Source organism: Pinus tabuliformis, chromosome X (genome assembly GCF_031772625.1).
Source record: "Pinus tabuliformis cultivar Carrire ecotype Pingquan chromosome X, CPIR1, whole genome shotgun sequence".
NCBI lineage: Eukaryota > Viridiplantae > Streptophyta > Pinopsida > Pinales > Pinaceae > Pinus > Pinus tabuliformis.
This window is the reverse complement of record NC_142308.1, coordinates 1,326,085,767-1,326,157,855: the sequence shown is the minus strand read 5'-3', so window position 1 is coordinate 1,326,157,855 and position 72,089 is coordinate 1,326,085,767. Positions and strand designations below refer to the sequence as shown.

Below are 72,089 nucleotides of genomic sequence, written 5' to 3'. Positions count from 1 at the left end.
GTAGTACAAATAGGCTCATTGTTTGAAGGATGTCTAAAATGCACATTTGACATTAAATTACCGGGCTCTCTTTCTAATGTTTCTTTTACTATTCCTTGCATATTGTTATTATGGCTAATATTATCAATACCATCAAATTTCAAAAGTACGTGATAATGTGAATGTGATTTGGACATCGGTAATTGCAAAAGGTACAAGATTCTAGATAAAATTCTTGATGAATTAAATTTCAAAGTGATACCCCTCGTGTCTACACTCCAGATGGATATGTTAACATTAAGAATTTCACATATCCATTGTATTGCAAAATCATTTCCTTCTATATGTCCAAATGCATATGGCATTGACAAGTTAATAATATAACCTTGTCATTCATTGATACATTGTTCCTCCTCAATGGTCCTAGTATCCAAATGTTCTCTCAAGCAATTGATAGCTCTAATGTCATTGCAAACGAGACAATTGTAAATTTGTGTGCAATTGTTTTTCTCACTCCAAGCATATCAAACCATGGTGCAAATGTACAAATAGATTCAAGGAAATAGTATTGGAAGTCATTGACAAAATGTCCATAGATCAAGAAGCCATGTTGCAATAAGACTTTCTCAATTGACAACATGTCAAATTCCCTAGATTGGCATTGGCACACAAAAATGCATGTAGCAATTGATCTAGGAATTGTAGCCAACATGTTTATTGTATGATACAACAAGAGTGGTTCAAAATGCCCACATATAGGGTTCTGGTTATGTAGCAAAATATTATATTGATATCCATGAGTTTCTTGATTGAAGCGAAGATATGGTTGTCCATTTGTGTATAGCCAAACATTCACTAGAACTGACAACCAATTAGAGAACCATTTGACACAAAAAGCATCTCCCCATAAGCTAATTGTGGATGGAGCATGAACAAAACAAGGTGTAGACAATCCTTCCAAGTACATCTCAATATCATTAACATTGTGAAGGTCTCAAAGAAACTTGGGTGTCAATTCAGTTCGCAATGATTGCAAAGCAATATCATCTTGGTGATCTAAGCAATATTGGAAGTGATTTACAATTCCTTGTCGTACTTTAGTTGAAGTATAGCGAAAATGCTGAAGAACAACAAATGAGTCAAATAGACAGTCACCAGGATACTAAGAAAAATGCTCCAACCTATATAAATTGTATCTAGATAACTTGTGATCAATTTCTTACAGATTGGATTCACTTAACGCAAAAGTATTTTTCATTTCAACTAACCCTATCAGAAAAATATGACAACTTGTTCAACACAACAATTCTTTAGTGCTTGGATTTATGACAAATATGTTCAAGATATCAAAGCACAAATGAAAGATAGTATATTCAAATAACAAATATTGAAGCGAATCAATAAATGCATCTTAACTATAAAGCACTAAATAAACATAACAAAAGTCACAATATTTTGGAAAACATGTTAATGAAACAATAACTTAAGACTTTAAATTACATAAGAAGACATATAGATTTCACCATACTTTGAATATTATGCTAACTGGACAACGATGAAGGAGAGGTATACTATTCACCATATTTTCCATAATCTCGTCACTAAGACCTCCACATTCTTGAACAAGTGGCCTCTTATTTTATCAAACATTTGCACAATAGCTAGCTATTCAAATAGATTCCTTGCCAGGAAATAATTAGTTGATAAATAAGCAACTAGAAGGCACCGACATAGAGACCTACTTGTTAGCCAACTGAATCCTTAGACATACTAATGTTAACAAGAACCACTTTATCCCAGATGAAACTATCCTGGATGAAAAGCACACAACACAATTGTAACCGAGTTTTAGGGAGAATTACATGTTAATCATAACAATTTCAATCCCAGATGAAGCATTCCTACACAAAAAGCATGGAGAACACTCGTACCCAAGTTGCAGGCAAACTTGCATCTAGAGTTTCTGGGCTTATTTTATCCGCCATTTGCGCAACAACTAAGTATGCAAAAAGATCCACAACCAAGAAAGAATTAACTGACAAGCGAGCAATGAATAGGTAGCTTATTCATATTATTGACTATTTCCATAGAGACCATAGCGAATGAAACATCCCCACATGAAAACAATGGGGAACATTCATAGCTAAGCCTCGAGCACATTTTCATCCCGTGTTCCTAGGTCTCCCAGAGGAAAACCCGAGCGACCACCACATCCAAGTTCAGGGGAACCTATATCAGGGGTCTACCGATTTATTCTATCTGGCATTTGCACAACAACTAGATATGCAAACAGATTTCTAGCCAAGAAAGTATTAATTAACGAGAGAGAAATGAACATGCCCCTGATAGAACTTGTTGACTATGGCCATAAAGAACACCTTGGACAAAACATTCTTGCATGAAAATCATCGAGAACAATCATACCTAAGTTCCGAGAAGACTTGCATTCGATGTTCCTGAGCTTCCCATAAGAAACTTGATTAGAGGAAAACCTTAGGGAACCACTGCATTCAAGTTTCGAGAAACTTGTATCTCGGACCTCCAGACCTATTATATATGAAATTCACACAAATGATCGTAGAATCTTGAAAAGCTAAGATCTAAACAACGGTAAGCTCGAAAATGAATGATTACAACCATCCCACCAGTTGACTAGTAGAATTGCCTTGAAGTAGCCTGATTTGACTTAAATGTACATTATATAACAATGGAAAGCTTTAATGTCGAAGACTACTCCCAAAGCACAAAGCTCCAATGTCATCAAAGTATAATATCTTGAGAATTAAGGAAGAAAATTCATTACGAGATAAACCTACTTGCACTCGGTGTTCCCGTGCTTCCTAGGGAAAACCTTCTTAGAGGAAAACCCCAAGGAACAACCGCATCGAAGTTCCAGGGAACTTGTATCTGAGATTGTTGACCTTACTATATACATGATTCACGCAAATGATCATAGAATCTTAAAAACCTAAGATTCAAACAACTATAAGCTTGAAAACCAATGATTAGTGCCATAACACCAATTGACTAGTAGGACTATCCTCAAATCACCAAACTTGACTTAAATGTACATTATACACTAGTGAAAATCCTTAATGTCCAAGATTGCTCTCAAACCATAAGGCTCCAATGTCACTAAAGTAGGGTATCTCAAGAATCAAGTAGAACAATTCCATTATGTAAGAAACCTTCCCGGAAAAAATCCACGCAACACACTTGCATGCTAGCACCGGGGAGACTTGCATGTTAAGGAGAAAAAATTCATCCCAAACAAAACCTTCTCGTAAGAAATTCCATGGGCACAACCGTACCTAAGTTCTAGGTGGTCTTGCATCTAGCGTTCCCTGACTCACTCTATCCAGCATACACCCAATTTCTAAGATGCAAAGAAATTCTCAACCATAAAATAAACATTTGACGAACAAGCAACCACCAGGAACCTCATTGAAAACCACGAAGCACCTAATTAAACCCAAGAAAATGATACAAATGCTCAAAGAATATTAAAATCCCAAGACGCAAATGACTATAAAGTCGAAAATGAATGATTACATCTGCACTTCCTAAAGGAAACCTTCTTTGAGGAAAACCCTGGGGAACAACTGTATCAAAGTTCTAAGGAACTTGTATCCAAGATCCCCAAACCTATTATATATTGGATTGGAGCAAATGAACATTCCCACCCAGCAAATAAACATTTGACGAATGAGCAACTACTGGGCACTTGATTGAACCCAAGGAAGTGACGCGAACAATAAAATAATCCCATAATCCCAAAATCCAGATCACTACAAGCTCAAAAATGAATGATTATAACCGTGTCAAAAGTTGACTATAGACATGGGAGGCCTACATGTTGCTGAAGCATACATGTTAACAAGAAAAATTAGTCCACGAAAGAAATTGATCACACCTCAAGTGCAAAAAAGAATAGATCAAAACACAAGGAAACCATGTTAGATGCTCCTCAATCAGTCAACTTACAAAAGATTCCCCATTGATGAAATAAAACAAAGATGACCACCGAATAAATTCAAGAATTACAAGCATCTTGACCAAAATCAAGGCATATAGGAAAAATTGGCACAAAGTCAATTGCAATCAAGACAAAAGCATACTTTCCTCTCACTCAACAACTTGTGACTAAAAGAAGCAAGTATGGAGTTGTTAATGATTCTCACCAAATTTTCATTAGAGAAGATTGCAATGAAACCAAACTAAACCACACTAACTTCCAAATAACAAGCTATATGCACAATGCAATCAAATTCTATTCAACTAGTCATATAATTGCAATTTAATTTCTGAACCAGTAGTAGAAGTTACTTGGAACTATCCCCTGCGAGTACTTAGAAACCCACAAAAACCATAAACCCACCTAAACTCACCACTTATTTTACAAACACTGATATGCAAACATTGAAAAATCCACAGAAATGAGAAACGTAGCGAAATTATCTAGATCTTCTGCAAAGAATGGGAAAACCACCCTTCACATTTGATTTAATTGTATAATATACAACACATGAAAATCTGCGAGAGGCAAAAAAAGGAGAAATACATCAGCTGAAAGCAATAAAAGTTTCGAAATGACATTAGGAGCACAGATTAACATAACATCTTTCTTTGGAAGGAGAATTATGCCAGTAAAAAATGTCATGGTTGGGAGTTGAAATCGACCTCATTTGTGCTACCATCACCAAAAAGGGTTATGATACAAGCTCGCTTCCAGAAAGAGAAACCCAACAAAAGTATCAAGATCTCTTGTAAACACTGGCAAAACCACAAAAATTCTCTAAATATTCAAACCTTGGAACCAAATTATGTCACACAATTCTCTATATGAATTCAATTTTTTTAATATGCCTTACAACAACCCTCCAATTCGTCCTCAATGTTATAACATGCACATCGGGAATTCAGTATGACGCAATCAAGACCTCACCCGTAGCTTCAAGAAAACCTCAACTTTCATCTGACTATATTTGTAGTCATTACAATTTGACATCAAATAACTTTTAATGCAATCCTCATTGAACTCTGCAAAGCATTCTCCAAACCTTCAAACCCTAGAACGAGATTATGTCAAACAATTCTCTCTATCAATCCAAATTTCTTCACGTACAACTTCCGTCCTAAAAGATCTAGTGCAAACCTCCTCAGACAGAGCGGAACGACCAACCATGGTATTGATTGAGTATGAGGGGGTCTTGTCACGACTGCTAAAGTTCTGAACCCACATGACCATTTAACTATAAAACAAATTGAGCTCTCTGCGTCTGCAAGCGTACCAAAACCAAGGAACGCTACAGTATTGTCTCATACTGCACAACCTAATAAAACCTCGTTAATGAAATGCCCTAGGAGACGAACGCACCAGATCTCATCCCTCGAACTATAGCCCGTGCATGCACTGACGCTCTAACATCTAGAAAGGAATTTATGCAAAACACTAAAGTTAACATTAGACAAAGCCAGCACATGAGGTGCACGGTGTAATGGTAGGGGCGGATGGCTGTAGCACCCCCCACCCAGGTTCGATTCCTGCTGCGGCAGGTGTATGATGTTGTATGTTGGAAAATGTAAAGGTCCCGCACTAGCTTACAAAAAAAAACATTAGACAAAGCCAAAAAATTCAAGTGTACTAACAAATTATTGCTTCCAACCTCCAACCCTTCTCACATCTGCAATTTTTTTTTATGCAAAAAGCTAAAGTTAACATTAGACAAAGCCAAAAAATTCAAGTGTATTAACAAATTATTGCCTCCAACCCTTCTCTATATGTGAAGAAGTAACATAATAATAAAGTAACAATAAATAATACAAATTGAATAACACATGTGGACAAGAGAATTTTTAAAATTAATTACACCAAAAGTGTTCCTCTACACATTGATTTGGTTTGGTTATATTGGGCCAATTAGATCATTCAATTTTGGTCCTCCTTTATCCAATCATAGCACCATAGCACGTCGTAGATCTTACAACTCCTTGATTTCATCTCCGAGTTCCCAAGAGTCCAGTCTCTCTCGAAATAACTTTAGCAGTTCGGTTCGTGCAGCCATTGGACAGCTACCAGAGTTGTAAATTTTCCATAACGTGTGATTTTTCCGTCGGTACTCCATTGTGCAGACGATTATTAATATGTGTGACTCTCAACCCCTGCCTTGCGAATTCTGTGATCTCACATTCCTTGGTCCATTTTGGTCGAGTGTTCGAACCTCAAATAAAGAAATTATATTTTTAATTGAATTTTGTATGAACATGTCGTAGTGCACGCTGACGAACCACTACCTTTAACGTAACATTCACAGGACCATGGATGCCTGCATAAATTTTACCATTCTAAATCCGAGGTCTTTAACGTAACATTCGCAGGACCATGGCTGTCTGCATAAATTTTACCATTCTAAAGCCAAATTCGCTCGGGTTTAAGTTACAAGTTACAACTAAGGCAACATTGAGCCTTCACACACCATGAAGCAACCTCTGCTCTCAGTCTCTCGCACTTCGTCATCCTTGGATACGCACCAGTGCTTGACACAGGATTGCGACCATGATCAGTGAGTGAACGAAATTGAAGATCAGATTCCCCACATCAATCTCTCCATGGATCAGATTCTGGACCAACATGTCCTCATGGGCTTTTGATGTCTTGCACTCCCTTATTCCCATATTCACTGATTCTCAACCTTCATGGCGATGCACGGCTTCTCAAACGCCAAATTTCACAGACAATGTGATGCTGCAGCTCTCAGCATCAATGAGTGGGCAGAAATGGTACACAACTATGTTGTCTTTGTGTGAAATGGATGGGAGTCTTTGTGTAAGATTTTTGAGATACAGAGATAGATCTAGATCTGCAAAACAATAAACAAGTTTGCAAGAGAAGGAAGGAAGCGAGCAAGAATTGAGAAAAGAATGAAATTGATTCTACAATATTAGTTTTAGAATAAATACATAAAAGCAACTAAGTTAAGCTTAATTGTACATGCAATAACTAAAGCTAACTAAAACTAAGTGTGCTTGGAAAAAGATTTAACTGCGACCGCCGAAGATTTACCCCAAATAACCGGGCGAAAGATTTGTGTTCTATTAAAGTGGATGCCTCTCGGAGATCCACGAATTCCAGGGAGGAAGGATTCACTTCATCCGTCACCGACTTTGGGTTTGTCATAGAGTAGTGAAAATTGGGGCAGAGAATCGAACAATGGTCGACCGGGTCGATGATTGGCGGCGGCTGCTTGTCAAAAAGCTTAGACCATTGCGGATACCTGGTCGTGGCGATTGGAGTGATGGTTTGCAGGCAGCTTTTTAATGGCGGCGACGGGGCAGCGGTAGGGAGGAAATTGCAGGGGCGGCGGTGGTGGCTGATGGCAATAAAGTGTTTTTGAGGGAGGGAATGTGAACAACTCCGCTCAAACATAATGATGTCACCCGCTTGGAGGCGTTTTTCTTTAACGAAGCGATTCCATCCCCTGGTGAGCACGTAGCTTTGACTGCTGTTCCAGTAAGAATAGCGGAACCACCATGTTTTGTAGGCTCTGTCCTCGAAATTTAGCAGGACTCCCTTCCGCTTACCCTCCCCCGACGCCATGTCCACGTCGACCTCGAGGGAGAAATATTTCGCGGCGAACTGCTTGGGGATGACGAATCGATTCAGCTTCCCGACGTCGCTGGGCGACACGGTCTTGTCGAACAGGTGCGCGCGGGGCTCCGAGGATTCTATGGAAGTTGAGTCCGCAACATCGAGATTTTTGTCTGAGGACGGCTTATTCCTCTTCAGTGCTTCATCGTAGGTGTGCTTTCTCAGCATGTCTACAATTTCTCTCTTAGAGTGGTCTTGGAGAAAGACGGCCTCCTGGTGACTTTCCACCAAGTTCAAGTTAGTCATGGCGTCGGCGCCACGGAACTTGATGGCGGCCCTGTCGTAGGCCCTGGCCGCAACTTCTTCTTGATTGAATGTGCCGAGCCACACGCGCTGGTGCTTCTCGTATATCTGAGCACCCCACCGCCCGTTAGGCTACGGGACAACGCCCTTGTATTGGGATGACGGCAGCTTTGTGAACGATTTCTCCTTGCCCTGCTCAGAGGGTGTTTGAGTATTCTCGGCGGAGAGAACACTGATTCCTTTGACCATCCCTTGCTTACTAAGTTGTTGCATATATCTTAAATTCAAGTGCCCAAATTGCTCGTGCCAAATCCTACTTTCTTTCGACGGAGGCGGCATAACATGAAGCATGCTTTTCGGCGACTGCGCATCAAGAATAACTTGGCCATTTGATTGAGGAACAAAATCAGAAAATGTATACAGACGAGATTGATCATTTACCTTGCCAGATGCAATCTTCAAATTGGTTTGCATGTCATAAATGCTCACGGAATCTGGGGTAAATTCCACTTTCCTTCTGCTGCCTGTGTGTGTCATCTGATACACTGAGAGAAGATTCACAAAAAGCCTTGGAATATGCAAGACATTTTCAAAACTTCCATCTTCGAATTGCACTCTTCCTTGTCTAGTTGCTGCAACTGCAGAATTATCCCCCATGAGAATGGGAGGACCTGAGCATGCATGTAGAGAAGAAAAGGATTCCTTTGAAGAAGTCATATGATGTGAAGCTCCTGAATCGATGATCCATTCTTGTGGTGCAAAATGAAGAGCAATCAAAGCATGCCCGTTACCTCTTGGATCTGGTGCTTTTTCTCCAGACTTCTTCTTAGCATTCTCAGGAATGTGGTCTCCAAGATTGTGTTGCTGGAGTGTCTGCGCCATAAGATCTATAGTCTTCTTCATGCATGCAGATTCAGGATGAAAACCACGGTGGCAATAATTGCACATTGATTGCCCTTTCGTTCCTTTCCTTTCCTTTGAGCCAGATCCTTTTGCATGCACAGTAAGTGCATGCGCTTTGGAATTTTTAAGTGTGCCCATTTTGATGAGCTTATCTTGCTCATGCATCAAAGGCTGAATAAAAGAATCCAGTGAGGGCATCTTCCAATCTGCACCAATTGCAGATCTGACTGTGTGGAATGTAGAGACGAATACTGCATACTCTGGACCAAGTTTTGATAAAATGGAAAGAATCAACTGCTTTTCTTGCTTGGATTTGTCGATCCCGCATCCTTTCAGCTGCACCAACAAGGCTTTATACCTTGTGAAAAAATCTTGAATGTTCTCAAAGTTTCTCGGATCTAATGAGTTTAACTCATTTTCGAAAATGTGACCTTGCATTTCATCCTGTTTTCCAAACAATTCTTCCAAAATTTTCCATACTTCATTTGGAGTTGAACATGATTCAACATGAAATAGCAGTTCCGGAGAAATAGATAAACATAGGATGCCGAAGGCCTTGTCCATGCGATTGAAATATCTTATTTTCTCCACTGCCGATGTTGGTTCAACTTCCGTTCCCATGGTTATTCGAAATAAGCCTCTACTTCTGAGATGAAGTTGAATCTTTGGCTTCCATTCGAAATAATTATATGGAGTGAGAATTGCCGATTGTGGAAACTCCAATTTAGACTCCATTCTTTGTGGTTGCTTCAATCTTTTGAACCTGCAAATAAAATTGCTTGTGCACTGATTACAAATCCCTGTGCTCTGATACCATGTAAGATTTTTGAGATACACAGATAGATCTAGATCTGCAAAACAATAAACAAGCTTGCAAGAGAAGGAAGGAAGCGAGCAAGAATTGAGAAAAGAATGAAATTGATTCTACAATATTAGTTTTAGAATAAATACATAAAAGCAACTAAGTTAAGCTTAATTGTACATGCAATAACTAAAGCTAACTAAAGCTAAGTGTGCTTTATCTTATGTTAATGTGTACATGTGCCACATGCAAGCAATAAGTTAACTGGAGCTAATCTAGGTGCATGTACACCAACACTTTGGGAGTGGGTTGATGGGAGTATTTGGATCGCCTGTGGTTTCAGAATGGGGACTCATTTGCCATCACAACTTCTTGTAAGGCGTTCCTGCCCTGCTCTTCTTCCTGGGATGCATCTGAGGTACATTGTTTTCTCCTGGCCGATCTCCCTTTAATTATTCTGTTACTGTCAAGGATAGGCAATCTAAATTTCAAAACTACAATCTTTTTTGACACTTAATATAATTCATTTTCCAATGTAAAAACGCTTTTGTATTGAATCCCATGCATGACAAGGTTCTCTAGGTGTGAATAGAAATACTTAATTATCACATACAATAAATAAAAAGCTAGGTGTGAATACAAAAAACTTATTATTACCTTCAATAAATAAAAAGTTAAAATTTACTTAATGTATGAACATTTCACAATTACTTTGCAAATCCTGAGCTTCCACCACGTTGAAAGATCTCTGCAACCTCCACATATTTTAAAGCAATTTATGCCATGATCTTATTAATAGATCTTTCATTCTAATTACACTGAAGGTGTTCCTCTACACGCTTAGCTGAATAGATTTGGCCAATTCGATCGTTCGATTTTCGTCCTCTTTTATCTAGCACGTTGCAGATCTCACGATTCTCGGATTTCATATATGGACACCCAAGGCTCAAGTCTATTCAGAAATAACTTCAATGGTCCGGTTTCTGTTGCCTTCGACCAATTACCAGAGTTGCAAGTTTTCCGTAATGGGCGATTTATCCATTAGTACTCTGACGCACAAATGATTATTAATAAACATAACTCTCAACACCAGCCCTGTGAATTTTGTGTTCAAACCTCAAACAAAGAGATTTCCACTTCGAATATGTGGTGGTCTTTCATTCACATTTTCTTGGTGGGAATTACGCCTAGGGTTTAGGCTTTTCCTCATCAATTAGCAATAACATGCTTGTTGTGAGAGGGATTGAGAATGGCAGGGGCAACCAAGAACACATATGTAGCTCTTTTGATGATAATGGTGGGAGCAGGAGTAGCAACAACAACATAGGTGATGACAACATCTCCCAGTCCAATAATGGAGGCAGGGTCTGCCTTCCATGGTCTACGTTCCCTCTCTATTCTTCGCCTTCATGACCTTATTTATCCTTACTGAGATCTCTTGTGGTTGTTCTTTGGTCATTTTTTATGACCAGAGAGAGGGAGATTTGATTGTCCTCTTATAGGAATTAGAGATATGCATATAAGTATAGGTTTAGGATTTGTGGAGGTTATTCTTTTCTGGACGAGTACCAGAGCATTTTGTATCTGCTATGTAGTTTCCTTAATTGTTTAGCTATTTAGGAAATAAAGGGCTTTTTCATGGACCTTTCCATTGAATATGATTTGAGTTAATAAATTTTATTTGATAATTTTGGACGCAGTAGATTAGAATGGCTTGGCAGATTTAGCGTTTCTTTGTTGTTTTAGGGTTATTTATGAATCTATGTGAATGTTATGATGTTATTTGTGGAGAGTACTTTACATTGGGATAAGTTTAAATATGTTATCTGGTTTAAGGGTAAGGGTAATAAGCTAGAAGCATTGGTTCACATGAAATCTTTTCCAATGTAGGGTGATGTTAATTTTTTTTATTTTAGGGGAATGACTCATCACTCTCCAAAATGATCTTGTATTGTATTGTATTGTATTGTTGAGTCTACGAGAGAGTTTATGCATGTCTCATGGAGAATAAAGATGTCTGGAAGAGCCATGTAAAAAGTTTCTTCATTGCTTTTTCCAAGTGGAACATCAAGAAAATGTAGTTACAGTTCACCACGTTCGGATATATATGACAATATACAATTACTTTCTTTTCTTTTCTCTTTCTTTCTTTCTGTTTTTTTCCTCTTTTTTTTTCTTTTTTTCTTTTTTTCTCTCCTCTTTTTTTCTTTTTATTTTTTTCGTCTAGCTTTTCCATTTTCTGAATGAGTCTTTATTAGATTAAAAGAACTAACGATTTGTGTATGCTTTTGCAATAATTTGTTAGATTGTGCTGAGTTACTTGCATTATAAAAAGAAGGGGGTGAGTAAAAAGAATTACACTCAAATTAATTTTTGAGATTAAAATGGTGTCATTATTTTTTATATTAAAAGGTACAGGGAAGGACTACCAAATTTAGAACTCGATTATTTTGAAAAAATAAATCATTAAACATTAAAAATTCTTATTTTTAATAAAGTAAATATTATATAAAGATGGAGATCGATCTCTTTCTAGAGCCAACGACTCGTTCCATGCCGCATAATGGGTTTGGCCGTTCTAATCGCTTCAACACTTTCCCAATTCCCGTCTCAATATTTTCCCACCCTATATTGTTCCAACATCCATTCACCAATTTCATATCCTTCCAAATTCCAGTGATCTATCTTCTAGTCAATGGAGTTTTGGTTCCATTTTAAAAATGGATATGTTTGAGATCTCTGCAAGTTTCAAATCTGGTAAGATATTTGTTAGCAAGACATTTGGCGTTAAATGGAAATACTTGGCAAATTTGTTTTTAGTTTAATGGAGATAGGGAAATAGTCTACAAAAGTTTTTTTTAAGGGTTTATGAGACTGTTAAAAAGTACAGTTGCCAATCTTCTCGAACTTTGAGAAAATTAATATACATTTTTGGAAGAAAAGCATTAGGGTCGCTCAGGCACATTGCTTTAGTTAGATGTGGCATCATGACCTATGCAGGACTTCGATCCATCGATATTATGGATATATATGTTGCGGTTATTATAGCTACTCGCCACAACGATATCCCCCTAAGGAAAAACACCTCCTCATTTTGTTGGCTGCAACATAAGAACAATGAACAATGGATGACACATTATATAAAGCACACTATCAAGGAACATTTAAGCTGAACAAAAAATTTGATGGTTGATGTCAAGACGTTGACACTCATTCATCGACTGGTAAGGGATTCTCCTTTCTACATCTTCAACGAAGAAGAACAAGAAATGCAGAGCTCCTCTAATACAACTCCACTTGTGTTCTGGTGTGGGTGTCCTAAAGTTTTGAGGATTGTTCCACCCCCTGGCTTTCCAATTCTCTCTTTAGGTGTGTGTTGTGCCCTACAACAACCCCCCATTTCATATCATCTGTATTTACAAATAATCAACATATGAAATGGGTCCCTTTTAAAAAATTAATTGGTATTAATGAATTAGTTCGAAAAAGGTATGATAATCAAATGAGTATGTAAATTGAAGCCTTTTTCGAATAACAATGTTTCCAAAATAAAACAATCTTTTGTTATTGCGATAAAGCGATCGCAAGATCGCATATCGCAATGACAAGAGAGACGCACTTAAACGGCACTTTGGCCTTTGCCGATGCGATATCGCTATCGGCAGTCGGCGTTTTATTTGCATACACAAAAAGAGCACATATCTCATTCCCCGATGCGACACTATATCGGCGATCGGCTATCGGCACTGCCTCTTATGAGAAAACGCTTTAAGTTATAAACCCCGACCCGATGCGATATCGCTATCGGCCGTCGGCGGTATCCCATGCATTTTTTATAAGGCGCCCACCTCTTTCCCCGATGCGATGCGAATTCGCTATCGGAGTTCGGCAAATCACTTAAATTGTATTTGGTAATGTGTTCATATGCTAGTCCGATGCAATATCGCAATCGGCGTTCGCCGGGGCTACTTTCAAACGATAATGTAACACTCTCCCCCCATGCGATGCGACATTGTTCATCGGTAGTCGGCATTTTCAAAAAACGATTGCTTTGAGCTTAAAAGTTATATTTAAATCCGGTTGATAAGGCGCAGATTTCAAAAAACCGTTAAATGCAGGGATAAGGTAATCCATGCGTATTTAATAACTTTGCCCCTTCGATTAACGAATACTTGCGTCTAAGGCATAGCATATCTGTTGCACGCGTTGGGAAGTCATTCAACTGAATAACAGCGTAAAGGTCATTTAATGGGTAGCAGGCCTTAAAATCACCATTAATGCATATGCGATCTCTTACCAGTGATTGGATCCGCAGCCACTTTTCGAAAATTAATAGCGCCACGCTTCAAGTGATATATACCTTTCCAATTATGCTTTGTCTTCATTATTCCTCGTGTTACGATTTCTCTTGCACTTGTGTAGAGTTCGTTTGTTGAAGAAAGCCTGAACATGATGGGGAAGAAGAATAAGAGGAGTTCTGGTTCTACTACAGCATCTGTTGCAGGTCAAGCTGCTCCAATTTCGAAGAAAGGCTTAATCTCTGACACTACGTGCGCTGGTCTTGCTAGGACCACATGGCAGGGCACATATAATCTGTTGGAGGCCGAGCAACCACAAGTGACAATGAGAACGGCTAGTGTTGATGTACTAAGGAAGTCTGATGCAACGCTCAAAGATTTGGCCGACTCCTTTTTACACAGAATAGCGGCCAGAGAGCAGGTGCTCCCTTACACAGATGTGGTGCGCTGGGCAATTGAAGAAATCCCTATCACTGATAGAACTTTCCATACAAGGGACGGAAGGATTTTCGGGTCATTCAAGCCTGATGACCTAAGGCGAATGTATCATCTGCCTGAACCGGAGCTAGTCTACAACAGAGCCTTCGTGGAGAAATTCGCAAAAGAAAATGAATCACCATCCGAACCCCTCCGAGATTGGAGGCAGAACCCAGCCAAGCACAAGCATGAAAGTTCGGGTAAGTACTCCAACGTTTCTTTGGCTTCTCCCTATTGCTATGCGGGGATTATGATGTGTAGATTGTGGGGATTACATGACTCTGTTAATATCAATATCGACATGGTTCCCTTAATGGAAGCGGCTATCAATAGTACAATTATGGATTGGGCCACTATTCTTTCTGATAAGTTGGTCGTAGCTGTTCGTGAATTTAGACACAAAACTAAAGTCACCGAAAGGAAAATCCCGCCATTTTATTATACCGCTTACATTATGGATACCCTGTGTTTTAATTCTGAGTTTCCTGTCCTCGGTTGGAGATGGACCACCCAAGATCCAACACCCATTCATTTATACCATCAGAAATTGTGGAAGTCCTATTACAAGGATCATTTGTACCAAATTTGTAATGGTTTCATGGTGCCCATTTACTATTCTATCTATGACAAACCCATTCCCAGAATTTCCTATGAAGCTTCTTTTGACTTACCAGCCATAGCAAGTTGGTTCGGGGAAGAGTATTTCACCTCTATCAGAGTTTTTGGGAGTAAGGCTAGGCCACATGTCCTCCCTTTATATATCCCAGACAAGCTGTTAGCCCGGGAAATCTGCTACCAGATTATGGCTGAGAGTGTCACACAAACTCTCAAAGAGGAGAAGAAGAAAGGCTGGCCCCCTTTTCCTTTAAGAATTGGGGTTTTTACTTTGCTTAATTACAAGCATGCAGAAAAGGAAGCGACAAAACTCCAATCTTTATCCCTGGCCACTCTCCCAAGCAGACTCTATGATCCAAAGCAAACTGCCTACACTGCCCTAGAACAAGCAAAGTTGACGAAAGTTGATCATCAAGAGGATATGTTTGATGACCTGTTCGTAGGTATCGAGACAATCAGCCAAGCCAAACAGCTTGCAATAATGAAATACAATGATGAGGCGTTGACTGAGTTTAATAAACTTAGGGAGGAGAGGTTGCAAACTCTGCCTCTAGATTTATTATCCACAACTCCAGCGTCTTCCTCAAGCGAGCCTGGTCGGCAACAGATACATCCACCTCCTGTCACAACTAAAGAACAGGATAAACAACAGGAGGAACGGCAGAAGAAGCTGCAGGCTGAGAAGCAAAGAAAAGAGCAAGCAGAGAGGCAGAAACAGGAGCAGATAGAAAGGCAGCAAAAGGCAAAGAAGGAAGAAGAGCAGAGGAAGAAGAAGGAAGAAGAAAAACTGAAGAAAGAACTAGCAGATAGGCAGAAAAAGGAATTGGAGGAGCAACAGCGAAAAGCACTTGAAGAACAGCAGAAGCTAGAACAAGAAAAAGAGCGGAGCAAAGCCCATACAGAGCAACATAAGCAAACCTCCACCGATCCTGAATTGATTAAACAATGGAACCAATTCGATTCCATTATCAGTGGTAAAGAAGGCTCCAAAGACAAAGGCTCCTCTAAAACAAGCGATGCGCCCGATACCACTTCTTCTCAGGTTCTAGGAGGAACCAGCGGCCCACCCATTTCACAGGATGTCGAGGTAATCAATAAGGACCCTTCCGATCAAATTGTTCTCCAGGTGGAAGAAATTCCTCCCCTGGATATTTTCTATAGCCCAAAGCATAGAGCCGTTATCAAGCGCTCTAAGAAAAGACGAAGGCTTGATCAACCTTCTATCTTTCCTGAGCAAACAGTCACGGGCAATATGGTCTGGAAGGAGGATTTGGATCCCTCCGATGATCTAACAAAGCTGTCGCAATTCGCGGGAGCTTATTCTGCAGCAACTATCGACAAAGCATCAGAGGTAAGTCTTCTGTTGAAGACTAAGGACCATGAAATATATGCATTACAGGCGGAGGTAATTGAGGCGAAAAACAAAGCAGCACAGGTGGAAGAGCAGTTGCTGGCTCAACAGCAAGAAAACAATTTGTTAACCCAGCAACTGCAAATTGAAAGACAAAGGATAGACCAAAGTGAAACTCAGAAGGCAAAAGAATTGTCGGAGGCATTGTCACAGTTGAAAACATCAAATGAGCTGATGATGAAATCAAAAGATGAGCGAATAGCTCAACTATCAACACAGCTCGAAGGTATCAAGAGCACACAGAATGTGAAAGTCTTCAGAGCAGAGGCAACTCAAATAAATGGCGCATTACTGTCTCAGATCAGACTTTTATGTCAAAAACTTGTTAAGGCTGAGCAATTATGCGAAATATCTACAACAGTGTGTGAGCAAATAGAGAAGGCCAGGAATGAGCTAGATCAGGCCGAAGAAGCCATATCCGATTATATTGAGTGGCAAGATACTGACGAAGGGAAAGCGGCGAATTTGTCCCGAATCCATGAAACGTACAAAGACATCCTCTTCACGGAATGGAACACTCAGGTAATGAAAGCAGAAAGGGCGGCTTCCAGGTGTAAAATAATTGCCAGCAATATGATCGACCTAGTCAATGATACACTTTATTTGGCGAACATGATCTCCAAGTGCACACCTGGAAGCATAACAACAGCAGGTATGCTTGAAGAATCAAGTTATCCTGACTTGGAGGAACAAAGGAAATTAATTACCGGAGTAAATACTTTAACCTCTGATGCATATTGGCTCTTTCTAATCAAGCCACATACTCAAAGGTCTGCTCTCAAGTGTTTAACAGATGCCCTCGGATACCTGATCCTCGACATTCAAGATGCTACATATGATGCTCAGCTAACTTCGCGTCTCAACACTCCACCAGAAGTAGAGCCAATGCTGGCGATATGTCAGCTCAGGAGTAAAGGCAAAGAACCCATCGAATGAAGCATTGCCGCCAACTGCCAGATTGCCAAGAAAGATGGAACAAACATTTATTGATGCCAATTTAATAGCTTTTCAGTTGTTTAGATATTTAGATTAGTATAGTATTTATAGACCCTTTCATTGTTTTGGAAAGGGTCGTAAAATTTTGTAATAAGACTTAAAGGCTGAAGTTTGCACTATTGTGCTTCAGTCTATATTCTTTTTGTGAAACTCGACCAACGGTCCTTAATTTTGATTTGAAGGCTGTTTTATACAATTGCGCACGACTGTCTGTTGTTTGGAATGCTTTCCGATTTGAAGGAAGGACTGCGACATAGTGATTGATGTACTGGATTGATCGATCAGCTTACATGGTACTATTATCTGTATCTGTGTTCTTTCTTATTATATGAATTGCTGTGTTATTATCTTTGCTATTGTTGAATGCATGTATGCGATATAACAACGAATCGTCATTTCACTTCACTATTGAATGCTTGTGTTGATTTGTTATCCCTTTCACTCATGCATGTATCAATGATATGAATGATTAAGCGTAGTAATTCGCTCTAATCGCTCTGCATAACTAATTATGCAGAGCAATGTTTAAATGGTTTAAACGTCTATGCTTAAAGTGTTAGAGTCATTTATATGCCTGCCTAAAAGCACAGATCATCAAACGCTACGCTTTACCAAGTGATAAGTCCCGGGATCCGATTATAGTTATTACATTTTGTTTATGGTTTAGCTGTCCGCTCATTATCATCTTATCTCATAAGTCATTCATCCATCCCATTCACTTATACTTTTTTGGGAAACTGGTCCCATTATCCCCAGTCGGAACCACTATTCCAAACGGAAAAGGAGCTGCACTAAGGTCCGGACCGGGTGGTTTCCCCTTTGTTGTGGCAGCGATTTTCGAGGCCTCAACAGTGCGCAAATACTCTTCTTATTTGGCTCAAAGATTGTTAAGTTCAATATAATATCTAATGTTTTTCTTCGAAGAAGATATATGATGTTCAAGTTCAATATAATATTCGTATATGAATAAGAAATAAAGAATTTAATGGTCAACCCATGTTTGAGGCCGGGATTTATTGGAAGACATACAGTTACTCCATTTTTATTGCCTAGGTAACATATGCATATGTATTGCCTAGGTAACACATGCATATGTATTGACTTATTACGAGTTGCACAGTAACATTCACGTGCATTTGACATCAATGAAATTTGCCCCATAGTTTAAGAGTGTAAAGTTCGTTGTTACAATTGTAATTTATAATCCACCATGGCTGGCTGGTATTTGTTTGCACGAAGTAATTCTATGAAAATGAAAGAGGAAATGATAATTCCGAGTCAATCCTAACTCTAGCTTTAAATATCTACTAACTGGATTTGCTAATTCAAATGGAAATTCAATTGATGGGATCAAAAGTTTTATGGGTAGACTTGTTTATCAGTAAAAATCCTGCAATATATTCTGTGGGACTAGAGACTAAAAGTCTAAAACTGCCTAGGAGTTGAGGAAAACAAAAAATTGGATCATAAGTTTTATGGGTGGACTTGTTTCACAATAAAATTCATGCAACATATTTTGCGGGACTGGAAGGTGAAACTGCTTGAGAGTTGAGAGAAACAAAAAATTGTGGTGTCAGCGCGAAGAAATTTCCTTGGTCTTGGAGACATGGGTGTGGAAAAAGAATCCGCAATCACGCCAATCACTAGTAATCGCATTGAGTGAAATTTTGTCCAAAAAAACATAACTAATTTGAAACTTTCTAATTGTTGTGTTTTAACCCAACTTTCTAATTATTGTGTTTTGCCATTTATTCAAAAATTGTTGAACAGAGAAAGACAAAATTAAACCTCTACTATTGATTGAATCTAACCAACCAAATTTATTATAGTATCACTTTCTGTGTAAATATATTTTAAATAATTTCAAAATGTTATATTAATGTTTCCTTTTTCATACCAGAAAACACCAATATATATCCCTCAACATTAATTGAAAATTATGAATACAATGTTGCGAGTGCAATACCGTGATACTGTGTTGAAATCAAACTCCAATACTATTTTTGGCCTAGTCTAACGAGCCAGAGGAATTGCCCAGAAAGTTATGGAAATTCTCTATTTCCCTATAGACGACTCCCTATTTTTGTGTTGACAGTAAATGCCGTTACATTGAAATTAACCCTGGATTAACAATAAAATAAAATAAAAAACATAATCAAAACGATATTGTTAATAATTATTCAAAGTAGATATTTTTTTTATTAAAATGTGAATCCATAACAATAGTTTATTAAAATGTGATAAGTAGGCAAAAACAAAACTATGAGACGGAATTTTTAAATCAATAAATAAATATTATAGAGAATTGTGAAAGTAGGAAAGTCAAAAACAAAATAAATATTATAAAGAATTGTGAAAGTAACAAAGTAAAAAACAATGAAATAAAGAATAAGGTTAAATGCTCTAAATCTCTCCTATGTAAATTTGTATGCATCTTACATGTTTTGTTTTTTTAATTTTTTCACGGTAAGAATTCTATCTTTTTCCTTAGTTTAAATCTTTTTTATAAAACTTTACACTTTTGTGAAAATAATATATTAAGGTATTTTTAAACTTTGCAAAATACACGCAATATAAATATTTAATAATAAAGCAAGAAGCCACCATGGCCATATGTATTTTTACTAAAAGCAAAAGAAAACGGTGACAATAAATATTGAGGTCGCACACATGGTGAGAATGTCTCAAAAGTACCATTTAATGTTGAAGTTGCATGAAGGATCTCGATAGAAATTAGATAAAAGGTTGATACTTTTGGGTGAGTTGTATCTTATAGAGATTTGTTGTGAGCAAAACACAATAATTTGAAAGTTTTAAATAAATTATGTTTTTTTTGGCAATATCTCTTTTCATTAAGGAAATTTCGAGGTCTAGAATAAGTCTCCTAAGAAAATTATAAAATAATAATGGAAATAATAAAATAATATTAAATTACATTATCAAATTTGAGAAAAAAAAAAAAAAAAAAAAAAAAAAAAAAAAAACACTATTTATTCAACTTGTATTTTCAACTTATCTCCCTATGGGTTTACTCAAATTTCGAGCAGTAATACTCGTTGGATGAATAATTTGATTCCTCATCCAAGGAGTACCCATGTTGTATACTTCCGATGGACCCTTATACACGAAAATTGAGAAATACATGAAAAATGTGATTGCAATCATGTTCTTTCATGTATTTCTCATTTTTCGTGTAGCAAAGTCCAACAAAAATATACAACATGGGTACTCTTTGGATGGGGAATTAAATTTTGCATCCAAAGAGTACTCCCACTCGAAATTTGAGTAGAATCTTAGTGAGATAAGTTGATAAAATAGTTTATTATTTTTTTATTTTTCAATATTTTTACTTTTTTACCCAAAAATAGTGAATCTCCCCATGGTTGACATCATCATCTTGAATCCTATTGGTTCTATAAAATTTATTTTGGTTGTACATTTTTCTTAGAAGACTCATTTTAGACAGTTTCAGAAACCCATTTTCCATAAGCAATTGTCGAGACCTAACAGAGTATCCTCCACAACCGTGCAATAAAATCATGATCAACCTATGAGCGCCTATTACCGTGTTACAACTGCAAGAAGGAAACATCCCATTTGCTAAAAAAACAAGAAGGAAAGAAAGAAACATAAGTTAACTTTGCGTTTACACTCAGAGTGCACTCATGTAATAACTGAAATGAAATTTGATAATTAAGTTACTTAAACATGGTTTGCCATGGAAATTTGCCATGGAAATAATGGGTGTGAGAAAAGTGTAGCACGCGAAGATTAGTAAATAAAATTATGATGGTGATTTGATAGTGAATGTTTTTAACAACCTACGATCTTTCATTCTAATTACACTGAAGGTGTTCCTCTACAGGTTTGAGCTGGGTAGATTTGGCCAATTAGATCGTTCGATTTTCGTCCTCCTTTATTGAATCATATTTTAGCACGTCGCAGATCTCACGACCCTCAGATAATCTCTGGGCTCCCAAGACTCAAGTCTCTCTAGAAATAACTTCAGTAGTCTGGTTTCTGTTGCCTTCGGCCAACTACCAGAGTTGTAAGTTTTCCGTAATGTGTGATTTGCTCATTAGTACTTCGACAACACATGATTATTAATAAGCATGACTCTCAACCCCTGCCGTGTGAATTTTGCGATCTCACATTCCTCGGTCCATTCTTGTAAGGCCTCCGGGCGATTGTGCGACGGGCGCCGGCGAGTTTTCATGCACGAGGGCGCGGGTGCGCGCAGGCGGGCGCGCACGAAACGACAATGCGACGGGGCTGCGGAAGAAATGCGACGATACCGTGGAAGAAATGCGACGAAAGGAACGACACTTAGAAATATGGCTAAGTGTGGAGCGAACTTATATGTGATGGATTAGAGCTTGCAAGAGAGTCTTATGGGCGCATTATGTATGGTTTGGGGGTCGGCCAAGGGGCTGCACACCCCATGTAAACCCACATATGAAACCAAGTAAGAAGCATATATATAAAGTGAGCTTGAGAGCTCATTTCACCATCGAATCTTCATCACATATCTACGCATAAGGTAGAAGGGGTAAAGAAAAGCTGCGCAGGTTTGGGTAGAGCTGCGCATAGCTCATGTGCACTATCTAAAGGTGCAGTTTGAGGATTATCTTGTACCGGTAGAGGTGTGGGCAAGGTGTGCCCGAGGTTCGGTGTATGTGCAAAAATTGTGCAGGACTTGGTAAGGGGAATTAGTGGCTCGGGTGAGCACTATCCTTTATGCAAGAGGTGTACATGTATTGTAAAAGGCAGGGTTGCCTCTCTTTGTAATATTTGGCTAAGTGTGAGACTTGGTTTGGCAAGGCACACTTATATATTGTAAAACTGATATTCTTAATATATTGTCAGGCAGACTCACATTACGGGGAGTTGCCCCTCCCCTTTATACTTGTTGCAATTGTTATTGTTCTTGGTATAATTGCATGATGATAATGAATGAGTATGGGCTTCATTAAGTATAAAGGATAATTGCAAGTTTACTTGGTTGCGAAACACAAGCTAGGTAATGTTAATGTGAAAGTAGGCGTAGTCCACGAATGTTAGTATTGGTGAAAAGAAAGCGTTCGGTGGTGCCGCACCTTGCTACAAGCGGTTGGAAGACTACCGCAAGTGTAGGGGCGTGACAATTCTGGTCGAGTGTTCGAACCTTAAACAAAGAGATTTCCGCTTCAAATTTGTGGCGGTCTGTCATTCACATTTGCTAGGTGGGAATTGTGCATATGGTTTAGGCTTTTCCACATCAATTAGCAATAACATGCCCGTTGTGAGCGCAAGTGAGAATCGCAGGGGCAACCAAGTACACATATGTAGCTCTTTTGATGATAATGGCGGGAGCGGAAGCGAGAGCGAGAGTAGCAACAACAACAGAGGTGATGACAACGTCTCCCAGTTGAACAATGGAGGCAGGACCTACTTCCATAGTCTTCTTTCCATCTTTATTCTTCGCCTTCATGGCCTCATTTATCCCCTTTTTGGCCTTTCAATTTTACTGAGATCACTTGTGGTTGCTCTTTGGTCCATTTTTTATGACCAGCGAGAGGTAGATTTGATTGTCCTCTTATAGGTATTAGAGATATGCATTTGACTATAGGTTTAGAATTTGTGGAGGTTATTCTTTTCTGGACGAATGCCAAAACATTTTGTATCTGCTACGTAGTTTTATTACTTCATTGTTTAGCTATTTAGGAAATAAAGGGATTTTTCATGGCCCTTTCTATTGAATATGATTTGAGTTAATAAAAATTGTTTGATAATTTTAGATGGAGTAGATTAGAATGGCTTGGCAGATTTAGCGTTTTTATGTTGTTTTAGGGTTATTTATGAATCTCTCTGAACGTTATGATGTTATTTGTGGAGAGTACTTTACATTGGGATTAAGTTTAAATATGTTATCTAGTTTAAGGGTAATAGACTAGAAGCATTAGGTCACATGAAATCCTTTCCAACATACGGTCATGTTCAATCTTTTTATTTTAGGGGAATCACTCATCAGTCACCAAAATGCTCTGGTATTGTACTGTATTGTCGAGTTTGCAAGAGAGCTTCTGCATGCCTCATTGAGAATAAAGACGTCGGGCAGAGGTATGTCAAGTTTCTTGAAAATCATTGCTTATTCCAAGTGGAACATCAAGAAAATGAAATTACAGTTCATGACGCTTTGCATGATATGGCAATATACAATTACCTTTTTTCTGTCTGGCTTTTCCATTTTTTGAATGAGTCTTTATTAGATTAAAAGAAGTAACAATTTGTGTTCCTTTTGCAATAACTTGTTAGATTATAGAATTTAATTTTGATTACTTGTATAACAAATGATAAAATGCAAGCTCAGTTACCCATTATAGAAAGAAGGGGTGACTAAAATGAATGGGATTCAAATTAATTTTTGATATTAAAAAGGTGTCATTATCTGATAATGTTTAATTGAAAATGTTGTAACAATTTTATCACTTATTTTTATAGGTAGATAAATGAATTAAAGTAGTTGAAAGTTGGGAAAGTGCTTGTAATAAAGTTCGCATACAAAATTGATAAATGTTCCCAGGATAAAATTTGTGCATTTTTTTCCTTGCCAAACACCACGAGGAAAGTCTAGATTGATACCATTGTCATCATCATTTATGTTAGCATCTTATTATCGAGTTCCTCTCGCTCTACTCTCCCTAGGCAGAGGCTTTTAATTGTGAACTAGAACACTAAAGCTTTCAATGTAATACAACTCGCAATGAGGATGATTGTTGAATTGAGGCTTCTGTGATCCATAATAGTTATAAGTAGAACTTCGGTGTAAATCACATATAGAAAGACCTTTGTCGACGCGTTTCGAACCAACCAGTGTGGTTCATCATCAGGACAAGTTGAAGAAACAGATCCAGCAATTGCATGTTATATAGTCTGAGTAGAGCCTCCAACGACTATCTTGACCAACGGTTAATTTTGACTTAGGGACCAGGGTCAAAAAGTCAATTTGATGGATGATTTTAGTGGTCACTGCGTGGGACACATTGAGCGACTTGGGGAATGAGTCACTAGGATCTAGGACCTCGACGAAGCCTAGATCTTGCGCTCTGCTGGAAATCTGGAACTGGTGGCATTGTGTAGCACACAAAAGACAAATGACAAACTTGGGGCAAGTTCTCTCAACACTTTTTGCTCATGTATAGGTTATGAGTAGTGGGCTAGCCTTTTAGCATTTTAACATTTGCATTGGAGAGTTTGACAGACCTTATGTGTGGGGTTAAATCATTACCATCCACCTAACCTAGCCATATAAATTAAATAAATGATAAACGCTAATAAATTATATATACTATATTTATTTAATTTTATAAAAAGTAAAATTAAACTTAAAAAAAGATCAATACTAGTTTTCATTTATTTAAAAAAGATATAGTTTTTATTTATTTAAAAAAGAAAAAGAAAATGAAAGAACAAGTAGTTTCCAACCTAATCTTAGCTATAGTTTTTAAGTAAATTAATCCATTGCGGACATGGAATAAGTGCAAGGCAATAACACGATTCAAGTCTTTTACAATAAAGAAAAGAAAAAAACTGAAAAGGTTCGTCGACGCATACAGAAAGCCACGACTGCGCAAGTTAAAGTTTAAACCCCATAAGTGCCTTCATCAACCGCAATGCTACAGAAAATACCAGAACGAACGATTCTCACATTTCAATTTCAATTGAAGAAGAAATGGTGCGGGAAAGAACATCTGAAAAACCCAGTGGGGATCACAACAAATCCCAACAATCTCCAAAAGAAGTGAAGATGACGCTGAAAAAATGCAGGCGCTCAGAGCCACCATTGGAGGGCCAATTAGAGGCGAAGAAGAAAAGAAGTGTGGAGCCGAAGTCGTTTGTAATAGCGGGTTCCAAAAATCGTGCGAGGGTGGGAAGTTACATGCGTTTTCGTAACGGCCCGGCGCCTGGAATGGAAACATCGGTGGCCAAAATAATAAAGCTGGAGCGCACCTCCGCTCGAGGGGTGTACACTGTCCACGTCAGATGGTTTTACAGACCAGAAGATACTCGCTGCGGGAGACAGCCTCACCACGGGCGCATGGAGCTCCTGCTTTCTGATCATGTGACCGAGGAGTCATCAGCCTCCGTCGTTGAGCTCTGCCGAGTATTCACAGTTGACACCTATATTTTGCGGAGGCTCACCACCGCAGATAGTCGCAGCTATTACTGGCGGTCCCATTATCAAACCACTACTACAGACTCCTTGGGTACGTGTCAGCAATAAGTCGTGCAATGATGGAATTTGATGGGTTCTCCTTTCATTATTCGTCATTAAAAATCTCAAAATGGACGATGTCAAAACTGTAAAAATTGACAAGCTGTTTTGTTTCAAATTCCACTCCTGCTCTCAACAAAATGAAATTCGTTTTGTTTTCGAATTCCGACATTACCATCGAGGAGAGAAAGTTACTTGAAAGGGCGAGCAAAAGGACTTTGTTCAATGTTGCAAGACGTGAGATCATAATAATGAAGCATGCAACATCCTCAAAAGGTTCTTTGTTTCAACTGTCATAATGTGAGTGCAGATTTCTCCAAAGAGTTTAGGTTGCAGATTTGTGCAGATTCCAACTTGCCTGCACAAATCTTAGCAGCTTGTGTGCTCATACTTTGTGAACCACATGCATTGGTGATTGGTGTATAAATGTGGCATGCAATGCCATCTACAAGGACATGTTCCAACTCCCATGGTCCATATTTCAACTTGTATGCACACAACTCAAAACGCTAAGTGTGCACAACACAACATTCCTGTGTGCACATCACCTTGAGCATTTTTTGGTGAACCTATAAATGGTAACAATTGCCTAACAATGCTATGGAAATCCAATCAAATATTGTATTTGAATCCAATCAAATACATCAACCATTTATGTATTATTTGAGTCGCAGTGTATTTATATAAATACATGTACATATACTTTTTGTTCTTTTGGGAACAATTATATGTTTTTTGCAAAAATGATTTTGAATCAATAATATTGTAAAATCAAATTGTAATAAAAGTATTTAAAATGTTATTTATCTATTTTATAATTAGATTTTAATATATAAATAAAAAAATAAAATAAATATATATATATAGTTGCAAATTGACCAAACTCTTACTATCATTACCTGAATCGTCATTGTTATTGAGTTATTTGGTTAAGTTTAGTTGTGAGGATCTGTGGTATATGATGAATGGACTTCATTTTTTAAAATGAAGATTTTGATTTTAATTTAAAACAAGAAGGAAACTCATAGCCGTTAGGCTTAGTCTTTATTTAAGTTAAATTGTTAAATTTTTCAGTTTGAAATTTTTATGGATTTGAAAAGTGGTATTGCTTATTTTGTTTTTATAAAGTGATTAGAATATTGCTTATTTTGCTCTTATAGAGTGATTAGTAATTTAGCTATGATATTTGTTTGTTCATTAATATTATATTGAAATCATAAATACGTGTATGTATATTGATATGATGTAATGATTTAAAATATTTTTATATTTTAATCATATCTAAATAGATGAGAATGTGTAGACACACACTGATAGAAATAGAGATAAAATGTCTAACATTATATATGCCTTTAGGCTTTGCCTATATCATTGTGTGTTTCTATTATTGGAATATTTAAAAAAATATAATGTGCTAATTAAATTATTATTTTTATCTATAATTTTAATATTGGCTTAAAACAAAATATATTACAACAAAATATGTTCATGGAATTGTACCAGGTAGATCTATCTGAAACGATCACTTGTAAGAGTTCAACTAGTGAGCCTAGCTTCAAAATTGTGCAGAGAATTGAATCAATGACCTTGAACTCTACCAACTAAGTTAACCCTTAAGCTTTTCAAACATGTATATGAAAGAGAGAGATTTTTATTATATATTATAATGAGCTCCACCATATATACAATAATTATAAACCCATAATATAATTAAATATAAATATGTGTTTTCATTCTATTAACATAAATTTTACAATTCAATTTATAATAACTAACTTTTATTGTTAATAAAAAATTAGATATTTAAAAATTTAAAAATAAAATTGTTAGTTTACTTTAAGATTCACTAGTACTAAGAATGTTTATATTGAAATTGCAACTTCAATAGAAACTATTATATCATTTAAACATCTACATAATACACAATGAAAGTATTTACCCTATTAATATTATAAATTTCCACTTCAATCAATACATCTACCATATTTTAATTTTTTATTAAAAAACATATTTTAAATAATATTTTATAATAAAATAATAATTAATTAAATAAAGTGTTTTGGTAGAAATCACATGAGATAATTTTTTGGCCGACGCGTTTTGAACCAACACCCTACCAACTGGATTTTCGTCGCCATGTGTTATGGCTTTGGGATAGAATGGGGTAGGATGCCCTGAAATTCTGAGAAGACAGGAAGTAGAACAGATGTTGGTATAAGGGTTCTTGCGTTGCTTTGGGGACTCTAGATGACACCTCTGCACCACCGATGTCGATATTGCAAAGACATACTCCGCAAGAAAGGGATATGGAACCACCACAGCACATAATGGAGGCACGCTCTGTGTTAAGTGGAGGTACTCCTAACAGCGCAGATCCATCAAGTTGTTGTTACCTCCAGATACACCTTAAATCATGCCATATGTTCGATGATGAGCGCAGTGTCTTCATTTGCCTTTAGGAAATAATAGGGAATAACGTTCAGTCGATACAGGTGTGAAGAGATGGCTTGCAGTCATTCTTCTTTCCATCGACATCCATTCATTTCCTCCAGGAAATAAAACGCTCCAGCAAATGTGGCCTCGACGTGTCAGCAGTTTCATTGACCATTCTATGTTTGTATATTTTAATCTGTATATTGAAAAGAATAGGAAGGTGGAAAGTCAGGGGAGATAGAGGGTCAGCTTTCCTGCGGCATAAGTATTACCTCTGGATATGGGTGAAGGACTTTTTTTTGGCAGAAGAGGGGTCGATTTTATTATGCTAATAAAGAAGACTGTTTCGGTCAAGAAGAAGCCTTTTTTCAGATTCATTTTCCTTTTTCTTTCATGTTTGGAATCAGGGTGTTGTGACTGGCATGAGGATATATATGTTTTGTTTTTGTGCACAGTGATAATAGACAGCTTATGACTAGTCTTGGTTATTTGAATATAATTTTTTATCATGGTTAACTCATGAGCAGTCTCTGATTCGAAGCTATATTAAACATCAGTTGCAAGTTTTATTTGTAGAAACAGGAATGTGTATTCTTGTATGAATAATTAGATTGCAATTAAGCTTAAATATAGCCTTGTTCATCAGTGAACTCGGTAATTGATTCATTTGGACTTGGAATCTATATACGATGTTTAATCTCTTTTATTATGCTCCAACAGGATAGATTAGAATAGTTAGGACTAGCATAAGTAGGTAGAATCAATATAAATAGGACTTGATACATATATGTTAGTTGTTTCTTTCGTTGATTTAATGGAAGTCTTCCTTCGGGGAGCAATCTTTCAACACCTATAACAATTTACGGGATCCTTTGAAACCCGTTGGAACTAGCCATTCTAAACGAAAGCAGATCTAATCGGTGTCTACGATCAGGTTGGTTCCCCTTTGCTGGCATAGCGAAAATTCATTGTGTCAACACAAAGGGAGTCTCTTTTCCATGTAGTTTCAAGACTATGTGGTCTCTCACACCCTCCAGGATGATCCTCCTAGCTCTAGCTACATCTTTCTTCCACTGAGCTAGGTTCTCCGCATCAGTTGATCCTAGTTTTTCAACATTTGACTTGATGTATTCTAGCAAGCCATTGTCATCAAGCACCGCTTCCATGTGATCCTTCCATGCAATGAAATTAGAGTTGTCTTCCAAGGGATACTCTGGTCTCAACCCATTGAAGGTCATCTTGCCAACTTTGAAGAGATCCTGCAACAATGAACTGCAAATTCAAACCTCTTAAGGAACAACTTCGAAAATCCTGCTCTGATACCATGTAGAAATTATGATGTAGATTTGCAATTGCTTATGAAATTTTCTAAATCACGACACAAACTTACTCTATTGCTCCGCGGAAATCAATTCATAATCTAGAACACAAACCATAAACATGCAAGAATAATTAACACACATGCACACAAATTTGTCTAGGGGAAAGAAATTGCTCAAAACCCCTTTAACCTTGTGTTCGTTAATCAAGTGAGTAAGAGAAGTTATTACAATTGTCAGCTGAATGCCAGAGCTCAACCTCCAAAAGAAATTCTATTCTCTCTTACTGAATATCTGGTTTGCCTAGTACTTGACAAATTCATCCCACCATGCCCTTATTTCCTTGTGTTGTTCCTTGAGGAATTAGCCCCTATTATTTAGGACTTTCTTCTAATTGATTGCACAATTCCCAAAGATGGTCCACCTAACCTCATGCAACACTTGTGCACTCAAACTAGTTTACATTTGCTGTTACACTACCTTGGAAACTCCACCACAACTGGACAACTTGTATTCTTTGCATGCATGAGCTAATTATTAGCTGATTGATTAGTTAACTAGATGCTCTATGAGTTAGACTGATGTCCCACTACTTAACTAACCACCCACTAGTTTTATTAATAGTTAGAACTAATTTAATCGATTACCACTGAAATTAACTCAACCTAGGCTCCTAAAATTTAGGAATCACTACATACAACTAAACTTCACGCCCCTAACTTGAATTAACTTATTTAACTAAGTGACAAGTGCCATGTGAACTCCGTTAACTACTCCAAGTTGTCTGTTGATGTGGAATTTCAAATTTCCTAAATTTAACTAAGGAAAAATCAAATTAAGAATTTCTTGTTGCGTTTTTCAACACTTCTAGGTGAACAAGGGCTTGAACTAAAGGGATATAGAGTCTATATAATGTGCCCTCATGAACCCCAATCACCCTTGCTTCATTAATACTAGAGCCTTTACCCTAAACCAAAGCCTTTCCATCAACCAAAACAACTCTAACACCCTTATCCTCTAAACAAGAAATAGAAAGTATATTTTTGATGAGCGTCAGTATTGCAACAAGGATGTTGCAACTCCTGGGCTACCAACTTTACTTATAAACCCAGGATTCGTACAAACTTGGAGGTGACAGTGCTATATGCACAAGTAAAAGTGAAGGTCTTGCCTATTGTCATTGTTCATCTAGCGAGAGACCCCAGGGGTTCCAAGTTAGGCTTCTATAGAGTCAGAAGAAGCTTGATTCTTTGATGGAAGAAGAGAAAATCTACTCTAACAGAGCTACTCTACTGCAGTAATGAAGAAAACAACATGTAATGCTAAATTGCACCATATCCTAATTAACCATTTAAACAGCTATGCTAAGCAGAATTTTTGAATCAACACTAACCTAATGCTGCCATCTAAGCTACAGAAGTAAAGAGCATCAAACCATACTAATGTGTAGCAAGAAAACTAAACTAAATTTGTTTTTCCTTTTTTTGGTTTTTTAGGCAAAATCAAGTATGCAAATTAATTGTTCTTGTGGATGTGACAGGTGGATGGAAGGTGATTGAAGATGGAAAAAAGGCTTATGGAGTGGTTGGATGGTGTGGAAGGGTCCTAGGAGGCTTTTTGTGACTTCCTAGAGGTTCCCCATCAATTCGGCCTCAAAACAGGTTGTTTCAGGAAAACCTACAAGATGTACTAGAAACCTAACAACTGAGAGCTAATTGTGAGGTGTTGGAGGTGTTGGGAAGCTTGGAAAAGGTGTGTGATGAGTGGGATGGGGTGTTAGAAGGTCTAGGAACACTCAGGAGTCAATATCCAAGATAAGAGATGGCTAGATTCGCTCAATGTATCTAGGGGAATTTCAATGAAAAATGACAAAAAAACTAGTGAGGGTGATGGTGGAACAAGAGATGGCTAGGGTGGATGAAGTGGAAGGTGGCTGCTGGTGATGAAGTCTGGGTCTCCTCCTGAAGTACTTGCTTTTCTTAAAACATGTGTGTTTTCCAAGAACTATGCAACAAGATACATTTTCATAAACTAGAAAAGCATGAATCAATTGCCTATATTATGCATGAAGAAAGTGTTGAAGGGAATGAAAGCATGAGTGAGATCTTATTGCAGAAATGGAGATGGAAAAAGATGATAATGAAATGAACCAAATACTAAATCAAAGACAACAAACTCCAAAGCTCATGCAAGAACTAGAAATATGTGTTTTTGGGGCTATTGAAGGGTCTCTTCCTCAAGTCATGGTCCCAGAGGGAGGAAGTGAGGCTGAGACACCTGCTGACAACCTTATGGTGATCCTTTTTCTCCTTGCTAACCTGCTAATTGAAAGAAGGCACAAATGGAAGCAAACTAACATACAACCAATCTAATCTACACTGTTGTAATGGAAATGCAGCTACTAAGCAAATGAACAATTAAACTATGAATCTATGCTAGCATACATGTACAATAAAGAGGAGCCTTGGCTACTAGGGTTGGGCCCTAACCCAAGAGCTTCAACCCTCTGAGTTAACTCAGTGCTGGCTCAAAGAAAAACTCATTCTTATTATCAAAACAATGGATTACATAAAAAATTGTCACAAGTCTTGCAGCTCGAAAATAGAGTAGAGTTTTACAATCAAAAATCTGAATCCTACTAAGGTCCTAGGCCTCTCTACTTATACATCTGAAGTCTCCAATGACTTCCTTAAAATTAGGGAGGCTCGGCTCCCAAACTCGAGATAAATTGGTGCTTTGTCTTTCACTTGCTCGGCTGCCTTCTAGTCCTCATGATTTGGTTGTTTGCACTCCGAGCTGATGGAGGAATATTCGAATGGAGGGGTAGTAAATGAGGAGGATTTCCCTCCTATAATTTCTCTCCCTTGTCCCATTCTAGTTTTGACCAAGGTCTTTGCCAAAATTCCTTGCTTTTATCCCTTAATCCTGCATTAAATACACATTGGGCCACAAAGCAAAATATCCAACTCTAACTCATCTCATAAACAAAATATAATCAAAAGTATGCAATAAGTTATGAGAATAGTTGGTTTGACTAAGCTAGGAGGTGAATTAAGGCCCATATAATTACCCAATGATGAGGCTCATCATTTTTCTTCAAACCTAGAAAAAATAAGATGTTGAGGTGAATTCTTCCACCTGACTTGAGCTCCAATGATGTAGACCCAATGCTCTTCACTAGATAGCTTTTGTTGTCTCCAAGTTCGATTAAGTGAGATGGATTTCCCTTTGATAAGATCTAAAGTTGACTGCATTCTCTCGTCATGTGTCCAGAGGCACCATTGTCGATAACACATACATTTTCATCTTTGAAGGTGCTAGATAAAGCAGAGAACTTACTTCCTTCTACTGCTTCTTTCACTAGCTTGGATATGACCTTCAATATGTAGTTCTTGATGGAGGTAGCAATATTTCCAAGAAACTTGACCCCCCTCTTTATAACCCTTTTCACAGTGCAAACCGAACCATGATCTTTAGTCTCCTTCTTGAACCTTAGTTTTGGTTCCACATTGGAAAATATGGAAACTTGCATATTATTACTTATTTTCCTTAGCTTTATAATTACTTGTGATGTTAGGTGTTCCTTTATTACTTATTTAATTTTGTTCATCGAGCAATTACCAAAACAAGAAGATAACAAAGAAACAAAGTATAGAAGATATAGGCTCCAACCTAAGGAAAAACCCCTCCAAGGGGAAAACCCATAAAATGCTTCTCTTCTTCTTTAGAATATGCTTACAAAAGAAATTTCCAAGACCCAAATACCCAACCCAACAAACCATCCAAGGCGCAATCCAACCCCTAGCAAGATATGCTTCAGAAAAACTTCCAAAACCTCAATGTTGCAACACTGCTACTACAATTTTGGCCCCTGCAACAGAATATCGGCCCTGCAACTTTGGCCCCCTACAATTGCTTCAGAATTTCATCCTCTTCTCAAAGCTGATAGCTTCACAAACCATAACGAGATAGAGAGAAATATAACCCTTGACGAATTTCGACTTATTTTCCTCTTCTTCATCCTCCAACTACTCTTCTTTGACCTTCATTATTACAGATCAAAGTTGCTTGTTGTGTGTGTCAAAATGAGGTCAATATCTCCTCCTTTTATAACCTTTCTTGAGGGTCAAATAACCCTCCCTTAGGCCAACTTGTCCTTTCTCTTGGGCCGACTTGGTCTTGGGCTTATCCATGGATTTTACGTGATAAAATAAATATTTTTCTCCATTACAATGAGTCCAAATGGGACTATGACACATGAACAAAATTATTCTTTATCCTAGAAAGACCTAGAAAGTACTAGAAGACCTAAAAGCATGAAGAACATGCTTTTGAATCAAACTTGAGTATGAAACCCATACTCCAAAATAACATATACTTTCTCTCTCTTTCATTTTTCTTTCTTTACAAAGAATATTTAATGTCGTGATTACAATTACATCATAATGAAGACTGAACCTAATTACAATTTTCGACAACAACTTCCATGATGATCTTATTCTTTCTTTCAGCCACACCATTATGCTTGGGATTATAAGGTACAATGGTCTCCTTCTTGATTCCAACCTTCTTGCAAAAGTCAATGAACTCATTAGAAGTGTATTCTCCACCATTATTAGACCTGAAGACCTTGATTCTTTTCCCTGTTTGATTCTCTATCAGTGCCTTGAAATCCTGGAACATATCAAATGCTTCGTCCTTGTACTTCAAATAAAATATCCATGTCTTTAGAGAGAAGTTATCCACAAAGATTATGTAATATAGATAGCCACCCAAAGATTTTATTGGCATGGGTCCACATAAATCAGAATGTATGAGTTGTAGAATATCACTGGTCCTACTTTTGCTAAAAGGGAATGGTCCCCTCGACTTCTTTCCATTGGCACATCCCAAACACACCCCATCAAGCTTAGTTTTAACTTCCGGCATTCCAGAAACCATCCTTACTTTAGGCGGGGAATCATAGTGGCATCATAGTGTAGACGTGCAAACCTTCAGCGCTATAGCTCACTTTGATGATTGCTATAATGCGCTAGTGCTTGCAATGTTCTTCCATTAACTTTATAGAGTCCTTAAATTATAGATACCAAGGTGAATGCATCCCTCGTGTGAGATTCCATAGGCCAAGTGAGCACCTTTCTTCTTACGAAGGCAAATATATATACAAGGTTCTTCTTGAATCTTGGAACATACATAACATCATGAAGAAGTACAGTTTCCCCATAATCCAAATTAAATGTAACGAAACCAAAACCCTTCACATGATAAGTAGAGTTGTCCCCAAGAATTTCCTTTAGATTAGTCGCTCTCTCAACCAAATTTGAGAGGACTTCACAATACCTAGAGAAATTTCTAGAGGCCCCACTATCTAATAACCAACTATCAATCCAGAGGAGAAGAACTAGAAAGAGTAGAAATAATAATATATTCAAATTTAGTAGTAGCTGCATTATTTCCATACATTGAATTCCTCGATCTCTTTTGAGGAGGATGACCTTCTTCACGATCATCAAGAGCATCTCTTCTTATTTTATCATCTCCTCTTCTTCTATCATTAAACCTATTGTTGTTGAAGCCACGATTGTTGTTGTGATTGGACCTTGGAGCATCTCTCTTTTCTAGATAGCCTCAGACACAATGACCATGCCTGTGGCAATTGAAGCATTCAATTTTCGTTCCTCTTCTTTTAGAATCCTTTGATTCAGGGGTAGGCTTGTTTTAACTATATGGTCTTCCTCTTCCTTTCCTCTGCTTGACTTGTGCAACAGATGTAGAGGGCTCTCCTTCTTCATGCTTTTAAATATTTCCTCTGGATATCATCTTAGTTTCTTCTTGAGTGCATTTGCTAATGAGCTCATCAAATGTAGGGAACATGTCATTATTTCTCCTAGTAGTAATGAATGTCTCCCAAATAGGAAGAAGGTCTTGAAGAGCAACGCGTACCCACTCTCTATCAGACATAGGTTCTCCAACAATCTACAATTGATCCCTTAGTTGGGACATCCTCATGAAATATGACTAGATGGTCTCACCCTTATTCATTTTAATGTCCTTGAGTTGATTCTTCAAGGAAAAAATGTGATTCAAATTGTTGACCTCATACATCGTAACCAACTTATCATAGACATCGTTGGACTTCTTCAACTTTGCAATGTAAGTAAGCAAATGATCTTTCAAAGAATCAATAATTATTCTCACTACTTTGATCCCGCATTTCTTATACTTGGTCTCAACAACAACAAAAGCATTTTTCGGAGTCTCAAGTACTTTTCCTTCCACATATTACAAGACATCATTTTCATCTAAGGTCACTTCCAACCCGATCTTCCAAGTAACAAAATCAGATGAGTCATTCAACTTCTATAAATTCTTGAACTATGAGGTAGAAATCTTCACCAAGTCAGTTAAGCTCCTTTAACTCCTTCCAAAGATGATTGCTTGTTTCTTGTCTCCTTGGGCTTATCTTCACCTTAACTCTGATCCCATGTTAATTTTCCAGTGTCCTATGCTTAGCACAATTACTTATTCCAATAAATTCAATCTTCCAATTACAGTAAGAAATTGTAGATAGAACAATAATTCAAATGCAATAGAAGACAACTAAGAACAAGAACAAGAGAGACATAAGATTTGGTCAAAGATCAGGGGAAAAACCCTTTCAAAATTCTTCTTCTATTAGATTGTCATCAGATGTTCAACAGAGAGATGCAATGTTCCAACTAATCAACAATGAGTCAAAGGTCAACAACTTTTACTATCCAATTCAACTGACCAATATCCAAAATGTCAAATCTGATCCAAAGTCAAAGCTTGAGATTTTTTGTCAAAGTCAACAATAGTCAAAGATGCCCTAACCAATCAACATTCAACAATCAAAATGCCTCCAAATCATCTCGGTCAATGGTCAAGGAACTCACCCTTTCAAACTCAGTCAAACCTAGTTAAAAAATCAACAAATCCTTGGTCAAAGGAGAGAGAAATCCCATAGTCAAACTTCAAATTTTTGTGGTCAACTTCAATTAAAGTCTATATCCAACCCAAGTCAAACTGCCCATAAAAGTTCAATCCTTTGTCCAAAGAATTAGGCCTTCCAAAATCGAAATTTTCCAAGTCAAAGCTGGTCAATGACTGGTCAAATTGTCCCAATCAGAAAGTCAATGCAGAAATCAAACTTGTCCTCCTTCCCTTCACACGTGTGAGTTCGGACCTCCTTATTTCAGACCTGTACAAACCAATCAAATGAAGAGAGAGAATATGAGATGATGACGATGATGCTCCAAAGCAATGTGACATGATGTGTATTTATATGAGCATTAGGGGTCGAATTCGCTGGCCCAAGCCGACTTGTACTTTTGTGTATGTATGGGTTTCACTTTAAAAATTACACTTTTCCTTAACCAAATTAAATTCTTTTAGGAGCTACGAGGGTTCTTTTTTAATGAGGAAGGTTGTCCAATGCAGGAAATTTCTCCTTGAGTTGCCAAATTAACACTCTGCACATTGTGGTTGCAGGCACCAAGCTTATATCCCACTTGGTTGTCAATTCCCACTCTCATAGTGTGTTTTCTCCTAGCCTTCAAGGTGATGTCAAAACTCCTTTTTGTTTGCTCCATTGGATATCCAAGATATTCGACTTTATAAATTAACATGTTGGAGATTTTTCAAGAGGTTTACCCTTTTCACAAGATTCTAACATCATTGTATCTTGGATTTACAACTTTTGTTATGTGGGTAGGGGAGGGAACCTACCTGAATTTTGCTATGAGGAGCCATGCAGCTAAATGTAACTTGCCTGAAGGAAGAGTTCTTGGAAACTTCAATGGAGATTTTTGGGAAATGTTTGCTAGTACCCAGGTTATTGGTAATTTGCTTTCACTTGCTTTGTTGAAAACTGGAATGGAAGGCAAAGGCTATGGCACAACATTGTTATTTATTGTATTTCTTGGAAGCATGACTTTGGGCACAATTTTTGGATTCTTTTTAGATAAACAGAGTGGTACAAAAGCAGAGCTTACTGTTCAAGCTAGTAGTGGCTCACATTCTTCTGTTGGAGATTTACTAAAGACAACATTTGTTCCTCTATTTATAAAAGGATGCTATTGTTGATCCCTTTGCTTGTCTACTCGGGCCTTGAACAAGGATTTGTATGGGCAGAGTTTACAAAATATGTTGTCAACCCTGCAATTTGTATATCATGTGTTGGAGGTACTATGGTTGTTTTTGAAGTTGTTGATGCAATTTTCTCATTATTGACTAGGCGCTTGATGACTAGTTTTCTCTCCATCACCCTCATTATGTCTGGTGGTATTATATTTCATACATTTATGCTTTTTCAATTGTGGTTGAATCAAAGATTTGGGAGTGGAGCAATAGACTTAATCAATCTACTAGGCATGGCAACGTTTTTGGGTTTAGGGGATCGATTTTTTAACACAAAAATAAATGTTTTGCTTGGGTTACTTTTTCCTCGTGATACAGTTTAATGCTTGTAACAGGGGGTATGGATGACACCATCAAGAATTTGACCTTACTTCCTACTGTGAAATGGGTTCTCTGCTCCAACACATGGTCGTATTAACAAGCCTATGCTTCTATGGAGATGAGTCATCTGTGAAGTCTGGAGCCACTTGTCCTAGAACCCTGCTAAGCAGTTCCCTGAATTGAAATATCTACATATGGGATTCAAGCTTGTGGGTGCACTTGAGAACTCCGAAAGCACACAAGAAGGGTGCCAATGATCTATCCATACACCCTTATGGAAGGTTGGCTCTATCAATTGAAAGGTATCAAAATCTTAGCCTATTTGAACTTATTAAAGGGAGGTGTACTTTTAAATAAAATTTACAGCAAGAGGCCACTTCTATAAAATTTAATTCCAAGGAAGGGGACATTTATGCTATGGTTATTGAAGAGGTTGTAAGGGGGTTGGGGGTGGAGGTATCAGGATTCTGGACTCCCTGTGTTGGGCTCATTGTATTTAGTAGCTGGTGGGTGGAGGTGGTTGGACCTTCGGAGTTTCTGCTTCAGTCGATAGTTTTGGTCTCATCCTTTGAGCAACCTCCTCAAGCTCTAGAATTTGGCTCGGGGGTGATTTGATCTGCAACAACTTATAGATATAATCACAAACACATATATGCAACAGAAAAAACACTTCATTTCATTAATAGAAAAACACTGAATTATGCTTACAAACATAATGGAAATATGATAGCTGGGGCGATGGTAGCTTATCTCTGAGAAGAGATGTGGCGGCGACATGCCTCTAGATTGTGTTACAATGAGGCTCAATGCCCTAATTATTATTAGAAAACATGAGAAAACCCTAAACAACCAAAACCCTAACCCCAGGAGATGTAACACCAAGAGTTTGTGGGCCCCGCTGGGGTTAGTTGGGCAACCAACTTCCTGGGGTCGTCACTTAGTCACATTATCTCTGTTTGGCACGTACGATACCTTGTTGAAAAGGTCTCTTGAAGTAATACAGGTTTCACTGTAGGCCCTTTCCAATAGCTATGGATCTACTGTGGACCCCAAAAAAACGCCATTTAGGGGGTCAAAACTGCTCCGGAAGTTTAGGACTCGAAAAACTGCTAAAAATAGTAAATGTTGAAATGAACAAGGAAACAGATGAAACTGACTGGGGGGTCTAGGTGGAATAGGCGAGTGGCCACCAATATCCACCTGGATCATGATTGGCTGCAAGAGAGACCACATTTCAACCCAATCTAAGGTTGGGTGGAGAGTCACAATCCCATACTCAGTTGCCCAATCCCAATTAAGATAAGTATCTCTCACTTTTGATTAGTATAATGAATTTCATGTTTATTTTATTAAGTGCAAATGATGCCATTGATGTGTGAGGTATGACCTGTGATGTGGTTGTTCATCTAGCAGTAACATGGTTACTGATATTATTCTTTTGTAATGCCTATATAATGATGTGTGTAATGGAATTCTTGTTGAAAAACTAGTTACAAACTGATACTCAACCTTGTATGTGGACCACCATGAAGACTTGTTGAATTCTAACCTGAAATACTAGACTAGGAAGTGTTCAACAACGAATTAACCACCACACAATTGAAATAATACAATTTACAAATAGAAGAACTTAAACCGTTAACCTTATGTGTATATGGATTCTTGAGTCGAGTGAATCTCAGTATTAAAGGTGACTATGGATATTGAACAAGACTATGTGCTTGCATTAATAGATTTATATGTGTCAGAAGGGAATGTTGTAGTTCTTAAATTAGATATAGGTATGCTCTTGTCTAAGCTCTTTCCAACTGTGTTTTCACTGCTAAAAGAAGTCATAGTCTAACGATTATGCTTTTTTGTCTGGAAAGTTATGGAAATTCTAGCCATATTTTGAAAAAAATATGGCAGGGACTTTTATAAATCCAAGTAAAAGTTGTCAAAATTCATAATTTCAGGTGCCCTATAGGTTTTTGATGGTGCTGAATCCGTTTCCACCATCAAAAACATGATTCAAACACTGCATCTACAATATTTTTTGATTTTTTTCCCAGATTTCGGCCACTTTTGGCCACTTGGGAAATTCCTTCGCCTCCGTAGACGACTCCCTAAAAGAATGGTCTTAACTCCTATTTCCTATAGATTATGAGCATGGAGTCAAGCCTAGTGACTAGATAGAAAACCAAGTGTCACAGTGGTATATATATGCTTACACACACACACGTGAAATCATATATGTTAGGTTCACAATATTGTAGGAACAATGATCAAAACTATGAATTAGCACTAAATATACATGCCACAAGGATGCCTCATAGTCATTGAAAAGGCTATTTATATTACTATATTGAATATTGGGTTGCAAGAGCATCAATGTGTATATACCTGGTTGTTTTCTTATTTGTACTAGAATACTCATGTGAAACCAAAACAATGCAAATGGATACCATATGAAAGACAATAATCCATCCTATGTGCAAATCTAGAAATCAATATATGACTGGGCAGGATGTTGTATGTACTATAGTATGTACAGGTTATGAGGTAGTTTAATACAATGGGTGGCCCGTCACATCAAAGCTATGCATTGGATGCATGCAACATTTCTTCTTTTTGAACCAAGTCCACTAACATGTTACTAAAGTGTCATATCATATTTGTTTTAAGGATAACTACAATCTTTGCAGACATAAAATTGTGGCATATTACTCCATCAAAAGCAAATATTTTCAAAGGTAATAACCTAAACCTTATGGAAATTGTGGGAAGAAAAGACTACAATCATGCATAAGAATCTTCGTTCCTTGCTCCCATAATCAACTTGCAACATGTAGAAGGTTAAACACACAAAACAAAAGGTGCAATTAGGAGTAAATATTTTCAGTGACCAAGTGCCATGATGACAATTGATAAAAGTGAGAACACATCAACTTACAAAAGTACTATAATTACAAAGGAACTTTAAGATATTGAAAGTACCAAAGGTGCACAAGCATATTATAAAAGTATCTTAGAAGTAAATGCACATTCGATAGTGTTGAAAACTTGAAATACAAGAATACTAAATCTCCAAATGAAAAAAGGGCCTAAGTTCTGAAATACCAATGTGCCTCACTATTGAAGTACTTAAGTGCCCACTAGTCAGAATGTGAAGGTAACAATGAGTGAAAGTGAAAAAAAAACAAAGTGCCAAAGTGGTAAGTTACACACACCAAAAACTTTACCAATACCAGAGCTGGCTTTGGGGTGCAAGTCTTTGAGTTAACATTCTCTTGCACTTTGGTACTAACATCACTTATAGGTGTGCTTTGTACTATGTAGGTCATGATGCCTTCTTAAATGCAAGCCTAGTAAGTGACAGTGGTATATTCCTTGTTGAGGATTTTGTTCCAATGTTTCCACATTAATATGACTACTATCTAGAGTTACCAAAATCAATTCTTGGCATACTCACACCAAAATCTCATTGGAGCCAAAAATCACCAATCCAAATCAGATTCCCTAGAATTTGTGGTTTGCTTCAATGTTTCCATTTCCAATTTAGGGATCCTTTCTTTTTGGTTACAAGAGAGTGGATAAAATTTAATGGAAGTCATTGTTTTATATTCTTGTTAGCATTTAACAGTTGCATTTAGAAAATACCTTAGGTGCCTTATTTACTGTTTACTAAACCACTCTCACTCTTCAATACTATATATGTTTGTTGTGTAAGACTCTTTCATTAATGTTCACAGAACTTGGCATATTGGAAATTGTTTGTTTGTTTATTTTTTTTTTGTTTTTTTGTTTTTTGTTTTTTCCAGTCCTCTATTTCATTTTCCATTCAGAATCTTCTACCTTTAGACATGCCATGTTTACAATTCAATGGTTAGGGAGATTATGCTTGGCAATAACGATTGACTCCTAACTTGTTTATATACATCTAATACAATTGAGAAACTAGATGATACAAAATGTTGGCTTATCTGATGAATTTATGCAATCCCTATAGGAAACATTTCCTAGTTGTGCTAGCCTTAACCAAACAAGTAAAAGAGAGAATATGAAAATGACAACTATAGTGGTAAATAACATAACATATAGAGTAAGCTAATCTCTAGTAGCTTCTTCTTTTGCAAAAAATAGTCTAGTCATCCTTTAGAGCATAAATATTCAAAGGAACAATAAGATTTCTAACTTCATTGAAAAAATCACATATCACAAACCTTTAGTTGCACACTTGTTTCTAATTCCCCCAACTCTAAAATCAGAAATATGCATCCATCCATTGTAGGTTAGTTGATTGCAACTTTTTAATAATTACAAAAAAACAAACTCATTTAAGTTGGTTAGCCCTCAATAAAAGCTAATCATGGACTCTTTATTCATGTAACTGTCAGCCATTTTTGGCACCTTTTCAATGTAGGTCAACTATTTGAAGTATAGTCATCTTTGGGTTGGGTTAGCATAGTAACCACCTCTAGCTAGACAAGGGAGTGTGTTACAGACTCTTTACAAATCATACATTACAATGGCTCATTTGTCTGAATTCATTTCGTCCCAAAGTGGACTTTATTATGACTCTATTTAACAAAATAAGCCTATAAAAATCATCCATGTATTATAAATATCAAAGAATCTTAGGCTCCAACAAATAAAATGGAGCTTTAACATCTGTGATTCATGATCAAATGTAATCTCACCCTACACTTATTGTAAGTCCTAAGAGATTCATAATATTTTTTGAACGTGGCTCACAGACTCTGGAGATTGATGACCACTATGTCCACAGAAACACTATTCCAGGCAGATCCACTAGAAGGGATCACTTCCCGCTGGCTCAACCATGGAACCTAACCCCGAGAGCGTCGAGGAGAATTGAACTCGTGACCTCTCAATAGCAAGGTGCTTTAACAACCCAAGAGATTCATATTAGAACAAACTTGATGAAAATTTAAGGTGTTTTAAGTGAAGACATTTGGACATTTAACAACAAGGAACATAACATGTATGATTAGACCTGCTAGTCCGATTGACCATAGTTTGAATTGTAACTAAATTTATTGATGAGTTTATGCTTCAATCCTTTAATTTCAGAGTAATCAAATAGTATTCTTCAATTAAAAGATTAAGAATGAAATTCCAAATGTACCTTTGAGATTATGGAAATCACTTGCTTGACATCTTGAAATTGAACTTTTAATAATGTATCTAAGGACACAAACCATTTTCACTATGCCTTAAGCGCCCACCAAGCAACCTAATAATCTTATCTTATTTCCTTTTTAAAGCAGTAGCAAATGTGACTATACTCATACACCTACAATATAGAGAAAATATCATATATAAAATCATTAAATAAATTAAGTTGCTTGAAACCATAAAGTTCAAATAAAGTTCTAATTTATTTATGTTTTGAAATTTGAAAATGGATTTGAATATTTCTTATCATCAAAAGAATATTTAGCACTATGAAGACTAAGGTGAGTCGCTTAGTATAAAATTGGTTAGCATTAGTGATAAATCATAATTCTTACAATAAAATGATAAAAACCCACTTTTCTCTTTCTATGTCTAAAATGATAAAAACCCACTTTTCTTTTTCTATGTCTAGTTGGTCTTTAGATGACAAAATCCTTGGTATATAAGACAGTGATAGGACTATAAAGATCTCATGTCACTTGATAATTATGTGTTATTATAATAAACATTACTTAATCACATAATTATAATGGACGTAGTTTAACTTATATATGAAATGACTTTTTTTGAGGTCATTTTTAGTTAATTTTAATTTTAAGCAAACATAATTATAATGGACGTAGTTTAACTTGTATATGAAATGACTTTTTTTGAGATCATTTTTAGTTAATTTTAATTTTAAGCAAAATCCAACAAAAAATTTTAAAAACTTGATTTTAGGTTGTTTAATTTATAGAAATTAAGTGTCTCATGGTTTTTTCAAAAATCCATTTATGCATTCAAAAATGTATTTTAAATAACAAAAAATCAAAACTTGAAATTGTATTGCAAGATTTCGTGAAAAAACTATTCATTGCACCAAGTTGAAAATGGATAGACAGTGAAGACCTCCTTGAAGTGAAGTCACTAGTTCTTGATGTGAAGTCATTGATTCTTGTGATGTGAAATCACTAGTTCAATTCTTAGCTAGCTCCTACTAAGGTGATATATTGAACATGATGAAAATGCAGTATTGCCAAACTTACAAAAAAAAATATGCAAATTGAAAACCTTTATTGAACATGATGAAAATTCACTATTGCCAACTTAAAAAAAAATAAAAATAATAATAATAATAATATGCAAATTGAAAACATTATTCAATTTCATAATTTTAATGTAAGTGGAAAATAATTCAAAATCCTTCTCAATTTTCCGATGCATGGTGTAATTTAATTTTATGAATGGTGGGTCGTGTCATGCCTAAAATTTGATGATAGGTCAGATTGGTTTTAAGCTACGTGGTCGAGTTAGTGTTGTTATTATTGTAAAGTATGGATTAAAAGAACCATAACGGCTAGATTTTTAAAAAACCATAAATTAAAAAAACAGATATGATTACCCGCGCTCTTCATTCATACTCTGGTGAATTTTGGAAGAGGGTTCGCCTGAACCTGATGCGATGTGATGCAGCCAGAGCAGAGCGGAGGCTTTCGTTGTTTGTCTAAGGGCTAGCAGAGTATGATTTTGCCTGTGGGCTAGCAGAGGCAGAGTATGATTTTGTCTGTTGTCTAGCAGAGGCAGAGTAATTTCAGTTTTTGTTGGGTTTTATTTATTTTTAAATATTTTTTTAGCGGTTGCCACCGTTCTCTGGTTATAACTTCTTATTGCTGCCATAGATTTTGGATTTTTTTGGTTTTGCCTCTTTTAAAATATTTTTGTTGTTCTTTTGCATTTTATTTTAAGCATGGCCATGCTATTTTGCATTTTATTTTAAGCATGGCCATGCTATTTGTGGGTTTGATATATTGTTTTTCTTTTCTGTTTGTTTACCATTTTTTCCATGGTTTTATTCCTTTGAATTTAATGGATGTGAAAACGAAGGCTGCCCAAAATAGCCCAGCCGGCACAGGTGAAGGTAAGTATGCATAGGTTCATTTATTTCCTTTTTGTGAATTTGTGAATTGTGGTCGCTGACATCAAATCTTCTCTGATGTGTTAGGATCTGGCCGACCTAATGAAATCCGGCCAGAGTAGAGGAGAGGAGCGAGATGGAGAAATAGCAACTGCGATGGCAAGGAAAACGAATTATCTCTGGATGCACCTCTTACCTAACGCCAGTGGGAAACTACTAATGAAGCTTACAGGTGTTAAGGTATGAAATGGTATACAAGCTCTGCATGAAAATCACTGTATATAATTATTGTTATTTAAACTTGTGAACGGGGATTCTTAGAATTTGTGGAACAGGGACTTAAACAGCCTCAGACGACAAGACAGGTGTTAAGATATGAAACGGTATACAGGCCTTGCATGAAAATCACTGTATATTATTATTGTTTAAATTTATAGATGGGGATTCTCAGAATTGGTGGAACAGGGGCTTAAACAGAGTCAGACGTGCTGGAGAATGGCCGGGATCCATTGTGGATGATGCTGGAAGCTGCTTTAACGGACCCAAACTGAAACACCTAGTTCGCAAATTCAAAGGAGACGCCAAAACCATTTACAATTCGAGACCCTCATGATTCCAGTATGATCCTCCAAGTTACGAACTCAATTTCGACGACGGGAATCGGAGAGATGGTGATTATCAGGGCCAGGGTTTTTCCTTGTCTACCGTGAACCATGGGAAGTCTACTGGCGCGCAAACCCTGGAAAAGCACTAAAAGACATACTAAACCTGGAAATAATGTCCTGCATTTTTAAAAATAATTTTTGTTGTTCTTCTGCATTTTAAGCATAGCCTATTGTGGGTTTGATATCTTGTCTTTCTTTTCTGTTTGTTTACCATTTCTTTCATAGATTTGAGTTTAATGGATGTGAAAAAGGCTACCCAAAATAGCCAGCTGGCACAGGTGAAGTAGGTATGCTTAGGTTAATTTATTTAATTTTAATTTTTGGGGAATTTGTGAACTGTGGCTGTTGACATCAAATCTTGTATGATGTGCTATAATTGTAGGATATGGCCGACCTGATGAAATCCTGTGAGCGTGAAGGAGTGACATGGAGAAATAGCTCAGGGTACCCGGCTTCTTTTGTTTTCATGGTGAAGCATCACTGAAACTGCGATGACAAGGAAAAATAATTATCATCTCTGGAGGTACCTTTTTAGTGACATGGAGAAATAGCTCAGGGTACCCGGATTCTTTCGTTTTCATGGTGAAGCAGCACTGAAACTGCGATGACAAGGAAAAATAATTATCATCTCTGGAGGTACCTTTTCAGTGACATGGAGAAATAGCTCAGGGTACCCGGATTCTTTCGTTTTCATGGTGAAGCAGCACTGAAACTGCGATGACAAGGAAAAATAATTATCATCTCTGGAGGTACCTTTTTACTAACGCCGATCGAAAACTACTAACGAAGCTTGCGGGTGCCAAGGTATGAAGCGTTATACAAGCCTACATGAAAATCACTGTATGTTATTATTTAAACTTGTGGTTAATCATGATAATGGTGACAGGCCGCCACCGCTATGACGTTCAGAATGATGGCACACGCAAATATTTCGTTCTCCAACTTCGTTGGAACTTTTCGGATACCCAATCGTTAGTAGGTGCAGTGGGGGTAGGGTAAGGTGAAAGAGGAGATGCGGTTGGGGCAGGGGGGCAGGGGAAGGCGAAGGAGGAGGTATTTTGCTTCAATTTAATTCCTATTCTGCTTCATATTTATATCATTTGTGTTTCATATATGCTATTTATTTATATCATTTGTGTTTTATATATGCTATTTATTTATATCATTTGTGTTTCCGATATGCTATTGGATGGAGCAATTCTTGCCTAATCCTCCATTGACCCAAGAGCTATATACTTTTCTTAATCACATATTTCATAAAGCCTTCATTCCTTGTCAAATAGACTTTTTGTTGTGAAAGGTTTTTCTTCTACCCTCCTCTTGGTTTTGCAAACTTTTTTCTCTTAAGCAATGGTATTCCTTCTGTTTCTCTTTTTCTTGTCTACAAGAAGCTAAAGAACTTTTTTCTATTTTTTTTCCCAACATTCCTTTTGGTATGTAAGCTAAAGAATGCCAACAAATAGGCATCCCCTCCAAAACTAATTTGACTAAAGCTCCATTGGATAACCACCAATAACATGAATTAGTCATCCTTTCTTCAATCTTTTTATAGAGCCAATTCCAATCCTTGAATTTGTAGTTAGTGGGTTCGAGGAAAAACTTTAGATATTTTAACCTTGCATCAATATTTGAGCAAACTGCCTCTCTAAACCTTCCTCTAGGCCATTGAAGGACACTCGAGATTTATGAACATTTGCCTACATCCATTTTTCCTTATTGTATAACTCAAGGATCTTTTTATACTTTTCTACTTCCCTAATTGTTCCCATGCCAAACAAAACTACATCACCCACAAATAGTAAATAGGATAAATAAAATAGTTTCTCATTTTAATGCCCTTTATAGCACCTTCCCTTTTAGATGCATTGACCATTTTGCTCAAACCTTTTGCAACCAACAAGAATAAGAAAGGACACACATGGCATCTCTGCATTAGACCCCTATTAGTATTGAAGAAATTGGACGTCGACACGTCAACAAAGGAAGTTGAGAAACCCCATAATCTAATTTACTACTTAAGATCTCATCCCAATTTGAATCAAAATAATCCCATTATCTAACTAGCTCATCTTATTATAAGCCTTAGCTAAGTTTAATCTCATCATCGTAGTTGAATTTTTTTACTTTTATTATATGTAGTCCTCCTTGTGCTATTCTCACCACATCATGAATTTTCCTATTGTGAAGAAAACCAAACAACTCTTTTGAGATGAAGTTAGGGAAAATATTTTCAAGCCTATTTGCTGAAATTATTGTGGAAATGTTGCATAAAGAATTGCATGGTGAGATAGGGCCATAATCATCAAAGTTTTATGGATCATTTTGCTCTGGAATTAGAACTATAAATGTGTCATTTAGTGCACCCAATAGTTCATGAGAAACTTTAGATTCTTTTATCACTCTTAGCAACTCTTCTTTGAGTAAGTCATAGAAACACAAATAAAATTCCATTGTTGAAATGTGGACTTGGATTATTTGCCATTTTAAAAGATTGTAAAACTGATTTGGGTCCCTTGGTCACTTTAGCTTCAAATTTCTCATTTTGTTGTTCTTAATTCTCTTTATTGTTCGTCTTGGGATATTCTTGGAATAAACTTTTGAAGTTCCTTACTATTTATGCTATCTTTGAGAATTTTCTTAGCTCCCTCCCATCTTTATTACTTATCTTCCATGTATTTTGATGTTTTATATAGTTTTGGAAGAATTTAGTGTTCTTGTTGCCCTCTACTAGATAAGTACCCCTATTCTTCATTGTCTACCTTACTTCCTCTTGTTGCAATAGCTTTATTTTTATTCCTCATGTTTCTATATTAGCATTCTTCTTTTCTATAATGATTCCTTCCTTATCTGTTTCAAACAATTTCTTGATATGTTCTTTGGTCTCAATAAGCTTGTGTTGAACATTCTAGGCCTTTTTCTTTGTCCACTCTGCTATTATTTTTTAAACTTTCATCAAATTTTTTGTAGATTAATAAATAATTGTCTCCTTTGTATTAGGCTCATATTTCTTCCAATTTTGAGTGATTCTTGGAACTTCTTCTTTTGACAAATTATTGTTAAATTTGAAGGGACCTGGGGTTTCTTCTCATCCTTTTCTAATTGTAGCAATATGGCTAAGTGGTCTAAAGATCTCCCTACCCTTAACCATGACTTAAGTCTTTCCACATCCTCCAAAATCTTTTTTGTTACCAAAACCCTTCCTTTTTTAAAGATCTTCCATGTTGGAACTCGACTAATAGGTTTCACATCATAGAGCCCTGAATCTTTAAACCTCCAAGATAGATAATCTATCAATGGGTCTTGTTTGGGATTCCTTTGTCCCTGTGCACACACACACACAAAGAAGACTTCTTCAACCTTCATTGCCAGATTTAGATCACTCCCTATGATGACATAACTTTGACCATTGCCTAAACTTTGAAATTGTCCTAGAACACCTTTCTATCTCCACATGGGCCATAAAGATAGATGAAGGAAAACACTTTCCTCAATTCCTTGGACCTTAGTTGACTTTGGATACCTATGGGTATGAATGATGTATTATTAAGTTCCATAAAGTTATTCACTTCTTTTAATAGAGGTTTCCCAAATCTTAACCTTGTGAACTTTTAGCCTTAGGGTTGTTATAAAATATAGAACAAAACAACAATGGGAATTGAGCAATATTTTTAATCCTTAACAACCTACTATTCTAGGTAGTTCACATTCATTCAAACTGTAGTGTGCTAGGCACCCTGCTATAGCTAGGTTGCACCCTATGCAATTTTTATGCTTTGATGCAAGCGGTTGAGGGTGCTATTCTGTAGTTTGGATTGGCGGTTACCTCTATACAACAAGCCTTGACTCCAAAAGTGTTAGTGATGCATCACTAGATAAGTCCTTTTGATAGTTTCCAATCTACTGGCTGCTTATCATGTTTGAAAACTGTGTATACAATTGTTTTTGTATGTTATTTGAAGGTGGAAAGGTATGCAAATAACATGCAAGATAACTACCACTTTCCTATGGATCTTTTGGTTTGTTTCTTCAGCTGTTACATTCTTTGTTGTACCACTTGTTTGCGAAATTTCAACATGATGTGTAGTTATTTTCTATCGTGCTCGTGCTCCTACTCTGAAAGTCTCAATACCCCTAATCCTAGTGTAAGGGGCCCATTGAACTTCATCCCAAGGATCCTCCACTAATAATAATCAAGTCATCTCCAACTACATTAACAATTGTTTGTACCAAAAGACAATCATTGATTGATGAAAAGGACACATGGCTCCAAACTAGCTGCTTAATGTCCAATGTCAATGTGTCATTTTGTTACGATGCAAAACTCTGAAAATGTAGATTTTCCTTGAAATCTTGCAATTGCTATGATGACAAATCTGAAACTAATTTCGTTGCACCAAGACACAAGATTTCTCTACGATAGATAAGCAACGGAATAAAAGAAACACAAAGATAAAGAACACAGTCACACAATAACACAATATTTTTCTAGGGAACCCAACTAGGAAAACCCTCTTCTTGCAGTATATTTTATTGAGAAAAACTTTGAGCATTCAAATTTTTTTACAAGGCAAGTCGTTTGAATAGAAAACACAATTGTTCTCTCTGCTAATACTTAGTTGAAACTCCCTGCAAGAACCCTTGATCCAACTCCTCTCTCCTTGCGCAATCTGGCTCCTATTTCCCCCTATTTCCTAGCGCAGATTTGAGCCCCTATTATTTAGGAATTTCTCCCTAAATCCTAGCGCACATCACAAGGAAATTCTCTCTCAAACTGCATAGGCTTCTCCTTACACGCTTTGCTTGCAAGAACTCTTTCTCACACAAACTCGTGCTCAACATTATGATACAATGATGTGCCTTCATCCTTCTTTTAAGCCTTTCGACTCATGCTATAACTGGCAAGTTAATTTTTAGAACTCGGACTTGTGATTGAGTTGTTAACTGAGTCGAACTGAATCTTCTAGCTCGTCCTTGCCTCAATTAGACATTGAGACTCTCACTCCTCCTTTCCAAATATAAACTTGCACTTGGAGAACAACAAACTGAGCCTCTAATTTCCTTACATGAGTTAATTGCTCCATGAACTCATCCTTGAACTTGTGCATGCTAAAGAAGGACTGATCAAGGTCTTTCTTAACTAAGGCACAAGTCAAGAAGACCTTTCTCGCTACTATTTTCAACACGCCTTCTTAGCGAGGAAGGGATTTTGTACAACTCCCAACTTATCTCTGAAATGGACAAAACTACTTCTTGCTAATGCCTTGGTCAAGATATCCACTGTCTACTCCTTTGTTGGAATGTACGGTAGCTTTACTATCCCTTTCTGCACACAATCTTTGAGATGATGATACATGATCTCGATATGCTTTGAGCAACGTTGCAGGAATCGCCCCCCCCCCCCGGATCCTAGGCCGGAATCGCGTCCCGTACGGAAGCGTTCCGGAACCTCCAGGCGAAGCGCGATTCCAAAATTCATGAAGCGCGATTCCGGTTTTTTGAAACGATTCCTGGAATATGGGTTGCGTTGCCCCGGATCCGCGCTTCGGAGGGCGCTTCGGGCCTCCTGAAGCGCCACGCTTCGGGCCCGGAAGCGCACGCTTCACGAGCTCCGGATCCGCGCTTCCGGAAATTTCCGCGCGGGCAGCAATGTAACTTGAATTTTTTTTAATTTTTTTTAAAAGTTAACTTGAGTTTGCATTGAGGGGGTGGGTTAGGGTGAGGTTAGGGTGAGTTTAGAAAAGAATAAAGCCCCCATTCTCTTCTCATTTTCTCACTTTGAGTTTATGAGAGTTGGAGAAGAGAAGAGAGGAGAGGAGAAGAGAAGAGAGGAAAGGAGAGGAGAAGAGAGGAGAGCTTGGAGGAGTGAAGAAGGAGGAGCTAGGAGAAGGAGGAGGAGCTTGGAGCAAGAGCTTGGAGGACTTCATCTACAAGAGCTAAAGAGGTAAGTTCAAACCCCAAACTCCCTTGTTTTTTTGAAAAAAAAATTGTATTTTTCTCCTCCCTCTCCTACTCTTTCCCATTGTTTCTACTTGCTCCTTTATTTACAGGTTGTCCACCACCTATATCCATATTCCAAGATGGTGTTCTTTTGGCTTCTATGTATCATTCCACTCTTGGTTTTAATGATGGCAAGGGTGAGGAATAGAGGGGAAGAGGAAGGGGATGAACTTGGTCCTAATAGTAGTGACCCAATGTATGATGAGGAGGAAGGGTTTGAAGAGGAAGGGGATGAACTTGAAGGGGACACTGAAGCACAAGATGGGAAAGGTACATCAACACCCTTGTGGAACTATGTGACCAAACTTGATGGGGGAAAGGGTGGTGGATCTTACAAATTTGTGTGCCCTCATGGTTGTCATGGAGGAAAACCATATACGGGTTCATATACCCGTCTGAGGAGGCATCTTTGTGGGGTGCTGGACAGTGATGAAAAAAAGGGTTCTGTGGGGGTACAAATTTGCCCAAACATTTCAACTGAAGAAAGAAGAAAATACATCCAAATAGAGATGGCTGCACAACGAAAAAACAAGAAACAAAAAACTCATTCTGAATCAAGTGCAACCTCTAAATTTGGTAGTTGCCCATCTCCTCATGGTACTTCTGCAACCTCTGGAGGTAGAAAAACAATAGGGGATTTCCTTAATGTTGCTGGGAGGGATGATGTGGATGGAAAGATAGTCCGTTTTCTTTGTGCTTGCGGTGTACCATTCAATGTGCTTCGCTCTCCCTATTGGCATGACATGGTAAAGGCCATCAATGAAGCCCCAAAAGGATACAAGGCCCCCAACTATGAGAAAGCTAGAACAGTGTTATTAGAAAGAGAAAAAGCTAAGGTTCAAAGAGCTTTGAGACGTTTTACACATGAGTGGGTGGATTCTGGGGTATCCATTGTATCAGATGGGTGGACAAATATTAGAAACCAACATTTGATAAATGTTCTTGGTATTTCTTCTAGTGGTGCAGTATTTATTGCATGTCATGACTCCTCCTCCATCAGTGCAACTGCACAAAACATTGCAGATCTCCTATTGAAATCAATCAAAGATGTTGGTCCGAATAATGTGGTTCAAGTGATCACAGATAATGCAGCAAATTGTAAGGCAGCAGGAAAAATTATTGAGCGTACTCATCCACACATCTTTTGGTCTGGGTGCCTAGTTCACACATTGAACCTTTTGATGCATGATATTGTGAAACACAAAGATTGTGGGTGGATTGCTGAGGTTTACAGGAAAGGGAAGCAGCTCATTAAATTCATCACAGGGCATACAAGGGTAAACTACTTCTATGGCACTTACTCCAAGTTGCAATTGCTTAAAATTGCAAAGACAAGATTTGCTAGTTATTACCTCACCTTTAGGCAGCTAGTGAGGGTGAGACAAGCTTTAACTAATCTGGTGTGTGCTGAAACATGGGATGAAATTAACACTGACACAGATGGTGCTAATGTAGTCAAGGACACTGTTCTTGACAGTTACTTTTGGTCACAGGTTAAATATGTTTTGCAATTCACCAAACCAATTTATTACATGATCAAGTTTGCAGATTCAGATCGACCAGTAATTGGGGAGGTGTATGAGCAAATGGATAGCATGTTGGGGCAGATTAAAGACATTGTTGAGCCTAGAGATACCACCTTGTACAATTATATTCGTGTAGAGGTGCAAAACCGATGGGAAATGCTAAATATTCCATTGCATGCATTAGCATATGTTTTGACACCTAAATACTATCATCCATCATGGCTTTCAACACCAGCACCTGGGGGGGGAAGCAGGAAAAAACCACACCAAGATAGAGAGGTTCACGAAAAATATATGGCTGCATTGAGTAGATTAATCCCTGATAATGAGGAGGCTGCATTGGTACGGAGACAGGTGAGCAACTATACGCTCAACACTGGTCCATTTGGGAGCATGCATGCAATTCAAGATCGAGAGCATTTTTCTGCTCTTGAGTGGTGGAACATGCATGGAGGGGCTACTCCACTTCTACAGAGTTTGGCATTGCGGGTGCTATCACAGGTGGTAAACACTTCTTCTGCAGAGAGGTGTTGGAGCTCTTATTCTTTCATCCACAGTGTTAAAAGGAACAGGTTGAATTTAGACCGGGCAGAGAGCTTGGTTTATGTTCATTACAACTTGCGATTGTTGTCCCATTACTGTGAAGATGCAAAGTCTAATAAAGACTTGTTGACTTGGGACAAGAATCCAGAGGAGCCCAATTTGGAGGATGGAGTGTTGCGACTAGAGCAATTAGAGGATGCTCTTATCCAGGTATGTCCATTGTGGTATGAATTTTCCAATTTTCCCTTATAAAGCATTTCTCTAATTCATGTTTTTAATTTTTTTGTTAACTAGTGTTTTTTTTTTTTGCATGAATTTTTTGAGCGATTCTAGGATGATGATGACCGTGTTGATATGCCACCACCCCCACCCCCATTTGGTCCCTTGGTTCCTAGGTTCCATGGTTCAACACCAACAGCAGGGGGTTCTTCTTCATCAGTTCCAGTGCCACGACTTACACAGGGACCATCTTCTTCATTGCCACCACGTGGAGGCCCGCCATCACGTTCTATTCGTGGTGGAAGGAGGAGAGATTAGTAGATATATTCACAATCTACTTCTTTTTGTCATAGATTACTCATTAGACTTGTAGACTTGTGAATTTGAATTTTGAACCTTTTTGGCTTGGCGGTGACCAAGTGACATATTTTGTAAACATTATTATTTGAATTTTGGACATGACAAATGTTGACAGTTGCTCACTTGCTAGATAAATCATAATATGCTCTATGTTTTATGTTTTATAATATGCTTAAATGTTTTATGTTTTATAATATGCTTAAAAATTTGATGTATGTTTGTAATAGCTAGAATATAGATGATTGTTGTACTAGTAAGTAACTACAATGGAATCATGGATGCCATATCTATCTTGATTTATGCAAAAATATGCATGTTTTCATGTCTTCTACAATTAATTTGGTATTTGGGATGTTTGTTTTGAGTATAAATGCAAAAAAATATAAAAATATATATATATATATAGCAGACGCTTCCGCGGACGCTTCGCTTCCTAGATTTTTGGAAAATGACGCTTCCGCGCTCCGCGCTTCCGCTTCGCTCCCGCTTCGTGCAACATTGGCTTTGAGCGATCATGAATCACTGGGTTCTCAGAGAGCTTGATACAACTCTGTTTCCTCTCTCTGAAAAGTCCCACAAGTAACTTCCTCATTCAAATAGTAATGACAAGGAGACCTAAGGTAAAGGCTCCAAATATGATTAGGACTACTCAAGAATTTTTGAATGATGCTTATATGCCTTCAAATAGACCTTCACTATCCTTGACAAGCCCAGAGTGGGACCACACAAGACCTAGGGTTTATGTATAATCTCAAGAAGACTCTTCAAAATGCTCTCTAGGTCATGGTGGGATGGGAGAAAGGGTTTGAATGATTTATTCCACTGAATACTATGTGCCAAAACCCTCAAGAAAGCCAACACACCTAAACGTTCAAGATGGGCTTCAAAGTTGGAGCTAGGGCTTGAGATTTCTCAAGAATGAACTGTGGGAATTGCATGAAACTTAGAGGATCACTAGAGGAGACACCAACGCAGTAGCCTATCCAAGTGGATTTGAAAAATTTCTCCCCTAATGAATTTCGCAGGAAGCCCTAGCTAGGTTGTCTAGGTTTGGAGGCCGAAAAATTTGGAGGAGAAAAAGAGGAGGGAAGAAGGGGTGATCACCAAATTTACTTGGATTAGTGCCTTGTCCTTGGGTTATGGAGTTTACGTGATTCAAAATTTGGCCGAAATTGTCTTCAAGGAGGCTAGAAAATGATGCCCTAGCAAGCACACTCTAGCATTTACTCACACAAGATTTATGGATTTTCATGGAAAGAAAACAAGTTCTACTCCACTAGCAACATTCATCTACTTGTTATCACTAAGTAACATGTACAAATTTGCAATCTAACAATCCTTTAAAATGATATTCAATAATTAGGGCACACATTAGAAATTTTCCACGTAAAAATCTTTAACAAGATTACTTACAAGACAACAAGAGATATATCCTATCCAAGATCAAGAAGATGGCTCCAAGAGAGAATGAAATTTCAGCTCCAAAAATATCGAAATGCATCAAGAGATCTCCAATAGACAACCAAGAAAGAAGTGCGAAATTCTCAAGAAGAGATATCTAAGTCAAGTGATGATGTCCAAATACAAATGAGGTCTCTTTAATTTATATGAGCCTCTCACAAGTTCAAATTGGTCTAATTAGCCTAATTAAGCCCCTAATAATATTTTAATGTGCAAATAACAACCCTTTTGGTGACAAGCCCACCAATAGCTACAAAAGTGAATGATAAGCCATCCCAAGAGGGCCGAAAATGGTACAATAATGTCGAAAGAGGGCCATGGAAGGCCTAATAGACTCCTCAAGTGTCATGATGAGTGATGAGGCTCCATAAACAATGGTCAAGGGGTGGCCCCTTGATCTCCAAGAAAAACATGAAGTGGTGCTCCAAGGTGCCTCTTGGGCACAAGTAATGGTCTCATGGGTCTCCAACTGGATCAAACATGTCAATGCTCCATCAATAAGGGCTAGAATGATGACATGTGCCCTCCCATGTCTCTCCGGATGAGACAAAACTCCATTTGGGTCCTGGATCAATTGCTAAGTGCCAAATGCAAATGTGTGGCCGACTAGGCAACGTGGTCCAAGTGCATCATCATCTCTGTATGGCTGGGGCACGAACAAGCAATGTATGGTGCTGAAGAACCCCATGGCATGGCAATCAATGCTTTGTTGTGGTGGAGGCCCATGGCTCTCAACGCTCACCCTACAAGTGCCATTATGACCCTATGGAAGGCTTGGACCCCGTATAGGGAGACGAAGTCCAAAATGGAGATCCACTTGCAATCCTGTATAAGATCTAATGCATCTCCTCACCTTCTAGCACAACAATCCATTAGTGTAATTGAGTAAATAATCTTGTTAACTTGGGGCAAAAGTGGACACTTCATAATGGCATGCCCTTCCAAATGGGCTTTAAAATGTACATGTGTTACCAGGCTCGACAATAGAGGTTAACAAAAGACCCTATTAAGTGGTTTCAACCTATAAGGGAGTGATAGGTCCATGGTACACCCATCAATTGGCAAAGGTGATGTGAAATAATGATGGAACAGAGTGGGGGCGAAGGGAAGGCTCTAAGCCACATGCCACAGTACTAGTGTAGCTATGATGAAGGAGGCCCACACATTGGGTATATGGATGTAGGAGGGAGCAATCGTGCTACATAAGCTCCCCAGACCTTTGTTTTTCCACCCTTCTTCATATGATTTTTATTGTTTTTTCTTTCTTTTATTGATCAGGGCTCCAGGGGATGAGAGCATGATGTGTATGATAAAGAAGTGATCACCCCCTTAAGCTTGGGCAGTCCATCGCCCACTAGGGGTTGGGACAATCATGGGTTCCTTAATGATGCAGGGGGCACTCATAAAGGCCCTAGGAACCAGGGTGATGGCCATAATGATGGGGGGTAGGGCTTATGTTTCGCTTTTGCCTACGCGCTAAATTTTATGTCTCGGCGATCTTTTGCATTTTGTGGTACATTTCCTGTTGTAAGTGGCCAAATTATGCTTTTAACTTTCTAAATTTTTATGTCTCCACCATCAACCTCCGGGGCATTGTTCCAGGCCCGACCCAAAGTGTGGACAACTGGAGGGGAGGCTAACACCTTGTGGACCCAATGGACAAATGTGGACCCGGATGGGAAAAGTGTGAAAAGGGGTTATAATGAGTGGAGGGGAATGAGATGTATGGTGTTGGGAAGCAGGATCACGCGACCAAAATCAGGGTTCCCATGTAGTGCTACTCCTAAATCTAGTAGTCAATAGAGGAGATTCTACGGGACTATGATACAAGATTAACCACCAAGTTGGGACAAGGGAACAAGTGTACAATCCGGGCCCATTCTTTTTGTCGAATCCCCCCTCTAATCCATGTCCAAATGTGCCCAAGAAAAGCAAGCATAAACACCCAATTACATAATGAAAAGCCATACCTTCGGGGTTGGAATTCCCACCTTCAAACATACAATCATAACTGATGGACGAGGGCACACAATGGTTGGCTCAGGTGGCAGAGGTTGGTGCCACATCACGCTATTTGGTGGCTGCAAGGCGCTGTTGGCCGCCGACAGAAGACAAATCTATGAGAAAATTTCTCCTATAGGGGTCACACACTGGTGGTGGGTAACACACCCCTTTTGTGTTGTAGGTGCTAGAACAATCTTGCTGGATGAATACCGTATTACCGGGGCAAAGATCTTATCATAGTCTATGCCCTTAGTCTGTGAGAAGCCTCCCATCTTCTCCATGCTTTACCTTGTACACCTAGCGTGAGACTACTACCAATTTGCCCTCAAATCGTGGCACAATCTCCTAGACATCGTTCTTCATGATGGAGGAATATTCCTCCACCATGGCATCCTGCCAAAACTGTTGAGAAGCTGTCTCCTTATAACTAGAAAGCTTATCGTCCACCACCCTTGTCATCAGTGCCATATATCCTGTGTACCTCTGTGGCTGCTTCCTCTGCTTGAACATGGTGCTAGGAGCTTCAACCTGCTCTTGGGCTTTCTTCCTCCCTGTGCTAGGAGTCTCTAACTGAGTAGCTGTCTAGTCTCGTCATGGTCTCTTGAATCTTCTCCTCATCATCTTGCTCTGTATCCTGTTGTGGATCTTGTTGTGTGAGCCTCTTTCCACCTAGCTAAGACTTAATTTGTGATCCTGATTGAGGCTCCTCCTTGTTGGAAAATCAAGGTATTTGTAGATTAATATTGATTCTCCTTTACTTGGTAATTAATTGTGATATTTGTTGGTATTTTATTAATTCGTTTTTACTTTTTCATCAAGCAATTATAAAAAACATGAAGATTACAAAAACACAAAGGACATAAGATGTAGGCGCGCCAAGGTAAAACCCCACAATTGGCGAAAACTTGAACAATCCACTTCTTATAGAATCAGATCAAAATGAGACCTCCAAGACCCAAAGACCAAGATAACTTCCTCCATAAGATCCCCAAGTCATCCCTCCAATTTTGTCAAGATTCATCTTCAATAAGAATAATTGATCTATCACAAGATGTCTTATCCACAGAGATACTTCATCCTTCCAGTGGCTTCCTTCTTATAGTTTGTTCAATCCTCTTCTAGCTCGCATATTACAGTCATTATGGCTTCGTACTTCATATATATATTGGTCTTTTTGGGGCTTGCAAGTCATCATAGAGATAGCCTTATTTAATAGCACATCTTAACTTCAGGAATTCACATTCTGTCTAGATCATATGTCACAAGAAATTCAGATCTTCTCACATCCCTTTAACACAAAGAAACTCACTCATTCTACCTCAAAAGACTCATATATGTATCTCTGAACTTCCACGAAAAATTCCTTCCACAATGAGAGAGAACAAGTGCCAATTTATAGTAGTCTGTCCAATGAAGGTTTGTCTCTTTGGGTAAGCCGACTTGATAGTCTGGAGGGTTGACTTGTCATCTTGGAGGACAATTTGACTCTTAACAAAAATTTCTTTCCTTTTTCTTACAAAGAGTCCAAATGGACTTTGACTCAACAAAAACCTAGAAGCATGAAGAACATGCTTTGCTAAAGAAATAATAATATAAATCTTTTTCTTCTTTTGCTTTTGTTTACAAGTACAAAGATAAATATGAAGACTAAACCTAGTTACTTTTCCAACACTCCTTGGGAGTGAGTAGCTCCTCCATCTCAGGTACTCCAACCTGCTCTCGCTCTAAGGATTCTCTTAGAGCTCTAGATTCCTTAAACCTCACATCCTGCTTGAGAACCGTCTTCTTGAGCCCTATTAGATACACCCTATATGCTTGAGCTATCTCACTATATCCCATGAAAATACCTTTTTTTGTTGTGGGCTCCAACTTCTTCCTGCTATCTTTGGGCACATGGTAGTAATTTTTTGTGCCAAAGATACGAAAGTGTGAAACATCAAGCTTCTTGCCTGTGAAAGCCTCCTTTGGTGAAACTCATCCAATAACCTTTTGTTGACTCTTGTTTTGCAGAAATACTGCAGCGTTGCATGCCTCTGCCCACAAGAACATAGGTAGTCCCTGATCATGCAACACAGCCTTGGCCACTCCAACAATACTATGGTTCTTCCTCTTAGCCACCTCATTCTAATTAGGGTTATGGGGTGCTATTAGCTCTCTCCTAATGCTTGTTAAAATTTCTAAGTATTACTTGTAGAAATTTTATCTGTATTCTTTGGTTTATTTCGCCTACTTGTTTAATTACTAACAAGTTATTTACTCATATAAACACTGAAATAAACACAATACAGTCTCAACCATCTACAGATCAACAACTGAAAGAAATAGACAAACACACAAGTGACACCGTTATTTTGGACAATCGTCCCCGGAAAAACCCAACTTGGGAAAATTGGTGCATCAATTCTACGGGTTATATTATTATGCAGTCTTCCTGAGTACAATTGGGTGCCAAACTGGCTCATTTGACAGAGAAAATAATCGACAATAATACCTTGCTATTCGGAAGCAGATATTCGGAAAGTCTGCCCCACGAAACCCTCTCCAACATAATCTAAAGCTCAGTGTCAGCTCTCTTGGCCTCTGCGTCAGTGCTTTGATGCACTGGGCAGCCTCTATGGCCCTTTGTTTCACTCCTGTAGCCTCTACGTGGATGACGCAGGCCCTTTTGGCCTCTGCGCAGTCTCTTCTCTTCTGCCTCTGCGTGGCTCCCTCTGGCTCAACGTCTGCCTCTCTGCCTCTGCGCTGGACTTTTGGCACTATCTCTACCTCTCTACCTCATACTCACTGCCCCTCGCTGAAACTTTGATCACTGATTCGATTTCTTTTAGCAAACCCCGCTCTAGAAAATTGAATGACTGATCACTCTGGTGTGTTCTCCAATTGACCCTCAAGCCTCCTCTTATACTTTTCCTGTTGGTCCTTCAATGACTGAGATTACATCTCTAATCAACGACTAAGATTAGATTTGGCTTGATCCATGTCATTTAGAACCTTCTAACCCAGTTTTATATTAAGACCCATTAATATTTTATTTTTCTTAAGTTTAGACTTAGGAACTCCATTAAAAATATTAATTATTTTAATATCTCCTTAACTGGATAGAATCTGCCCAAACCATTCTGGGTCTTGGAGATCTCATTTAGACTCTCCACCAATTTTCATGGTTAGAGCACATCTGATGCTACCCAAATCAACACTCCCTCTTAGCGGGGACTGTGCTCTAGTCATACTCCATACTGAGAATCACCCTGATTATACGGCATCGGTACCTGTGCTAATGCTAGGCCTCCTTGCCCAACATCCTCTGCACTGCTGCATATTGTACTGCTACCCATGGCTTTGCCACTGCCACTGCTGCATCCGTACGACAACTCCCTCTGCATCCGTGCTGTTGCTGGTCCTTTCTCTCAACATTGCATGTGCACTGCAACCCCCTCTCATCATGCTGCATCGTGCTACTGCACTGCAACTAAGTTACTAAGAAGTAAGTAACTGATCCACCCAACTACTGACATCCTTTTCAGGCTAGAAACACTCTCGATGCTGAAGCTCTCTCTGCTGCTATACTGTGCTCCTTCTACTGCCTCTGCGCTACTGCAACAACTTTGTGCCTCTCGCACCGCTGCAAACCTCTCTGTGCCATCCTGCACTGTTGCAACCTCCTTTGTGCCTCTCGCATTACTGCAACCCCCTCTGCGCTACATGGGACTTCTGCACTTCTAGCACTCTCTGCCACTTCATTCACATCCGTTTCTACCGACATCCGCCATCCTGCTACTCTCACTTCAGGGCTCATGTAGCCAGGTATAATCCAAGAGTTTGGGTACCTCAAGGATCCTGCCCCTCATCACCTGTAGTCTTCCTGACTACAGCTCGATGTCTCCCCACCTCTTCTTTAGAGGTACATGGGCACTCATGGCACAATCGTCATCCTTCTCTACCTCCTTTTCCGCCTTCGCTGGCGCTACCTTGGAGTCAGACGACTCTCCCTTGTTCTTCTTCCTTGGACACTGTTCACATAATGCCCCAGTTCCCCACAATTGAAGCACTTTATCTTGGAGAGGTCCTTTTTCTTCCTCTTCTCCTACTTCCGTGCAGATGCCAGAGCTGCATCCTCTTCCTCCTCTTTCTTGACCCAGTCTCCTTTGCTGCTACTTCCTGTCTTGGTCAGCCGTTTGATCTCTTCTTAGTGAAGAGCTGCCCACAATTCTTCCCAATCTGGAAGATTTTCTCTGCCCAAAATGTTCTGGATGAATGTCTCCCACTCCTCAGAGACTGCGTTTAGGGCGGTCCTCACCATCAACCCCTGATCCGGTGTGGCCCCTATGGAAGTCAGTTGATCGGGGATCTCCTTCAATTTGCTAAGGAAGTGATTTATCTACTCCTCCTTCTGCACCTGGTATGACCACAACTGATTCTCTAGTAACAACTTCCTCTGCACGAAAGTGTGCTGATACAATGTCTTCAAGGTGTCCCACATTTCCTTTGCCGTCTCTTTCTCGTCAATATGCTGAACCACATGATCCTTGACCCAATCAAGGATTATGCATTTCACCTTGGCCATTGCTTTCTCATACTTTTCATTGTCAGCTAGGTCAACTGGGATAGCCATGGTTCTCAAGGCGGAGGCCTTGATGCGATGTCTATCTAGAATGGACAAGATCCTAGCCTTCCAGATGACAAAGTTGGACGCCTCGACCAACCTGTCCTGATCCCTCAGTGCATTCATGGCCATCTCTCTGCTCTTCCTTTCGACGACTCTAAGTCTCTACTTCCCTCTTGGAAGTTCTCTTCGACTCCTTTTGAGTCGCTACTTCCCTCCTGGAAGTTTTCTGCTAAACTCCCTCTAAGTCTCGATTTCCCTCCTGGAAATCCGCCTGGCAACTGTCGAATCGCACCTCTCCGATCTCATATTCATTTGCAACATTGATCTGGATTTCTTGGCTAGACATCCGCCTAGGTAGCGACTCCCTCTACCTTGGTTTTGCCCCCTTAGGTACTGTTCTGTCTCGGCAGCAACAACACCCTACTAGCTTCACTCCCCGCAATCTGCCCACAACTTCCTATGCCTTAGTAACTGAAGGATTGGGCCTCTAGGCTCCGCGGAATCCCGACATTGGCTGAATTTCTCCACTAGCCAACTGCGTCAACCCCTCCTGGTATCTGTGTGGCTCTTTGTGAGCCCCTTTTGCCTTCCTCAGCCTCTGCATTGGCCTCTCTCTGGCCTGAACTGATGACGCAGTCCCTCTGCGTCAACCCTTCTCTGCTGCTTTTTGCTAGGAACAACTTCTGTCACTCAGGACAACTGTTTCTGCTGCAAATGCTCTGATTCAGCTGGTGCCTTCAACTCTCCTGTGATCTGCAACACTCTGATACCATGTTGAAATTTCTAAGTATTACCCGTTAGAAATTTTATCTGTATTCTCTGGTTTATTTCGCCTACTTGTTTAATTACTAACAAGTTATTTACTCATATAAGCATTGAAATAAACACAATACAGTCTTTGACCATCTACAGATCAACAACGGAAAAAAATAGACGAACACACAAGTGACACTGTTATTTTTGGACAATCGTCCTCGGAAAAACCCAACTTGGGAAAACCGGTGCAACAATTCTGAGGGTAATATTATTATGCAGTTTTTTTGAGTACAACTGGGTGCTAAACTAGCCCACCTGATAGAGAAAATAATTCGGCAGTAATACCTCTCTATTCGGAAGCAGATATTCAGAAAGTCTGCCCCACGAAACCCTCTCCAACACAATCTGAAGCTCAACATTAGCCCTCCTAGCCTCTGCGTCAGCCCTCTGAGGCACTGCGCAGCCTCTATGGCCCTCTGCGTCAACCATCAGAGGCACGATGCAGCCTCTATGGCTCTTTGCGTCACTCCTGCAGCCTCTACGTGGATGACGCAGGCCCTTCTGGCCTCTGTGCAATCTCTTCTGCCTCTGCGTGGCTACCTCTGGCTCTACGTCTGCCTCTCTGTCTCTGCACTGGACTTTCGACACTATCTCTGCCTCTCTGCCTCGTACTCACTACCCCTCGCTGCAACTCTGATCACTGATTCGATTTCTCTTAGCAAACCTCGCTCTAGAAAATCAAATCACTGATCACTTTGGTGTGTTCTCCAACTGACCCTCAAGCCTCCTCTTATACTTTTTTCGTTGTTCCTTCAACGACAGAGATTACATCTCTAATCAACGACTAAGATTAGATTTGGTTTGATCCATGTCATTTAGAACCTTCTAACCCAATTTTATATTAATACCCATTAATATTTTATTTTTCCTAAGTTTAGACTTAGGAACTCCATTAAAAATATTAATTATTTAATATCTCCTTAACTGGGTAGAATCTACCCTAACCATTTCTCGGTCTTGGACATCTCATGTGCTTTAGTCTCTCCACTAATTTTCATGGCTAGAGCACATCCGATGTTACCCCAAATCAACAATGCCCTCCTTAGCACACAAATCCTTGAAGGCATGAGAGACATATTCTCCACCATTGTCACTCCTCACTGTCTTGTTCTTCTTCCTGGTTTGGTTTCCATTTTCTACCGAGGCATTAAACTCCATGAACTTGGTTAAGACCTCATCTTTCTTCTTCATAAAAAATATCAAAATGTTCCTCTGCACACACAAACATAGGTAGTCCCTGATCATGCAACATGACCTTGGCCTCTCTAACAATACTGCGGTTCTTCCTCTTAGCCACCTCATTCTGTTGAGAGTTACGGGGTGCTATTATCTCTCTCCTAATGCCCTCCTTAGCACACAAATCCTTGAAGGCATGGGAGACATATTCTCCACCATTGTCACTCCTCACTGTCTTGTTCTTCTTCCCGGTTTGGTCTCCGTTTTCTACCGAGGCATTAAACTCCATGAACTTGGTTAAGACCTCATCTTTCTTATTCATAAAAAATATCAAAGTTTTCCTCTGCCCACAAGAACATAGGTAGTCCTTGATCATGCATGGCCTTGGCCACTCCAACAACACTGCGGTTCTTCCTCTTAGCCACTTCATTCTGTTGAGGGTTATGGGGTGCTATTAGCTCTCTCCTAATGCTCTCCTTAGCACACAAATCCTTGAAGGCAAGGGAGACATATTATCCACCAATGTCACTCCGCACTGTCTTGTTCTTCTTCCTGGTTTGGTTTCCGTTTTCTACCGAGGCATTAAACTCCATGAACTTGGTTTAGACCTCATCTTTCTCTTCATAAAAAATATCAAAGTTTTCTTAGAATAGTTATCAATGAAAGTAACATAATACCTGTGTCTCATAAGAGACGGAGAAGAGAAGGGCTCACATACATCTGAATGCACTAGCTCCAAAATCCCTTTGGCTCTACTGTCTCTGTCTTGAATAGAAGTCTTGGCATGACAAGTTTTCACCCCTTACACATCATGCTGATCAAAACTGCACGCTGGTAATCTTGTGGCAATTTGCTTGAAAATTAGAGCCCCATGATGCAGGTGTCTCATGCACCTGTGCCAAATTTCTTCAACATCTCTACTCTGCTCATCACCTGCCTTGCTGCTCAAGGTTGCACATGTCTCAACTTTTACCTGTAAAGGTTCTTCACCCTCACACCTATTTTCTTCACTACTTCAAAAGCTAAGTGCTTGAGGTATGCCTTACCTTTGCTGAAGATGGCATCATATCTCTTGTCCTCAAGGATGTCTACTGAAACAAGGTTCTTCTTTAGTCCTGGAACATAGAGGACATCTTTGAGATGGAGAGGGCTCTCGAACTCCCTCTCAAAGTTGAGTACCAACTCCCTTAGATGCTTATTTGCCATCATATTGTAGCTCGATTTGAAACTGCATGTCTTTCTCCTTCAGTTCGTTGAAATACTCCCTGTTCTTGGTCATGTGGAAGGAGACTCTGGAATCAATATACCATGTCTTGCTCCCTATTGATATTGCCATGCAAGCTATCAATGAGAAATCTTTCTCAAACTGGGAAGCAAACCCATCTACCTCAGCTGATGCAGCCGCATGATTCTTACTGGAACTCTTATTTTGATTTGGACACTTAGTAGCATAATGCCCAAACTCATGGCAATGGAAGCACTTGATCTTACTTAGATCCTTCTTCTTCTTACCCTTCTAAATGGACTCGGCCTTCCCTTTGCCTTTCTTTCCCTTGGCTTTTCTTGCCAAGGCAAAGTTCTCCTTGTCCTCTGTCTTTGCTGATCTACCATCTCGGGTCCCTCTCCAGATCTCCTCCTGAAGACAGTCAGTCCATAACCTTTCCCAACTAGGAAAATTCTCTCCTCCACTGACAACATCTTGGAAACCATAACAAGACTTGTGAAGTCCTAGTAAAGCAAAACTCACAAGGTCTTGCTCAGGTATAGTGACACCCACACCACCTACCTCATCTTGAACCTGAGTGAACTTCGTAAGATATGTGATGATGGGCTCTCCTTGTCTCATCTAGATACTCCTTAGCTTCTCCTTAAGAGCAAGCTTCCTGGCATCACTACTACTTTGATATCGATCTAAGATGGCTTTGAACAACTCAAAAGCTGTCTTCTTCTCATGGATAGGAGGAACTTTATGATCTTTGAGCCCTTCTAGAATAATCCTCTTGGCCCTGATATCATTCATAGTATGTTGGGTCAATTGTTGGCGGTCTTGTGGTGGTGGTATAACGTTCTTGACAAACTACCCCACCCCATTATCCTCCAATACTATCATGATCCTCCCTTTCCAAGAGATGAAATTAGAGGCTCCCTCTAAACAGTGGTCTGATCTCAATCCTTGGAATGTCGTCTTGGTTACCTAGAGAGCTCTCCTTCACAATCTAGCGATAATTTTCTTGTCTGATTTGCACTGGTCACAAATTGATCTCGGTGCTAGTCTTTATACTGATCTCTACTCTGATACCATGTAGATTTTCCTTGAAATCCTGCAACTGCTATGATGACAAACCTGAAACTAATTTCATTGCACCAAGACACAAGATTTCTCTATGATAGATAAGCAACGTAATAAAAGAAATATAGAGATAAAGAACATAGTCACATAATAACACAATATTTTTCTAGGGAACCCAATTGGGAAAACCCTCTTTTTGCAATAGATTTTATTGAGAAAATTTTTGAGCAGTCAAATTTCTTTACAAGACAAACTGTTCAATAGTAAACACAACTCTTCTCTCTGCTAATACTTAGTTGAAACTCCCTGCAAGAGCCCCTGAGTCAACTCCTCTCTCCTTGCACAATCTGGCTCCTATTTCTTAGCACTGGAAATCCCTATTTCCTAGTGCAAATCTGAGCCCCTATTATTTAGGAATTTCTCCCTAAATCGTAGCTCGCATCACAAGGAAATTATCTCTCAACTCTTTCTCACACAAACTCATGCTCAACAATATGATACAATGATGTGCCTTCATCCTCCGTTTAAGCCTTTCAACTCATGCTTTAACTGGCAAGTTAATTTTTAGAACTCAGACTTGTGATTGAGTTGTTAACTGAGTTGAACTGACTCTTCTAACTCTTCCTTTCCTTAATTAGAAACTGAGACTCTCATTCGTCCTTTTCCAAATATAAGCTCACACTTAGATAACAACAAACTGAGCCTCCAATTTCTTCGCATGAGTTAATTGCTCCATGAACTCATGCATGCTAAAGGACTGATTGAGGTCTTTCTTGACTAAGGCACTAGTCAAGAAGATCTTTCTTGCTACTATTTTCAACAGAAAAAATGTTGTCTTCTTTCTATTTATCTCCATTTTTCCATTTGCAAGATTAACAAGAAATTTGATGTTGTTTTTGTGCACCAACATCTATCCCTTTTCTAGTACAAGAACTTCCATCCTTAGATATAGCTGCTTCTGTACTTTGAGGCTATGCATAACAATATGTTCAACTTCGATTGTCTACTCATGTCTCTGTTACAGCTAGCCATATTAAATTTTTCATTTTTGTTGGGTATGGTCCAAGATCCCTTATGCTTACCCAACAAAATAATGGGTAACATCTGGCTCCAATTTGTGGGCACGTGGTCCTCTCGGGAGCACTTGGAAATCTCATAATCTCATCTTTTCTTAAACATGTGGCTACTAAAATGAAGTTTGTAATCTTGTGAAGCCACCTCATGATCTCCAAGGTGTAATGACCTTTTCCCATATGTTTGATTGCCAAAGAAAACAAAGCCATATAAAAATATGCTGGCTTCTTTGTCAAAGAGGTATCAAACACTTGATCTCCTCTCATTTGTCTTTTAAGGGACAACTAAACATTTGTTCTAGTGAACGATGATATCATCAAACATTACAAATTGTGTCCTTGACATGTCTGGCTTGTACTGATGGCTTTCTTTCATCAGTCGGGGGTCTTTGATAGGGCCTAGTCTCCTTGAGAAGTTTGAATGGACTGTTTAACCTTCAAGATACTCTTATCTAGCCCACTGATCCCTTCTAAACTTGTTGAGGTCATAAGAAGTGTGATGCTTAAAGGCAATTAGAGAAAACATTGAATCATTTTTCAGATGACTTTTGCACATTAAACTATGGAAAATGGCATCGTCTACTAAGGTGATCAAAGATGTGTTGATTGTAAAATACATAACTACAAATAGTGACACTGACTTCTTCAGGAATGTCATTACAAATAACACAGAGCCAATGGTCCTTCCGAATAATTTGTCAGATACATCTGCTTTTTTTGATAGTTTCCTTGTTGCTTCTGCGGAAGATCTCCAAGTAGAAACGGATAAGCATCTTTTAAAAAGAAGATAATGATCACATGCTTGACGAAAACATAAGAACATCAATAATATATTCACATAGTTCTTTTTCAAAGTTCCTTCAGTGGCATAGGCCTTGAATTGAGCTCATGAATGAGCCTCATCACAAACATCATTAGCCTGGAGGGTGTTAAAGTTTGACATGAAGGTTTCAAACTTTCCTTCTTGGTGTTTGAGTTGCAAATTTGGTGTTTTGAATACATTGTTGCCCATAATTTCATTATAATGGGGACTAGTTTGATCCTCTCTATGCCTAATGGCTCCCTTTGAGCTAGTGGAAGCACAATTGGTTATATTAGAGGCAGTTCCAATAATTATGAGCAATACAATGGATGCCCCAATTTTTCCCCATGTACCTGCTCTGTTAGATGAATCTCATTAAATCTTCTTCTCCATCCACATTAGAAAAGGATATTTCTTTCAGTCTTTTCAATTTCAACAAGAATGAAGTTATAATCCTCATTACTTACTACCATATTCCTGCAACATAACTTTTTCAATGATGCTAGCAAGGTTGCTGTCATTGGATCCTTTGCAACGCTTCATGTGTGAAGCACATTTCTTAGTGGTTTTTAGCTCATGTCGTACCCTAGTTATGTCCTCATCGCAATTTTGAGGGATTTGCTTACTTTGTGGTCCACCATTATGATTGGAATTTTCCTTTTCTACCTGAGAAATTTGTTCCAGTTTTACTTCATCAACATTGTTATCAACATTCTTTCCCCATGTTATAGGCTGCCTGCTCTCAACCTTTTCTATAATCTGAAGGTCTTGGCTTTTAATGTGTGCAAAATCAACAATCTGCAAAATGTATGATATCACTTGAAAAGGATGGTTATCCTCATCATTATGATCTGGGCTACTATAACTTGGCCAAGGAGTCTTGTCATTCTAGTTATGTTGCTGGTTACATTTTATTTTATTAGGGTTGTTACATGTTCTATCCAACATCAAGTTATATGTGTTGTTCTGGACTTGTGGTGCTCCCATCAATGATACAAACCACAAAACTATTACCAACACCACCCTCACACACCTCAAAATTAGTAATATCTTTAGTAACAACAAAATTTTGTGTAGGGTTGTCCACATTTAGGCTATGATTAATCCACATTCCTCTACATTTAGGACTCTTATAAGCTTGTCCTTGTTATTTTCTGCCCAAGGAAACTGACAAAAGGATGTGTTTTATCTAGGATGCTCAACGCACAAACTAGTATTTTACAGTGACCTTCAATATCTTTATCGTTACTAGGGCCCTCATTAAAGAATGCAAAGGAAGGTTGGGCATTTCCTCTTATTCTGAATATGGTACCAAGGATAAACCATAGATTCTTTAGGGCACAAGACTAGGTCCACAACAATGCTTCAATATGTTACAACAATATACTCGTTAAGGGTTTAGTATGTCACATGTCAGAATTAAACTTGGGTAGGGAGGATAACACTCCTCTCAACCACTTGAGTTAAACCCTATTGACCAATTTCATGTTCTTGCTATTGTTGTTTTTTGGTTCTTTTGTAGCTCTCATGCCACCTTTAGCCACTTTATAGTGAAATCTTATGCCTTTGAGGGTTCAAAGATGCTTTCAACTTCTTTCATTATACTAAAGTTGTCTATAGGCTTCAAGCATCAACTCGTTTTGCTTATATGTAATTTTTTAACATTATTGTACTTAATAGTCCCATTGACCTACCTATTTATGGTCCTTTGTTAGACATTGATTTATCTTATTTTTTCTTATTTGCTAGCTACCATTCTTATTAGGGAATAAATCCTTTCTCCTATTAAGGAGACTCCTTTAGTCCCTCTCAATGATAGAGGAGATTCCTGACTTCCTTTTAATTTGGGAAGTCATCACCACAAGCTTTATCAGCTATCAGTTTTCCATGGAGATAGCTGCATGGCTCCCTCTTTCCTTTGCATCTCATTATATCAAGCTTTCTTCCTTCCAGGGTATCAAGGAGCCATCTTCTTTCTTCAATCTGTGACAGGGTTTGAGCCATCAACCTTGCACATCACTTTCCTCCAATCATCATCAAAGAAGGCATTATGTTGAGCCTTGTCAAACTTCAAGCTAGTCATAGCTCCTTCATGAAAGTGATCAGGTTATCTTCTTACACTGCTACCTTTCAATCCCAAGGTGATGATGTGAACACCTTGACTACATAACCTTCCAAGGATTGTCAAGATCATATACTCAATTCATATGTTTGTTGAATTGAGTTCAACATCCACAGTTGAACTTGCCTCAACTGTCATCATGCATTCCTGCAATATCCTCTCTAGGTAGCAAAACAATATGTTAACCAGATAACCAATATTAAAATGTTAAATATCAGACTTACCTTGTCATGATGGCTCTTCTTATCAAAGTATCAATTTACTTGAGTCCTTCACGATCAATATCCTTTTACATGATCCATCTCCATGTGAATCTTTTTTCGTATGGTCATCGGGTGCCCATGGATTGAAGCTTGATTACCAAGCTACAATATCTTCGTTGGAGTTGTCATTGTTAACTCCCTATCTTTCTTCTGGAGACTATACTTGATGTTGATCAACATTGTCATATGCCATGCAATTTTGTGAGAGAGTCTTGATCTCCATTCATTCCAAAGTTTTTTTTTTATTCTTTTGAGCATTATGCAACCATATGGAAGACTTACCAAGCACATTCATGACTAACTCTTCCTTCATGATTCTTGTAGATATGAATCATGCTCTAGGGAACAATATGCATACCTTTGCTTTCATATAATCATCTAGCCATCCTTTGATCGAGCTTGCTTCTTATACCTATCAAAGATAGGTTTCCTTTTCCAAGAAGAGAGACTTTCATTATGCCTTTCATACTGTAACCTTGACCATCTGCAATCCTTCATCCTTCAAGAGTATTGTTTCCAAACTATATACCAATCATAATGCTTACTACCAAGAATCTTCCATAATGATGATTCTTATAGGATCTTAATGATCCTTCTTTGCAAAATGACTACCTTTAACATGATGTTAGAAAAATGCTCGGATGAACAATAATATGCAATATGGTCCCAATTTTTCTCACTTTCTTTAAACTAGATGATCCTTCCAAAGCAAATTAAACAAGTAGATTCTAATTTTTCTACTTTCATGTGCTTCTATCTATGATTTCATGCTTCTTACAAAAACAAGAATCTTCTAGAGTAATGATGCATACTACTCTATGTTCTACTTAATAAAGGAAAAACAAAAATTCATAAAAGAACTTGACATAGATGAGATTTCCTTAAATAATAAAGATCTTTGATCTTTTCCTTTCGGCTTCTTCTCAGGTGTTGATTTGGGGTAGCATTGGATGTGCCCTAGCCATGAAAATTGGTGGAGAGGCTAAAGAACATGAGATCTCCAAGACCCAGAAATGGTTTGGGAAATTCTGTCCGGTGAAGGAGATATTAAAATAATTAATATTTTTAATGGGTTCTTAAGTCTAAACTTAGGAAAATAAAAATATTAATGGGTATTAATATAAAAGTAGGTTAGAAAGTTCTAAATGACATGGATCAAGCCAAATCTAATCTTCGCTGTTGATTAGAGATGTAATCTCGGCCGTTGAAGACTCAACAGAAAAAGTATAAGAGGA

General features: G+C 38.3%; 1 protein-coding gene and 1 pseudogene across 1 annotated transcript; both read left to right on the top strand.

Moving 5' to 3' along the window:
* The first annotated feature begins 25,158 nt into the window (after nt 1–25,158).
* LOC149144979 (chromatin remodeling protein EBS-like) lies at nt 25,159–25,635 on the top strand. The gene has a single exon (XM_089452323.1). It carries the CDS (start codon nt 25,159–25,161, stop codon nt 25,633–25,635), a length of 477 nt encoding a protein of 158 aa, XP_089308449.1.
* Nucleotides 25,636–37,025: 11,390 nt separating this feature from the next.
* Nucleotides 37,026–37,861, top strand: LOC149144978 (UNC93-like protein 3 pseudogene; annotated as a pseudogene).
* The last annotated feature ends 34,228 nt before the right edge of the window (nt 37,862–72,089 follow it).

Excerpts from the sequence above, each read along its gene's own strand:
- LOC149144979 (XM_089452323.1), top strand. The coding sequence starts at position 25,159 with ATGACGCTGAAAAAATGCAGGCGCTCAGAGCCACCATTGGAGGGCCAA.